Source organism: Hordeum vulgare, chromosome 1H (genome assembly GCF_904849725.1).
Source record: "Hordeum vulgare subsp. vulgare chromosome 1H, MorexV3_pseudomolecules_assembly, whole genome shotgun sequence".
In the NCBI taxonomy this organism is placed as follows: Eukaryota; Viridiplantae; Streptophyta; class Magnoliopsida; order Poales; family Poaceae; genus Hordeum; species Hordeum vulgare.
In genome coordinates this window covers 486,690,928-486,763,016 of record NC_058518.1, presented here as the reverse complement: position 1 = coordinate 486,763,016, position 72,089 = coordinate 486,690,928, and the positions used below count along the sequence as shown (strand labels likewise).

The window sequence follows — 72,089 nt, the reverse complement described above, 5'->3', positions numbered from 1 at the left end:
CCTAAATGTGGGCGTCGTGCCGTGCGGCTCCCACGAAAACAATCCAAGATGCCGTAGAATGTGGAGCTATTGGCAGGATCATCAGGAACGCCGATGGACAAGCTCTTCGTGCCATCATCTGTAAAGGCAAAGTGGTCCGTGGCCAGCACAGAGATTCTCGGCTTCAGGCTCCCTGTCTTGCTTCCGACGACATACATCCCTTCCGTGCCGGCCATTTGATTTTAGTTCAGGGGAGAACACGGACGCAAAAGAAAGGCACAGGTTCGTTGCCCCCGGACCGGGCCGGCCTCTCGTTGCGCTGTCGGTCGGCCATCCCGTCGATCGCGCAGCCGGTGACGACGCAGCCGGACGACCGATGCTTTATGGCGCGCCACGGCTACACGTGAGCCGGAGACGGTGGATCGGTTCACGCACGCACGCACGCACGCGGTACGGCGGGAACGAGTAGGCATATTCAATGCTTCTTTCCAGACGAATCACGCTGTGAGGCCACCGACGGGGGGAGCTCGGCGCCTCAAGGAGAACCGGCGCCCATGAGCCTGTAAATTGGGCCGACCCAGTTTCAGGGCTGAATAAAAAACCAAAAACAACAAAAAAATAAACGCAAAAAGTTCATAAAAGCGAAAAATGGTTCATAAATTTTGTAATAAAAGTTCACGATTTCGAAAAATTCTATCATGATCTAAAAATAGGTTCACAATTTTTTAAAAGGTCACGGATTTTTAGAAAAGTTCATTTAATTTGAAAAAAAGTTCTTAGACTTTAGAAAAAAGTTCATCAAATTAGAAAAATAAAAATGTACATCAATTTTGGAAAAAGTTCAACAACTTTGGCAAAAAGGTTCATCAAGTTTGAAAAACAATTCATCAGTTTTGGAAAAAGTTCATATATTTGAAGGAAATATTCGTCAACATTGAAAATAAATTCAAATAATTTTCTAAAAAATTCATTCGATCTGGAAAAGGTCCGTTGAGTTTGGAAAAAATTCATAAAATTTTAAAACAAATTTTGTGGAATTTCAAAAAAAGTTTATTGAATTGATTTTTTCCCACCAAATTTAAAATCAAATTCTAATGCTCACATTATTTTTGAATATATGCGCATTAAGTGGAAGGAAACGTTTCCCTCGACTACGACATGCTATGCCGATTATTGTTTCCGAGGTGTTCATAAGTGTAGGGTTTACGTGTATGTTCATAAAAATGAGTGGATGCGTTTATATACGAACGTCTGCATTTATATTGTGTTCTTAAAAAAATACTAAGTAATCTTTTAGCAGATCCACCGGATATGTAAAATCTCAGGAATTAATCGTGGCTCATACCCAAGGATATCTGAGCGAACGCATGTGGATTCAGTACCGTAACTACGCGAGCCCATCTCTCTCTCTATATATATACTCTCACCTAGAGCGGGAGCAGCCATCTACAGGCAGCCATCGCCGGCCTCACCTACACCTAGCAATCTAACTTGCTCGTGATATTACATTTTCTTCATCGATCTAGACTAGAAGAAGCATGAAGGCGTACGTGAATGTGATGATGACCGTCGTCTTGCTCATCGGATGCCTGGCGGTGACCGGCGAGTGTAAGCACCGTCGCCTTGCTCGGTTGCTCCTCCTTAGACCATAATTTTTCGGCTCACAGTCTAATTACTTAGCGAGGTTGCATGCAGTGGGTCGCGCGGAGGCCGGGAGAATCTCTCCAGATGCGCGGCGAGCCGACGGCGAGGCGAGCAAGCTTTCGCTGAAGTTCTGCGTCCATCGGGACTGCCACACCAAGGCTGAACCTATCATGACCGCCTGTTTCTGCTGCGTGGGCTTGCCGGACATACCATGCTATTCTGAGCGGGATGAGTGCAAGGAGGAGTGCCCCAACACCAACAAGACACCCGCACGGCCAGCCTCCGCCGTCGGCGACGTACGGAAGTACCAACGTCTATGAACAGATGGACGGCAAATGATGCAGCGAGGTGTAAGCAAGAGCTGATGGTCGTAATCTCATCGTGGTTGAGAAGTTAGCCGGCCTTATCTCATCCCGAGACTAATTTGTTGTCCTTCTGCCCGTTTGGAAGCATGCCACCATTTACACTTGTACTCCCTTGGTTTTAGATATAATTAAGATGTACTCCCTCCGTCCCGAAATATGTGACGCTCGGGAGTTTTAAGACATCCCCTCAAAATCGTCCAAAAGACATGTCTACCCCTCAGATCCATTACACGGGCGAATCGTTACGCTAAAAAAAAAGGAATCGTACAACAATTTTGAATCGCCCCCACCTCCAGCGCCCACCTCCAGCGCCCCCACCTCCAGCACCCACCTCCAGCGCCCCCCACCTCCAGCGCCGCCCACCTCCGCCCAATAGATCCCCTCCCATCTCGCCGCCCAGTATATCCCCTCCCATCTCGCGAGCGTCGTGCTGTAGATCGCCTCTCCCTGTGCCGGAGAGGACCTAGCCAGCGCCAAGCCACCTCTTGTCCTCGAGGTTTCCTGGCCAACGCCCCGCTACAGATCGCCTCCACCTTCCTAGGGCCTCGCCGGCTCCAGCTCCACGTACCGCAGATCACCGCCGGCTCCATGTCCTGCTCACGGGCAATTCAGTAGCATGATGTTGAGGCTGTATCAACAAATCTTAGCATCACAAAAATTAGTACTGTAGCATGATGTTGGAGTAGTTGCATGATGTTGGAGCATGACAAAAATCAGTGCATTACTACTCCATAGGCGGTACTGGAGTAACATGATGTGGAGTATGGTTACATGATGCAGTGCTACAGGAACATAATCACTTTTACTCAGTTAAGTATAACATCATGCAACATCATTTTCATGAAAATAGTACAGTTACATAATGTTGGAGTACTACAGTTCTTGATGTTGCATGAACTTACATTGTAGCAGTATATGAACAGGCTCCAGGTCGAGCAGGTCCAACTCCATGGTCCAGAAGAGGTAGCAGCTGAAAAAGCAGAGACATAATCAGGGCAAAGGCATGGAGTTTGATCTCAATTGTACTCCAGCCCAAGAAGAAGACATACTCCAAGATGATATCAACATGGAAGAAGAAGAAGAAGAGGGCATTGATCCCGGTCATGATGCAGTCGGCGTCGTGCAAGGTACATATCCAATGCTGGTCTGTGGCGTATTAACATGAACTGGATTAGTTTGAAGCCTGAACTCATTTACACTTGACTATGCAAATCCAATGCTGGTATGTGGCATTAGTCAATGAACGGCATAGTGTCAATGTTGGTCTGTTTTGTTTCTATTCATCCCGTTGGCTATGTAGCATGATTCTGGTACCATTTGGAGAGTAGAATTTCAGACGTTTCCCGTTGGGTATGTGGCGTGATTCTAGTCTACAACAAATATTTTTTACAAAGACCTTGGCTAAGTTGGAAGAAATGCAACGCTTTCAGTATTAAAGAGAAAACTGAATATATCTAAAAGGTACTACTGCTTTGAAAAAGTATTGCAGCTGCAAAAAAATTTTATGTTAAGAATCTTGAGATGGCATTTCTCTGCAGTGGTTCGCTTGTCAAAAATATTTGCTATACAATTTTTTCTGGGAAGTATTTTCTTGTTGTAATATTTCATTTGATCATTTGATCATTTGAGTGGGACTAATATTTTTTTCTTGGCTGTTGTAGTTGTTGAGCAAGGAGTTACAAAAAGGAAAACCCTCAGCGACCAGGAAAAATATGCTGCTTATGTAGCACTGCATACATTGTGTATGAGTAGAGGCGAAAAGTTCAAGAGAAATGACAAGAAAGACGTTGCACAATTTTTTAAGGTAGATGTGAGGAGTATACAAAGAGTTTGGCAGAAGGCCATGACGCAAATTGCAGATGGTTTGGAGGTAGATGTTTCCAACCAAAAAAAAGGAAGATGTGGAAGAAAGTCAAAGAACATCAACCTAGAGCGGATCCCAACAATACCACTGAACAAGAGGTCGACTATAAGATCATTAGCTTGGCAACAGGGTTGCAGCCCTAGCACACTTCATAGGAAGTTCAAGCTGAAGCTCATAAAGAGACATACAAATACCGTGAAGCCTGTTCTGAAGGACAAGAATAAGATTAGTAGGATGAAATTCTGCTTGTCAATGCTTGATGAGACAACAATAGAAACACCAAGGCTTAAATTCAAATCTATGCACAACATTGTCCATACTGACGAGAAATGGTTTTATATGACAAAGAGAAACATGAACTATTATCTCTTGGATGGGGAGGAAGAGCCAACAAGAACTATACAAAGCAACAACTGTATTGGAAAAATCATGTTCTTGACGGTAGTTGCTAGGCCAAGATGGGATAGTGAAGGAAATGTGATGTTCTCTGGGAAAATTGGTATTTGGCCATTCGTGAAAGAAGTTCCAGCTCATAGGAAAAGTGATAATAGACCTAGAGGCACAATAGAGACAAAATCAATAAAAGTCGACAGAAAGGTGATGCGGGAATTCTTGATAGAGAACGTCTTGGCAGCAATACAAGTTGTTTGGCCTGAAAGTGATGTTGGGCAGACAATCTATATACAACAGGACAATGCTAAGCCCCACATACTTCCTAGTGACCGGGAATTTTTAGAAGTCGTTTCAAGAACTGGAATGGATGTCAGAATAATACAACAGCCCTCCAACAGTCCTGATTTGAATGCGCTTGACCTTGGGTTTTTCAACTCATTGCAATCTGTGACAGATTGCCTGAGCCCTAAAACACTTCAAGATCTAATTAATGGAGTGTTGGAGAAATTTGAAGACTACGAGGTTTACAAACTGAACAGAGTTTTCCTATCTCTACAGGCTTGCATGATAGAGATCTTGAACAATGCTGGTGGCAATGAGTATAAAATACCCCATGTGAACAAAGAAAGGCTGGAGAATCTTGGAATTCTACCTCTACGGCTTTCGTGCCCTCGAGAACTGTATGAAAATGCCCTACACAATTTAGGGCTAATGGAGAGAGTTCACTAGTGCTTAACATGACGCTTGTTCAGATGCTTGAGGAGTGAGATGAGGCTTGTTGAGATGCTTGAGGAGTGACATGAGGCTTGTTGAGATGCTTGAGATGAGGCTTGTTGAGATGCTTGAGGAGTGAGATGACGCTTGTTCAGATGCTTGAGGAGTGAGATGAGGCTTGTTCAGATGCTTGAGGAGTGAGATGAGGCTTGCTGAGATGCTTGAGGAGTGAGATGAGGCTTGTTGAGATGCTTGAGGAATGACATGAGGCTTGTTGTGATCATTTGTATTCCTTGTTGTATTTTGTGATGAGACATTCTCTTGTTGTGTTGCATCCTTGTGATTATGAGCTCATGTGGAGTATGATCATTTGAACTCCTCGTGTGTATAAATCCTTGTGTGTATGATAAGTTTTTGAATTTTCTCATTTTTATGATCATTTGGACTCTTCAAGTTTAATTTTAATTTTAATTAAAGAAAATCTTCTAGTTTAATTTTAATTAAAGAAAATTAAAATAATGGAGGGCACAAGAGGGGTACTTGGAAATAAGAGAAGAGAAAAGAAGGAACTAAGCTACTCTTACACTACTCCTACACTACTCCAAAACAAGTCTACAACTACAGTTGTAAGGAGAGAAGAGAGGAGTACTGCTGCAGCAAAATGGTTGGTTTCTTTGTGTTTCTGGGAAGGCAGCAAATTGGGAGCGAAGAGCTAAGCTAAGCTCAAAAATTAACATGCACCATTCATATCAATCCTTGCTGCAACGACGATGAAATCACAAGGACAAGAGAGGGGTGCAAGCCTACCCGGTAGCCGACGATGCCGCGGAGGCTGCTGGGAATAAGTCGAAGAAGAACCTGGATTGATTCGTTGCAAATCGGCCCAACAACAAATACTCATTTGCTGCATGCCCAACACCTGGGAAGAAGTCGAAGAAGAACCTGGAACCTGGAGTATTTACAAACTTTAGGCTAGCTAGCCATGAAATGTGAAAAGTTGCTGACATTTTGAAGGAACATACTTTTGTTTGCGTGCCTCGAGGCCCAAGGTGGGGAAGGAACTGAATCGGCAGTCTTTGCCGCCGGTGTAGAACCACTCGAAGAAGCTCGAGCTGAAGCTCATCGCGAAAAACTTGCCCAGCGTCTTCACCTGCAACCTGCAAGCAATAGCAATCCAGTCTAGTACAGTGCAACAACCGGTAATTAATTAAATTGGCAAGCATGCAAATTTAGACACGGACTGTACAAATTTAGTTACGGACAATCATACTTGGCGAGCTTTGCACCTACGGTGTGTGGAAGCTGTTGGCAACTAGCCGCGACGGGCGCCACCACCCGTGGTGCCGCGCCCACCACGCCTCCGCCACAGCGCACGCGCCGTGCAGCGCGAAGAAGGTCGTCGCCTCCTCGGTGGGCGGCCACACCATGTCCTCCCCGGTGGGTAGAACATGAGCTCGTGCACCAGCCCGGACACCACGAACGCCGCGAGCACCCCGGCGGCCGGGCCCAGGCGCGCGCGCACGGGGCGGTACACGCACGGCCGGAGCACGACGGGCACCGATAGGTTCCAGCGCCGGCCCCAGAAGTCCCGCAGCGACGCCGACAGGTACGGCCGGTCGAACTGCGGCTCCAGACCCATACCCAGCAACAGCAGCGCGCGCTGGACCCTCCTGCTAGCAGCCTCTCCACCAACCTCCCACCAACCTTCTTGCAAGCCATGCCGCCCGCCGGATCTGCCCCAGCTTCCTTGTCCCCGATTCAAGATGAGGAAGAAACGAGGTGCCCCTCCTGCTAGCAGTCTTGCTCCACCAGCACTGTCCGCCATCTACTCCGTCGAGGAAGAAGCTCGTCGTCGGCGCCTAAAAAATCAAACTTTTGACCAGGTGAGCAGGGTGAGCAGTGAGTATTAGTTTTTTCATGCAAAATTTTGAAAATCTGTATCAAAATCTACAGTACCGAATTTGGATCATCAGATTTATCACGGAAAGTTATTTCATATATTTTTTATTTTGTAATGTATATGATGATATTTTGTTCTATAATCTTGGTCAGACACGAAGGAAGTATTGCTTTTACGTCGGTAATGTACCTTCCCAATCAAAACAACCGAAATTTAAAGAAGTAGCGTGTGTGTGTATTGGGGGGGGGGGGGGTTGACGTTTTTTTCGTGCTAACACCAAAACATCGGATGGAAGGAAAACAAAAACAAAAAGATAAATTAGTGTAAAGTATGGACTCAAGCGTTTCTTCCGGACCCCAATAACCGAAGAACCCTTTTCAGAACAAACAACAAATCAGTCTTAAAAAAAATTGCCTAGCAAACAAAAACATTCCATCTGGGAGGGGCGTGGAGCAAACAAATCATTCAACCCACGCTCCAAGAGAATGGGACCTCGAGCGTCCAATAGAGCGGGCACAACACGGAAGAATGTTGAGCGCAACAACGCTCCTTGGCACAAACTCGCAACATCCAACCACCGAACACGGGCATCGAGCCATTAGGACTGATAAGTACTTACAATTATTTTGTAGCACGAGTTTTTAAGAACAGGCCACGGCGGCAGATTTCAAAGCATTTATTGAATTCATTCGAAATTGTGAACAATTTAGAAATTCCGACTTTCCTTAAAAGTGCCAATATTTTTTATAATCTGAAATATTTTTTGTAAAACTTGATTTTTTAAATAGCCGAGCATTTGTTTAACAGTGCGAACACTTTAAAACAAATTAGAACCTTTTTTGGAAAAACATGAACAAATTTCTGAAAATGATAAAAAAAAATGAAAATGAGAATAACTTTTTAAATAGGAACGAATTTACAAAACGTGAATAAATTCGAAATATTTTCTGAATTGTTTGAATATTTATTGCAATTGTGATAAAAAATTTAAATTCTGAACATTGTTGTACAACTGTGAACAGAAATATAAAACTGTGAAGAAATAATTGAATTTTTGAACAACTTTGGAAATTCTATTTTTCGGAATTAAAGAAAATCAAACTCTCTGATTTTGTAGAAAAATATATATTCTTTCCATTGTGATTTTTTATTTTAAATTCGAACATTTTAAATATATAATATTTTTTGAAAATAGGAAAATAAACTTGAAAATAAGAACGAAAAATGAACCGAAAAAAATTGTAATGGAGAAAGAAACTGAAAAAACAAAGAAAACGGGCACGCCCTGTCATGGGCGCCCCCATGCGAAGCCGAATTACTTGAGGCCTGCGCATGAAATAGGGTTTTCACAAGAGAACCGCCTTAATCCCCCGTTCGAAACTTCAAGTTGTGCCCAAAAAAACTGACTTTCCTGGTGAGACCTCTATCATCAGATTTTAATGTACTGGTGTTTGGAACTCACTTTGAATAGCTGGAAAAAATATTCTATATGAAGTACAGATGGAAATTGAGCCATAAAAATGCCAAAGCATAAAAAGAATAACAGCAAATTACGTTTTCACCACGTGACTATATTACACCCATTTACCCCCCAAAAAACATGATTTTTTTAAACAACAGAAAAATTCCAATAAATATTCCATTCTTGTTGACAAAAATATTTTAAAATTTCCATGATGTTATTTTTTCCTATGGAAAGTGTAAAACATTTTTGTTTTCCAAAAAACTGCATGGCAAAAAAATTCTGACGACATCTGCTAATGCTCACGTGGCATTTTTTCAGAATATTTATAATAAAATAGAATGAAGAGTACACACACAAAGTATGGAAAAAAATGTTGCCATGGTCGATTTATAGTAAATTTTCCATGAGATTTTAATTAAATATGCCATACTTGGTATGAAAATTTTCCGTTGGCAGGTTTATATTATATTTTCCATGTTATTATAATTAAAATACCATGTTTTGTGTGAGCAAAAATAAAATATTCTAGATGCAGAACGGTTGCGGTTTAGGAGGGGGAAAGCTATACTTTTTAATTATATGTGCGACTCTGGATCTGTACTAAAATGTTCTTGAGAATCGGTTTGTGGACGCATACTGTTTTCTTGTCGCGTGTGTACATGCTTTTCACACATCGGCTACGTGGGACCATGCACGCATCTCGTCAGTATTCTTTCCTATGGATGCTCGCACTATCAAGGATATTCCCTTGTGCACACGGAATATCGATGACTTCTGGAGCTGGCAGTTTGAACCAAGCGGTATCTTCTGTGTCAAATCGGCATATCGCATGCTCATCACAACGAGAAACCGACGCGAAGCATGGCTCGAAGGCAGTGCTGCTACCTCCTCTGTTATCTCTGAAGAAGGCGCCTGGAAGACCATGTGGAAAACACAAGTACCAGGAAAACTTAAGATGTTTCTACGGAGATTATCCAAACATTCATTGCCAACAGAAGATGTTAGATCACACCGACACATGGCGGATAATTCACTCTGCGGTTTGTGCGGCTCGCCAGATTCGTGGAGGCATTCCCTCATTGATTGCACGACATCCAGATGTATCTGGGCTTTAGTGGATGATGATCTTGCACAGACCATCGTAGCAACGACGGAACCCAACGCCAAGCAATGGATGTTCACGATGATGGAATCGTTATCGCATGAGCTTTTTGTCACATTGGTTGTAACCCTTTGAGCGATCTGGACTGCAAGGCGCAAAGCCATCCATGAAGGTGTCTTCCAATCACCGGCAGGGACAAATGCTTTTGTCAAGAGGAACATCTCGGAGCTGCAAACTATAAAGCAACAAACACCTGCTGAGAGGTTACCACATCCCCGGGTCTTGCGACCGAGAGCCCCACCGGTGGATCATGCCAAGATCCATGTTGATGCCGGTGTAAGGAGGGGAAGAGGAGGATCAGCGACAGCTATCTGTCGGGATAGACAAGGAAACTACCTGGGGAGCTCGGCCCTTGTGATCGCAGGTTTGGAAGACCCAGCGATACTTGAGACCATTGCTTGTCGTGAGGCTTTGGCTTTAGCAGAAGATCTCAACCTAACACATGTGATCATAGCTTCCGACTCCAAGCAAGCAATTGCAGATATAAAGAAGGGTGCAAGAGGTCGGAATGGATCCATAGTTCATGAAATTTCTCTTGGAGCTACTCTTTTACATTGTAATTTCTGTTTTGAAGGTCGTGATGCGAACACTGAAGCACACAACCTAGCTAAGTTCTCTCTTAGTAGGGGCCCGGGGCGCCATGTTTGGTTAGGACAACCCCATGACCCGATTTGCATCCCACCAATTGTGGTTTTTGATGAATAAAGTTGGTCTTACCCCTAAAAAAAAGGTCTTCCTGAAAAAAAAGCTTGACAAATATACAATCTACTTGTACTCTTAAAAAAGAAAAGATAGGCGAACCAACAAGTGGTTTGATGTTTAGGAGGACAATGATATTTCCAGTCCACCAGGTTTCAAATCCTAATGCTCACATTATTTTTGAATTTATTTTATAATTTCTAACAATGCTCTTTTAACTGGAAGGAAACGTTTCCCTCGATTATGATATGCTATGTCGATTAGTGTCTCCGAGGTGTTCATAAGTGTCAGGTTTACGTGTGTGTACATAGGGTTGAGCGTATGCGTGTATATACGAACAACTGCATCTATACTGCGTTCTTAAAAAAATACCGAGTAATCTTTTAGCAGATCCACCGGATATGTAAAATCTCAGGAATTAATCGTGGCTCATACCCAAGGATATCTCAGCGAACGCATGTGGATTCAGTACCGTAACTACGCGAGCCCCTCTCTCTATATATATACTCTCACCTAGAGCGGGAGCAGCCATCGCCGGCCTAACCTAGCAATCTAACTTGCTCGTGATAACATATTCTTCATCGATCTAAACTAGAAGAAGCATGAGGGCGTACGTGAATGTGATGACGACCGTCGTCTTGCTCATCGGGTGCCTGGCGGTGACCGGCTAGTGTAAGCACCGTCGCCTTGCTCCTCCTTAGATCAAAAATTTTCGGCTCACAATCTAATTACTTAGCGAGCGTGCATGCAGTGGGTCTTGCGGAGGCTGGGAGAATATCTCCAGATGCGCGGCGAGCCCACGGCGAGGCGAGCAAGCTTTCGCTGAAGTTCTGCGTCCATCGGGACTGCCACACCAAGGCTGAACCTATCATGACCGCTTGTTTCTGCTGCGTGAGCTTGCCGGACATACCATGCTATTCTGAGCGGGATGAGTGCAAGGAGGAGTGCCCCAACACCAACAAGACACCCGCACGGCCAACCTCCGCCGTCGGCGACGTAGGGAAGTACCAACGTCTATGAACAGATGGACGGCAAATGATGCAGCGAGGTGTACGCAAGAGCTGATGGTCGTAATCTGATCGTGGTTGAGAAGTTAGCCGGCCTTATCTCATCCTGAGACTATTTTTTTTTGTACTTCTGCCCATTTGGAAGCATGCCATCCATTTACACTTGTACTCCCTTCGTTTTAGATATAATTAAGATGTATTAGTTTTTTCATGCAAAATTTTGAAAATCTGCATTAGTGGAAAACGGGCCTTTGGCCGGGACCCTTTAGTCCCGGCCTGCCTCTGGGCCGGGACTAAAGGCCCGGCCACGTCGCCCCAATTCTCAATGCCTTCCTCGAGGCTTTAGTCCCGGCCCGTAAGGAGCCTTTAGTCCCGGTTCGTGTCCCAAACCGGGACTAAAGGGCTACGCGGCGGGCAGTGGTGGTGGCAACCGTTCGTATCCCCCTTTAGTCCCGGTTGGTGGCTCAACCCGGGACTAAAGGCCTAACACGTGGCCTGCCGTAGTGGTGGCAACCGTTGGTATACCTCTTTAGTCTCGGTTGGTGGCTCAACCCGGGACTAAAGGACCAAACGGTTTGCATCCCGCGTCGTTTCGGGCGATGAAAAGCACGAACCGAAGCACAGTCGTCATTTCTCTGTTTCTTCTTCTCTCTCGCTCTCCCTCTCTGTTCTTCTCCTCTCTTCTTCCCTTCTCTTCTTCCACCATGCCAACTCGCTTTCAAAAGGTGCTCGCACATGGCACGACCATGCTCGATGTCGTGTACACGAACGAGAGCAGGGAGGTGCCGTTTTTTCTTGAATAGTTGAAGGAAAAATGGCTTGACACCGCAATGGATCATGAGAAGTTCTTGGGGCTTGATCTGCAGTACACGGCCGATCAACGCGGTGTTGCCGTCATCCAACTATGCTTCGCACGCCATGTCTTGATCTTCCAATGGGCGAGATAAGTTTTGAGGCTTTCTTTGATCCAAGATAATGACATTGTAAGTTTATTTGTTTCAATCATAGTTGGTTCCCTTCAAATAGTTGTAGTGAAACAATTTTGATTAGTTGAAGGGGAACACAATCTAATTGAAATAATGTTCCATAATCTAAAAAATCATATTGGAATCAACTAGTGTTTAATATGTTCCATTGGAATCATAGTTGGTTCCCTTCAAATAGTTGTAGTGAAACAATTTTGATTAGTTGAAGGGGAACACAATCTGATTGGAATAGTGTTCCATAATTTGAAAAATCGTATTAGAATCAACTAGTGTTTAATATGTTCCATTGGAATCATAGTTGGTTCGCTTCAAATAGTTGTAGTGAAACAATTTTGATTAGTTGAAGGGAACACAATCTGATTGGAATAGTGTTCCACAATCTGAAAAATCTGATTGGTTCAATATGTTCCATTGAAATCATAGTTGTAGTGATACAATTTTATGCGGTGTTTTTTGATCCAAGGTTATGAAAATTGCATATATCTAGTGATCTCTCTAGGTTCCATTGGATAGCAATATGATATGTCATAGTCATGAAAATTGCATATAGCTAGTGATCTCTCTAGGTTCCATTGGATAGCTATAGTGATCTCTCTAGGTTCCATTGCATATGTTCTATTTGAATCCTAAAGATAATTTTCTCTTTAGTTGTAGTGAAACATGTTTCCTTATTACAGCAGTATGTAACATTTGTTCCATTTTAATTTGTTTCTGTTGCAGTAGTGACAAGCATTATCCAGAACTCATGGACTTCCTTCGCAGCGGCATCACTTTTGCTAGCGTTGACATAAGGAACGACAAGCTGAAGATGAGGCACAACTTCGGTATTGAGGTACCAACTGGTTGCCTCATTGATCTCCAAACGGTATTCAGGCTTCGACATGTCACGACTTCGATGGCTCATATGGCAGTTGCCTTGATCGACGAGGAATATGGTGATATGAAGACCAGTTTTCCAAAGTCTCAGCATAAACTTTGGGAGAAGGCCCCACTTGATCTTATCAACATTGAGTATGCAGCAAAAGATGCATACGTTTCATACGAGTTGTACCGCAAGATTCGAGTCGTCAACTATGGCCAGCGTCACCTCGAGGAAGGTGGACATTCTGATTCAGACGATTCAGACGAGTAGTGTTCTCAACGTCGAACACTTGTATATATATCTATGGTAGCTATTATTATGTACTGTTTGGACTAGTAACATGTACTACTTGGACCAATTTATATATGTCTAGTTTCTGTTTGTGCCATTATAGTTTCCAAATTTGAATGGTTTAGCCCTTTCTAACTTCATTTGCTACTTTTGAATGGTTTAGCCCTTTCTAACTTCATGGTATCATGCATTTCGACCACATATATATACAAAAAGTCTTCAGTTCAAATAAGTTTAAAAAATGAAATCCCTTTTGTAACAGATCTGTTTTTGATTAAAATAGTCATTTAAAAATGAAAGATCATTAGTCCCACGTGGCGTGCAGCGAAACCACGTGGCGTGCAGCGGAACCACGTGGCGTGCTGCGGAACCACTTTTGTTGTGGGGGTCGCTTTTCCTTCTTCTCCTTGTGCTAGATATTTGTTATGCATTAGGGAAAGAAGGAATAGCGACCATCATCGACGGTCAAAAAATCAGGTGAGGGAGTGTCCACCATACATGAGAGAAGAAGAATGCCGACTGTTGTTGTGGGGGTTGCTTCTCCTTCTTCTCTTTGTGCTAGATATTTGTTATGCACTAGGGGAAGAAGGAGTAGCGACCATCATCGACGGTCGAAAAATCAGGTGAGGAAGTGTCCACCATACATGAGAGAAGAAGAGTGTCGACTGTTGCTGTGGGGGGTCGTTTCTCCTTTCAGAGTCAACTAGCTCAAAAAAAATAAGTAAATGCACGAAGAATACCAAATGAAGTCAGAAATTGTTGAAATTTTGTGATGTGCCTTAGAATGGTGCATTTTGAACACACAAAAAGTACGGAGTTCAAATAAGTTCAAAAAAATGAAATCCCTTTGTAAGAGATGAGTTCTCGTTCGAAACCCTGATACTTCGAGAGAGATTGTCCGTTTTGTACACGAAGTGCATCCAGTTTTTGTCGTAGCCCTCTCAACTTTTTAACACATGCTATGTGGGTGAAATGATGATAGCATGCCAACTTTCAACATTTTCAGAGTTCATTTGTAGTGCTTTTCAATTTCAGGGTCAACTAGCTCAAAAAAATAAGTAAATGCACGAAGAATACCAAATTAAGTCAGAAATTGTTGAAATTTTGTGATGTGCCTTAGAATGGTGCATTTTGAACACACAAAAAGTATGGAGTTCAAATAAGTTCAAAAAAATGAAATCCCTTTGTAAGAGACGAGTTCTCGTTTGAAACCCTGATACTTCGAGAGAGATTGTCCGTTTTGTACACGAAGTGCATCCAGTTTTTGTCGTAGCCCTCTCAACTTTTTAACAAATGCTATGTGGGTGAAATGATGATAGCATGCCAACTTTCAACATTTTCAGAGTTCATTTGTAGTGCTTTTCAATTTCAGGGTCAACTAGCTCAAAAAAAAAGTTAATGCACGAAGAATACTAAATGAAGTCAGAAATTGTTGAAATTTTGTGATGTGCCTTAAAATGGTGCATTTTGAACACACAAAAAGTATGGAGTTCAAATAAGTTCAAAAAAATGAAATCCCTTTGTAAGAGATGAGTTCTCGTTCGAAACCCTGATACTTCGAGAGAGATTGTCCGTTTTGTACACGAAGTGCATCCAGTTTTTGTCGTAGCCCTCTCAACTTTTTAACACATGCTATGTGGGTGAAATGATGATAGCATGCCAACTTTCAACATTTTCAGAGTTCATTTGTAGTGCTTTTCAATTTCAGGGTCAACTAGCTCAAAAAAAATAAATAAGTAAATGCACGAAAAATACCAAATGAAGTCAGAAATTGTTGAAATTTTGTGATGTGCCTTTAAATGGTGCATTTTGAACATACAAAAAGTATGGAGTTCAAATAAGTTCAAAAATAAATTCAAATAGTTTGGATAGTCAAAATAATTACTTTTGAAAATAGAAAATAGTTTTGCATTATTTATTCAATTTCAAACACTTTTCATTATCATAGTTTTGTCAAATTCTCAAATATGCAAAAAGAATTTTAATAAACATAGTTTTTAATTGAAAATAACAAAATAGATAATAGTTTGGATAGTCAAAAAAATTACTTTTGAAAATTGAAAATAGTTTTGCATTATTTATTCAATTTCAAACACTTTTCATTATCATAGTTTTGTCAAATTCTCAAATATGCAAAAAGAATTTTTAATAAACATAGTTTTTAATTGAAAATAACAAAATAGATAATAGTTTGGATAGTCAAAATAATTACTTTTGAAAATAGAAAATAGTTTTGCACTATTTATTCAATTTCAAACACTTTTCATTATCATAGTTTTGTCAAATTCTCAAATATGCAAAAAGAATTTTAATAAACATAGTTTTTAATTGAAAATAACAAAATAGATAATGGTTTGGATAGTCAAAAGAATTACTTTTGAAAATTGAAAATAGTTTTGCATTATTTATTCAATTTCAAACACTTTTCATTATCATAGTTTTGTCAAATTCTCAAATATGCAAAAAGAATTTTTAATAAACATAGTTTTTAATTGAAAATAACAAAATAGATAATAGTTTGGATAGTCAAAATTATTAATTATGAAAATAGAAAAAAATTGAAACTATATGAGAATTCATAGAGAAAATTCAATCTAAATTCACTTTGAATTTAGATTGAATTTTCTCTATAATTTTGAATATAGTTTCAATTTTCACTGAGTTTAGGCCCGTAAGCCTGCTTTAGAGAGGAGCTCGATGGAAAAGCTGCGACGGGGCTTATAAACAAGTGTTAGTCCCCTCGCTAGGTGAGGTGGGACTAAACTTATCGTGCAGCCGAGGAGGGGCTTTAGTCCCGGGTGGAGCCACGCCCCGGGACTGAAGACCCCCTTTAGTCCCGGGTGGAGCCACGCCCCGGGACTAAAGACCCCCTGCTTCCCGCCTCCTGGTCTGCCCGAAAAGAGGCCTTTAGTCCCGGGTCGTGGCTCCAACCGGGACTAAAGGGGGTCTTTAGTCCCGGTTCGAGCCACGCGCCGGGACTAAAGATCCATCTATATAAGCGGGACTTCCAAAAATTCCAACCCAAATCGTCCATTTCTCTTCTTCTTCCTCTCGTTCTCCTACCCGGCGCGGCACATCGACGAACTCGACGACGCCGTCAGGCTGCCCGCCGTCCTGCTCGCCGCCGCCTTCCGTCCTCCTCGCCGCCGCCTGCCGTCCTCCTCGCCGTCGCGCGGTCCTCCTCGCCGCTGCACCGTCCTCCTCGCCGTCGCGCCGTCCTCCTCGCCACGCGCCGTCGACATCTCCGGCCGGTAAGCCCCCTGCCTCCTCCTCCCCAACACTCCGACCAGTAGAAGAAAAGAAGAAAAAGGAGAAGAAAAGAAGAAAAAGGAGAAGAAAGGAAGAAAAAGGGAAGAAAAGAAGAAAAATATTTTTTTGTCATTTAATTCCTATTGTTATTAGGTTTGTGCTAGATTATTAGGGTTAGTAATATTTAGAATTAGGAAAAAGGAAAATAAGAAGAGGAGGAGAAGAAAAGAAGAAAAAGGTGAATAAGAAGAGGAGGAGAGGAGAAGAAGAGGAAAAATAGAAGAAGAGGAGAAGTAGAAGAAGAGTAAAAATTAGAAGAGGATGAGAGGAGAAGTAGAAGAAGAGAAGAGGAGAAGTAGTAGAAGAAGAGGAGAAGTAGAAGTAGAAGAAGAGGAGAAATAGAAGAAGAGGAGATATTAGTTTAGGGTTACAAGAAGAAGAAATATTGTATAGTGTATATGCTTAAGTGTTAATAGTGTTTCTTAGATTATTGCTTAATTTTGCTATTGTATATGCTTAAGTGTTAATAGTTTAATTTTGCTATTGTATATGCTTAAGTGTTAATAGTTTATTTTTAGCAAGAAAATTAATAGAACTAGTTTATTTTTTTAGTTCATTTTACGATGCCTATCCCGCATCCTCGTCGTCGACTCGGCGGAGGCCACCTGCTTGATCAGAGGGGCCCTGTCCGGGACTGGGCTCCGCCCGGCTGGTATTGGGAGGTGCTACCTTCCGGGGGGCGTAGGTTGGTGAGGAGCCAGCCCGTCGTTGACCCGATCCTTGTTTGGTGGCGGTCGCGTGGGTCAGTGAGGGTGCCGAGGCTTCCGGACACCGCGGAGGTGGTACATCACCGTGTCAGCGAGGAGGATGAGCATGTCCGTCGCTACATGGTTGCGTTGGAGGGAAGGTTCGAGCATACCTGGCAGGTTCTTCGGGGATCTCACTGGAGCTATGATCCTGTGATGGTTCCTTCTCTTTGGGTGTCCACAGCCCGCGCCGATACCCGTCGGGCGCTACGGTTCTAGATGTATGAGTGATGCTATATGTATGATAATATTCGAGGAGTATTAGTGATAATATTCGACGATATACGGACGAAAGAGATGATGTATTTTCTTATAATTGCATGCATGCTAATTTGAATACTACTTTATTTTACGATTTGGTTTTGCTTATTGAATGCTCGAATTGGAAAAGTACTCCTACTTTGAATACTATGCAGAAATCTAGGAGTCCCGGGTGGAGCCACGACCCGGGACTAAAGTTGTTTTGGAACGGAGTTCCTGATAGAATAATTCTTTTTTGGTACAAAGGTTAACAAAATCGTTTTTTGCAGAACTATGGATCCACATATCAGGAACCTCGAAGAGGAAGAACTTCTCGAAGATATAATCAAAGACGGCCCCGACGTTGAACCAGCTGAATCTCCGTCGTCATATCTAAACCACGACGTTGGAATGGAGGTCGAGCGACACGAAGATGAAGCCGATGGGGCAGGAGATAGGTCCAATGACGGAGAAGGTGATAGCTCCACTGATGGAGAAGCCGGTGAAGAAATAATAAAGTCCGGCGAGGTATACATATGAAGTTCAACAATCACTTGTAATATGTGAAAAATATTGGAGATAGCTCTATATTGTATACATATACATTCATTTGACGAATGTTTCTCCCTCTTAGGCCTCCACATCGAGCAAAACTACAAAACGAGGCCCGACTAGAAAGTTGGATGCACGGACGCATTACACCTTTGAGGTGATATTGCCTACGGGCGAACCCAAGCTTCCTAAGAATGATGCTGACACATTCAAGAAGCAATGCAGAGTTCTCGTTAGGGATCACATCCCGATCAGCGTTCGGGAGTGGAACAAGCGCAAAGGGGCAGCCGATAGTGACTATGTCGCCGAAAGGTACAAAGATAATCTTTGGAATGATCTCATGTCACATTTCAACCTGCCAGAATGTGAGAATGAAGACGCCGCAGACAAACTGAGGGCCAAAGTCAAGCAGTGGACTCTAAAGAAGATGGCCGAACTATTCCGTAGCTGGAAGAAGAAGCTATGAAAAAACTATCTGAAGACAAAGAAAGTGCCAGTATTCGAGGGGTATCTAGCCAAGCAGGCGAATCACTGGAAGGCATTTCAAGAGTACAAGGAGTCAGAAGATGCCCAGGCATTATCAGAAAAGAACAAGATAAATGCCGACAAGAAGAAATATCACCACAAGCTGGGGCCAGGGGCTATGAGACTGCCATCCCAAAGTGGGATAAGAAAGAGTAAGATCTGCTAGATAAAGGCATCGTACCTGAACCACTCCATGATGAGTGGGAATTGAGAGCAATAAATTGGTTCCTTGCGCATGGTGGGTCGTACGACGAAAAAACAGGGGACCTCATCTGCAATGACGGTCTTAGGATACCCAGGGAGAATTGGAAAAGGATAGTGAAAGAAATTAAGGAGGGAAAAAGAAAGTTCACTGCAGATAGAGAGAAAGATTTGCTCACACTGGTCCTCGGCAATGACGAACATGGAGGACGAACGCGAGGCTTCGGTCCTTCTTACCCGTGGTGGCTTGGGTTTGCCAGAGACCAAGACACTTACAGAAGCTGAGAGAGAGCAAAGAAGCGGCAGCAGGATGAGGAGAATGACAAGTTCAACCAGTTGCTTGCGAGGATTAACGAGCAACAGAAGCATATTGATGAGCTTAGAGGAGTAGCGTGCCAGGAAGATCTTGCACTTGATAGTACCGGCGCCCCATCTAAGCAGAAAAGCAGCGTGGCTGAATCTGAGGCCCCGCCCGACGATGCACGAAGAATGATAGAGGGCGGTCCCGGATACCCCGTGGATGGAATCAAGGAGTCAACATCATGTGAACTCCATCAGAAATTCAAGAACATATCCATGAAGGTGGCCGTCGGACAAGCTTTACCTTCTGGCCCTGATGCACGCTGGCATGGCCGTGAGATTCCAGCTGGCTTTGCTAAAGTCGGGGTGGATGAAATCATGACGGGGTTTCATGATATGGAGCTCGACATAGCTGGACCCGAAGATGAGAGGACACCCGGAGAAGTACTGGGTGGAGTCATCCTATGGGACAAGAACTACATCAAGCTTCCAGGCTCGGCCCCAAGGACAACACCGCCTCCGAGTCGTCGCAGGTCACCTACACCTCCATTACCTCCAAGCCCTCCACATGACGTCGGCCAACACTGTTGCAGTTATGCCCTAGAGGCAATAATAAATATAGTTATTATTATAATTCCTGTATCAAGATAATCGTTTATTATCCATGCTATAATTGTATTGAATGAAGACTTATATACATGTGTGGATACATAGACAAAACACTATCTCTAGCAAGCCTCTAGTTGGCTAGCCAGTTGATCAGAGATAGTCAGTGTCTTCTGATTATGAACAAGGTGTTGTTGCTTGATAACTGGATCACGTCATTAGGAGAATCACGTGATGGACTAGACCCAAACTAATAGACGTAGCATGTTGATCGTGTCATTTTGTTGCTACTGTTTTCTGCGTGTCAAGTATTTGTTCCTATGACCATGAGATCATATAACTCACTGACACCGGAGGAATACTTTGTGTGTATCAAACGCCGCAACGTAACTGGGTGACTATAAAGATGCTCTACAGGTATCTCCGAAGGTGTTCGTTGAGTTAGTATGGATCGAGACTGGGATTTGTCACTCCGTGTGATAGAGAGGTATCTCGGGGCCCACTCGGTAATACAACATCACACACAAGCCTTGCAAGCAATGTGACTTAGTGTAAGTTGCGGGATCTTGTATTACAGGACGAGTAAAGAGACTTGTCGGTAAACGAGTTTGAAATAGGTATGCGGATACTGACGATCGAATCTCGGGCAAGTAACATACCGAAGGACAAAGGGAACGACATACGGGATTATATGAATCCTTGGCATTGAGGTTCAAACGATAAGATCTTCGTAGAGTATGTAGGATCCAATATGGGCATCCAGGTCCCGCTATTGGATATTGACCGAGGAGTCTTTCGGGTCATGTCTACATAGTTCTCGAACCCGTAGGGTCTGCACACTTAAGGTTCGACGTTGTTTTATGCGTATTTGAGTTATATGGTTGGTTACCGAATGTTGTTCGGAGTCCTGGATGAGATCACAGACGTCACGAGGGTTTCCGGAATGGTCCGGAAACGAAGATTGATATATAGGATGACCTCATTTGATTACCGGAAGGTTTTCGGAGTTACCGGGAATGTACCGGGAATGACGAATGGGTTCCGGGTGTTCACCGGGGGGGGGGGGGCAACCAACCCCGGGGAAGCCCATAGGCCTTGGGGGTGGCGCACCAGCCCTTAGTGGGCTGGTGGGACAGCCCAAGAAGGCCCTATGCGCCATAGGAAGAAAATCAAAGAGAAAAGAAAAAAGGAGGAGGTGGGAAAAGGGGGAAGGACTCCTCCTTCCAAACCTAGTTGGACTCGGTTTGGAAGGGGAGGGTTGCCCCCCTTGGCTCGGCCGAACCCCTTGGGGGTCCTTGGACCCCAAGGCAAGGCTCCCCCTCTTCCCCCTATATATACGAAGGTTTTAGGGCTGATTTGACACAACTTTGCCACGGCAGCCCGACCACATATCTCCACGGTTTTACCTCTAGATCGCGTTTCTGCGGAGCTCGGGCGGAGCCCTGCTGAGATAAGATCACCACCAACCTCCGGAGCGCCGTCACGCTGCCAGAGAACTCATCTACCTCTCCGTCTCTCTTGCTGGATCAAGAAGGCCGAGATCATCGTCGAGCTGTACGTGTGCTGAACGCGGAGGTGCCGTCCGTTCGGCAGTAGATCGTGGGACTGATCGCGGGACGGTTCGCGAGGCGGATCGAGGGACGTGAGGACGTTCCACTACATCAACCGCGTTCACTAACGCTTCTGCTGTGCGATCTACAAGGGTACGTAGATCGAATATCCCCTCTCGTAGATGGACATCACCATGATAGGTCTTCGTGTGCGTAGGAATTTTTTTGTTTCCCATGAGAAGTTCCCCAACAGTGGTATCAGAGCTAGGTTCATGCGTAGATGTCTTCTCGAGTAGAACACAACAGTTTTTGTGGGCGGTGATGTGCGTTTTGCTGCCCTCCTTAGTCTTTTCTTGATTCCGCGGTATTGTTGGATTGAAGCGGCTTGGACCGACATTACTCGTACGCTTACGAGAGACTGGTTTCATCGCTACGAGTAACCCCGTTGCTCAAAGATGACTGGCAAGTGTCAGTTTCTCCAACTTTAGTTGAATCAGAATTGACCGAGGAGGTCCTTGGATGAGGTTAAATAGCAACTCATATATCTCCGTTGTGGTGTTTGCGTAAGTAAGATGCGATCCTACTAGATACCCATGGTCACCACATAAAAAATGCAACAACAAAATTAGAGGACGTCTAACTTGTTTTTGTAGGGTATGCTTGTGATGTGATATGGCCAACGATGTGATGTGATATATTGGATGTATGAGATGATCATGTTGTAATAGATAATATCGACTTGCACGTCGATGGTACGGCAACCGGCAGGAGCCATAGGGTTGTCTTTAAACTAACGTTTGTGCTTGCAGATGCGTTTACTATTTTGCTAGGATGTAGCTGTTGGAAATATGCCTTAGAGGCAATAATAAATTAATTATTATTACATTTCTTAGTTCATGATAATCGTTTATTATCCATGCTATAATTGTATTGATTGGAAACACAATACTTGTGTGGATACATAGACAAAACACTGTCCCTAGTAAGCCTCTAGTTGACTAGCTCGTTGATCAAAGATGGTCAAGGTTTCCTGGCCATAGGCAAGTGTTGTCACTTGATAATGGGATCACATCATTAGGAGAATCATGTGATGGACTAGACCCAAACTAATAGACGTAGCATGTTGATCGTGTCATTTTGTTGCTACTGTTTTCTGCGTGTCGAGTATTTGTTCCTATGACCATGAGATCATATAACTCACGTACATCGGAGGAATGCTTTGTGTGTATCAAACGTTGCAACGTAACTGGGTGACTATAAAGATGCTCTACAGGTATCTCCGAAGGTGTTTGTTGAGTTAGTATGGATCGAGACTGGGATTTGTCACTCCGTGTGACGGAGAGGTATCTCGGGGCCCACTCGGTAATACAACATCACTCACAAGCCTTGCAAGCAATGTGACTTAGTGTAAGTTGCGGGATCTTGTATTACGGAACGAGTAAAGAGACTTGCCGGTAAACGAGATTGAAATAGGTATGCGGATACTGACGATCGAATCTCGGGCAAGTAACATACCGAAGGACAAAGGGAATGACATACGGGATTATATGAATCCTTGGCACTGAGGTTCAAACGATAAGATCTTCATAGAATATGTAGGATCCAATATGGGCATCCAGGTCCCGCTATTGGATATTGACCGAGGAGTCTCTCGGGTCATGTCTACATAGTTCTCGAATCCGCAGGGTCTGCACACTTAAGGTTCGACGTTGTTTTATGCGTATTTGAGTTATATGGTTGGTTACCGAATGTTGTTCGGAGTCCCGGATGAGATCACGGACGTCACGAGGGTTTCCGGAATGGTCCGGAAACAAAGATTGATATATATGATGACCTCATTTGATTACCGGAAGGTTTTCGGAGTTACCGGGAATGTACCGGGAATGACGAATGGGTTCCGGGAGTTCACCGGGGGGGCCCACCCACCCCGGGGAAGCCCATGGGTGTTTGGGGTGCCACACCAGCCCTTAGTGGGCTGGTGAGACAGCCCAAGAGAGGCCTATGCGCATAGGAAAGAAAATCAAAGAGGAAAGAAAAAAAAGAAGGAGGTGGGAAAGGGAAGAAGGACTCCACCTTCCAAACCAAGTGGATTTCGGTTTGGGAGGGGGAGACATTCCCCCTTGGCTCGGCCGACTCCCTTGGGAGTCCTTGGACCCCAAGGCAAGTCTCCCCCTCCTCCTCCTATATATAGTGGGGCTTTAGGGCTGATTTGAGACGACTTTTCCACGGCAGCCCGACCACATACCTCCACGGTTTTTCCTCTAGATCGCGTTTCTGCGGAGCTCGGGCGGAGCCGTGCTGAGACAAGGTCATCACCAACCTCCGGAGCGCCGTCACGCTGCCGGAGAACTCTTCTACCTATCCGTCTCTCTTGCTGGATCAAGAAGGCCGAGATCATCGTCGAGCTGTACGTGTGCTGAACGCGGAGGTGCCGTCCGTTCGGTACTAGATCGTGGGACTGATCGCGGGATTGTTCGCGGGGAGGATCGAGGGACGTGAGGACATTCCACTACATCAACCGCGTTCACTAACGCTTCTGCTGTACAATCTACAAGGGTACGTAGATCACTCATCCCCTCTCGTAGATGGACATCACCATGATAGGTCTTCGTGCGCGTAGGAAATTTTTTGTTTCCCATGCGACGTTCCCCAAGAGTGGCATCATGAGCTAGGTTCATGCGTAGATGTCTTCTCGAGTAGAACTCAAAAGTTTTTGTGGGCGGTGATGTGCGTTTTGCTGCCCTCCTTAGTCTTTTCTTGATTCCGCGGTATTGTTGGATCGAAGCGGCTCGGACCGACATTACTCGTACGCTTACGAGAGACTGGTTTCATCGCTACGAGTAACTCCGTTGCTCAAAGATGACTGGCGGGTGTAAGTTTCTACAACTTTAGTTGAATCGGAATTGACAAAGGAGGTCCTTGGATGAGGTTAAATAGCAATTCATATATCTCCGTTGTGGTGTTTGCGTAAGTAAGATGCGATCCTACTAGATACCCATGGTCACCACGTAAAACATGCAAACAACAAAATTAGAGGACGTCTAACTTGTTTTTGTAGGGTATGCTTGTGATGTGATATGGCCAACGATGTGATGTGATATATTGGATGTATGAGATGATCATGTTGTAATAGTTAATATCGACTTGCACGTCGATGGTACGGCAACCGGCAGGAGCCATAGGGTTGTCTTTATAACTAACGTTTGTGCTTGCAGATGCGTTTACTATTTTGCTAGGACGTAGCTTTAGTAGTAATAGTATGAGTAGCACGACAACCCCGATGGCGACACGTTGATGGAGATCATGATGATGGAGATCATGGTGTGACGCCGGTGACAAGAAGATCGTGCCGGTGCTTTGGTGATGGAGATCAAGAAGCACGTGATGATGGCCATATCATGTCACTTATGAATTGCATGTGATGTTAATCCTTTTATGCACCTTATTTTGCTTAGAACGACGGTAGCATTATGAGGTGATCTCTCACTAAAATTTCAAGACGAAATTGTGTTCTCCCCGACTGTGCACCGTTGCTACAGTTCGTCGTTTCGAGACACCACGTGATGATCGGGTGTGATAAACTCAACGTTCACATACAACGGGTGCAAAACAGTTGCGTACGCGGAACACTCGGGTTAAGCTTGACGAGCCTTGCATGTGCAGACATGGCCTCGGAACACATGAGACCGAAAGGTCGAGCATGAATCGTATAGTTGATATGATTAGCATAGAGATGCTTACCACTGAAACTATTCTCGACTCACGTGATGATCGGACTTGAGATAGTGGATTTGGATCATGTACCACTCAAATGACTAGAGAGATGTACTTTTTGAGTGGGAGTTCTTAAGTAATATGATTAATTGAACTAATTGTCATGAACATAGTCTGAATGGTCTTTGCGAATTACGATGTAGCTTGCGCTATAGCTCTACTGTTTTTATATGTTCCTAGAGAAAATTTAGTTGAAAATTGATAGTAGCAAAACTTTGCAGACTGGGTCTGTAAAACTGAGGATTGTCCTCGTTGCTGCGCAGAAGGATTATGTCCTTAATGCACCACTCGGTGTGCTGCACCTCGAGCGTCGTCTGTGGATGCTATGAACATCCGACATACATGTTTCTGATGACTACACGATAGTTCAGTGCAAAATACTTAATGGCTTAGAAGCAAGGCGCCGAAAACGTTGTAAAAGGTCACGGAACATAAGTGATGTTCTAAAGAGATGAAATTGTGATTTCATGCTTGTGCCCTTGTTAAGAGGTACGAGGCCTCCGACAAGATTCTTTGTCCACAAAGTAAAGGAGAAAGGCTCAATCGTTGAGCGTGTGCTCAGATTGTCTGAGTACGACAATCGCTTGAATCAAGTGGGAGTTAATCTTCCAGATGAGATAGTGATAGTTCTCCAAAGTCACTGCCACCAAGCCGTGAGAGCTTCGTGATGAACTATAACATATCAAGGATACATACAATGATCCTTGAGCGATTCGCGTTGTTTGACACTACGAAAGTAGAAATCAAGAAGGAGCATCAATAGTTGATGGTTTGTAAAACCACTAAGTTTCAAGAAAGGCAAGGGCTAGAAGGGATACTTCGTGAAACGGCAAAACAGTTGCTGCACTAATTAAGAGACCCAAGATTAAACCCAAACCCGAGACTAAGTGCTTCTGTAATGAGGGGAACAGTCACTGAGGCGGAGCAACTCTAGATACTTGGTAGATAAGAAGGCTGGCAAAAGTCAAGAGAAGTATATTAGATATACATGATGTTGATGTGTACTTTACTAGTACTCCTAGTAGCATGAGGGTATTGGATACCAGTTCGGTTGCTAAGTGATTAGTAACATGAAATGAAAGCTACGGCATAAACGGAGACTAGCTAAAGGCGAGGTGACGATACGTGTTGGAAGTGTTTCCAAGGTTGATATGATCAAACGTCGCACGCTCCCTCTACCATCGGGATTGGTGTTAAACCTAAATAATTGTTATTTGGTGCTTGCGTTAAGCATGAATATGATTGGATCGTGTTTATTGCAATACGATTATTCATTTAAAGAGAATAATGGTTACTCTATTTTCTTGAATAATCACCTTCAATATGGTTTATTGAATCTCGATCGTAGTGTTACACATATTCATAATATTGGTGCCAAAAAGATACGAGTTAATGATGATAGTACCACTTACTTGTGGCACTGCCGCTTGAGTCATGTTAGTATAAATTGCATGAAGAGGCTCCATGCTGATGGATCTTTGTACTCGCCTGATTTCGAATCACTAGTGACATGCAAACCATACCACATGAGCAAGGCCTTGTTTTCATTGAGATGAAATAAGATAGTAACTTGTTGGAAGTGATACATTTTGATGTATGCAGTCCAATGGGTACTGAGGCACGCAGTGGATATCATTATGTTCTTACTTCACTCACGATTTGAGTAGAAAGAGGAGTATTTACTTAATGAATCACAAGTCTGAAATGTTGAAAAGTTCAAATCCGTTTGAGAGTGAAGTTCGTCGTAACAAGAGGATAAACTGTCTACGATATGATCATAGAAATGAATATCTGAGTTACGAGTTTTGGTACGGAGTTAAGACAATGTGGAAACTGTTTCGCAGTTCATGCCACCTGGAACATCATAGTGTGATGATGTGTCTGAACGTCATAGCCACGCACTATTTGGTATGGTGCATACTATGATGTCTCTTATCGAATTACCACTATCGTTTATGGGTTATGCATTAGAGACAACCGCACTCACTTTAAATAGGGCACCGCGTATTTCCGTTGAGATGACACAGTATAGACTGAGGTTTAGAGAAATCTAAACTGTCGTTTCTTGAAAGTTTGGGGTTTTGACACTTATGTGAAAAAGTTTCAGTCTGATAAGCTCGAACCCAAAGCGGATAAATGCTTCTTCATAGGGTATCCAAAACAGTTGGGTACATCTCCTATCTCAGATCCGAAAGCAAAGTGTTTGTTTCTAGAAAACGGATCCTTTCTCGAGGAAAGGTTTCTCTCGAAAGAATTGAGTGGGAGGATAGTAGAACTTGATGAGGTTATTGAACCATCACTTCAACCAGTGTGTAGCAGGGCGCAGGAAGTTGTTCCTGTGGCGCCTACACCAATTGAAGTGGAAGCTGATGATGGTGATCATTGAGCTTCGAATCAAGTTACTACAAACCTCGTAGGTCGACAAGGTCGCGTATTGCTGCAGAGTAGTACAGTAACCCTGTCTTGGAGGTCATGTTGTTGAGCAACAGTGAACCTACGAGTTATGGAGAAAGCGATGGTGGGCCCAGATTCCGACAAATGGCTGGAAGCCATGAAATCCGAGAGAGGATCCATGGATGAAAACAAAGTGTAGACTTTGGAAGAATTACTTGATGGTCATAGGACTATTGAGTAAAGATGGATCTTTAAAGGAAAACAGACGATGATGGTGATAAGTCACTATTAAGAAAAGCTCGACTTGTCGCAAAGATGTTTTCGACAAGATCAAACAGTTGACTATGATGAGACTTTCTCACTCGTAGTGATGCTAAAGGTCTGTTAGAATTATGTTAGTTGTTGATGCATTATTTATGAAATATTGCACGTAGGATGTCAAAACATTGTTTCCTCGACGGTTTCCTTGAGCAAACATTGTATGTGATACAACCAGGAGGTTTTGTCGATCCTAAAGATACTAGTAAGTATGCAAGCTCCAGCGATCCTTCAATGGACTGGTGCAAGCATCTCGGAGTTGGAATATATATACTTTGATGAGATGATCAAAGATTTTGGGTTTGTACAAGGTTTATGAGAAACTTGTATTTCCAAAGAAGTGAGTGGGAGCACTATAGAATTTCTGATAAGTATATGTGGTTGACATACTGTGGATCAGAAGTAATGTAGAATTTCTGTAAAGCATACAAGGTTGTTTGAAAGGAGTTTTTCAAAGGAATACCTAGATTGCGCTACTTGAACGTTGAGCATCAAAGATCTATGGAGATAGATCGAAAGCGCTTAATAGAAGTTTCAACAAGATGCATGCCTTGACAATTTTTTTGAAGGAGTTCAAAATAGATCAGTAAAGAAGGAGTTCTTGGTTGCGCTGTAAGACTCAAAACCCGACCACGGCAGAATAAAGAGAATAGGTGAAGGTCGTCTTCTATGCCTTAGCCGTAGAATCTAAAGTATGCCATGCTGTGTACCGCACCTGATGTGTGCCTTGACTCAAAGTCTGTTGAGAGGTACAGAGAGTGATCCATGATTGAATCACTAGCAGCGGTCAAAATTTATCCTTAGTAACAAATGGACTTAGGAATTTTTCTCGATTATGGAGGTGGTTAAAGAGTTCGTCGTAAAGGGTTACGTCGATGCAAGCTTTGACACTGAATAACTATGAGTAGTGAAACAGATTCATATAGTAGAGTAGATATTTGGAGCATCTCCGAATAGCACGTAGTAGCAGCATCTATAAGATGACATAAAGATTTGTAAAGAGCGCACGGATCTGAAAGTTTCAGAACCGTTGACTAAAACCTCTCTCACGAGCAAGACGTGATCAGACCCCATAACTATATGGGTGTTGGATTCGTTGGAATCACATGGTGATGTGAACTAGATTATAGACTCTAGTGCAAGTGGGACACTGTTGGAAATATGCCCTAGAGGCAATAATAAATTAGTTATTATTATATTTCTTAGTTCATGATAATCGTTTATTATCCATGCTATAATTGTATTGATTGGAAACACAATACTTGTGTGGATACATAGACAAAACACTGTCCCTAGTAAGCCTCTAGTTGACTAGCTCGTTGATCAAAGATGGTCAAGGTTTCCTGGCCATAGGCAAGTGTTGTCACTTGATAATGGGATCACATCATTAGGAGAATCATGTGATGGACTAGACCCAAACTAATAGACGTAGCATGTTGATCGTGTCATTTTGTTGCTACTGTTTTCTGCGTGTCGAGTATTTGTTCCTATGACCATGAGATCATATAACTCACGGACACCGGAGGAATGCTTTGTGTGTATCAAACGTTGCAACATAACTGGGTGACTATAAAGATGCTCTACAGGTATCTCCGAAGGTGTTCATTGAGTTAGTATGGATCGAGACTGGGATTTGTCACTCCGTGTGACGGAGAGGTATCTCGGGGCCCACTCGGTAATACAACATCACTCACAAGCCTTGCAAGCAATGTGACTTAGTGTAAGTTGCGGGATCTTGTATTACGGAACGAGTAAAGAGACTTGCCGGTAAACGAGATTGAAATAGGTATGCGGATACCGACGATCGAATCTCGGGCAAGTAACATACCGAAGGACAAAGGGAATGACATACGGGATTATATGAATCCTTGGCACTGAGGTTCAAACGATAAGATCTTCGTAGAATATGTAGGATCCAATATGGGCATCCAGGTCCCGCTATTGGATATTGACCGAGGAGTCTCTCGGGTCATGTCTACATAGTTCTCGAACCCGCAGGGTCTGCACACTTAAGGTTCGACGTTGTTTTATGCGTATTTGAGTTATATGGTTGGTTACCGAATGTTGTTCGGAGTCCCGGATGAGATCACGGACGTCACGAGGGTTTTCGGAATGGTCCGGAAATGAAGATTGATATATAGGATGACCTCATTTGATTACCGGAAGGTTTTCGGAGTTACCGGGAATGTACCGGGAATGACGAATGGGTTCCGGGAGTTCACCGGGGGGGCCCACCCACCCCGGGGAAGCCCATGGGTGTTTGGGGTGCCACACCAGCCCTTAGTGGGCTGGTGAGACAGCCCAAGAGAGGCCTATGCGCATAGGAAAGAAAATCAAAGAGGAAAGGAAAAAAAAAGAAGGAGGTGGGAAAGGGAAGAAGGACTCCACCTTCCAAACCAAGTGGATTTCGGTTTGGGAGGGGGAGACCTTCCCCCTTGGCTCGGCCGACTCCCTTGGGAGTCCTTGGACCCCAAGGCAAGTCTCCCCCCTCCTCCTCCTATATATAGTGGGGTTTTAGGGCTGATTTGAGACGACTTTTCCACGGCAGCCCGACCACATACCTCCATGGTTTTTCCTCTAGATCGCGTTTCTGCGGAGCTCAGGCGGAGCCGTGCTGAGACAAGGTCATCACCAACCTTCGGAGCGCTGTCACGCTGCCGGAGAACTCTTCTACCTCTCCGTCTCTCTTGCTGGATCAAGAAGGCCGAGATCATCGTCGAGCTGTACGTGTGCTGAACGCGGAGGTGCCGTCCGTTCGGTACTAGATCGTGGGACTGATCGCGGGATTGTTCGCGGGGCGGATTGAGGGACGTGAGGACGTTCCACTACATCAACCGCGTTCACTAACGCTTCTGCTGTACGATCTACAAGGGTACGTAGATCACTCATCCCCTCTCGTAGATGGACATCACCATGATAGGTCTTCGTGCGCGTAGGAAATTTTTTGTTTCCCATGCGACGTTCCCCAACAATAGCTTTAGTAGTAATAGCATGAGTAGCACGACAACCCCGATGGCGACACGTTGATGGGGATCATGGTATGGCGCCGGTGACAATAAGATCGTGCCGGTGCTTTGGTGATGGAGATCAAGGAGCACGTGATGATGGCCATATCATGTCACTTATGAATTGCATGTGATGTTAATCCTTTTATGCACCTTATTTTGCTTAGAACCATGGTAGCATTATGAGGTGATCTCTCACTAAAATTTCAAGACGAAATTGTGTTCTCCCCGACTGTGCACCGTTGCTACAGTTCATCATTTCGAGACACCACGTGATGATCGGGTGTGATAGACTCAACGTTCACATACTGCTGAGATAAGATCACCACCAACCTCCGGAGCGCCGTCACGCTGCCGGAGAACTCATCTACCTCTCCGTCTCTCTTGCTGGATCAAGAAGGCCGAGATCATCGTCGAGCTGTACGTGTGCTGAACGCGGAGGTGCCGTCCGTTCGACAGTAGATCGTGGGACTGATCGCGGGACGGTTCGCGGGGCGGATCGAGGGACATGAGGACGTTCCACTACATCAACCGCGTTCACTAACGCTTCTGCTGTGCGATCTACAAGGGTACGTAGATCGAATATCCCCTCTCGTAGATGGACATCACCATGATAGGTCTTCGTGTGCGTAGGAAATTTTTTGTTTCCCATGCGACGTTCCCCAACAAGCACAACACGAGTCCATCTCGATCACCGCCGCCGGACTTGGGTCGTCCGTCTCCGCCGCCGCCCGCACAGGATACTAAGCAGAAGCGTGCCACCAAGAACGCTCCGTCGACGATTCCTAAGCGACGGAGCCCCCCAAAGCGCAAATGGTCGCCCCTCCCATAGGTACCTCATGCTAATCTTCCTATCAGACCTTATGATCGTACCCCCGAGGAAAACGCCAGGATAGCAAAGGAACATCATGATGCGCAGGATGAAAAAGAAGGAACCCGAGCCCCGCCCGGAATACACCGAGAAGCAAATAGCATGGGCAAAAGACTTCATAACCCTCCCATCACAGAATGACTTACACCATAAGCCTGATGACTATACACGCACATTGCAGAAGGAAGTGAAAAAGAGAAGATCACGTGCAAGTGCAAGTGGGAGCAAATCAAGTTCAACTACAAGCAAGAAAAAATCAGACGTTCCTCAGCTTGGACAACAGGCCAAACAGTCGATCCCACCCCTCAAGGTGTTAACCGAGAATGTTCCCCCTCCGGTGCAGGGGCAAGCTTTTGAAAGAGCAAAGGAGTTGGCGGCTGAATGTGGTATCTCGGTTGAAGATTTGCTGGCTTCCCAAGACGACAGGATACCCAAGGCTGTGGTAGCCCTAAGCCACAGTTTGTCATGGGAGAGCCTTTGGTCAGCAAAGATGATCTCCCAACAAATATGTGTTACTTGCATCAATGGTACTTAAGTGAATCAAAGAATGGGAGAACGATGATCGTGCCGAGTGTCCCACGGGAGTACTACGGCCGCTTCGAAGAAATCCATATCGACTTTGATGAACTCTTCCAGATGTACAATGGCGACGCCCTCGACAAATCGCTTATGAGTTGCTATTGTCTGTAAGTTTTTCAATTCGTTGTCTACATATAACTTGTTTAGTTATTTCAATTCATTGTCTATATATAACTTGTACTCTATTATGCAGAATGAAGATTCTGGATTGTAAAAGTAAGACCATCCTAAATATTGGGTTTATTAACCCAGATAAAATACATATAGCAACGCTAACTGATAAACCCAAGGAGACGGAGGAAAACCTTCTAAGGTTTCTAATAGATCAAAATTTCTGTGACCACATACTGTTTCCATACAACTTCAGGTGAGGGTCTTTACTCTGTTGTGTCCATTCACTTATAAGTCAAATTGATAAGTTACTAACACACACACACACACACATATATATATATACATGTGCAGCTTTCATTGGATTCTGTTGGACATTCAAATTGATAAGGGAAGAGTTGATGCCTTCGACCCATTATCGAGACCCTTGGAACAGTTCCAAAGCCTGCAGGACATGCTCCAAGGGTAATTTTAATCATTCCCGCGCTCTATCGGTCTCTTTCGATGATTTTCTGATATATCAATTAATGAAAAACGTAGCAAATCATTATCCTTGTCGGGCAGGGTTTGGAAGCGGTTCAAGTGCGTGACTCCCGGTAACTTTCCTGAGAAGCTGACCTTTAGAGCGGCTCAGGTAAGTAGTAGTACGATATACTTCTATTAATTTTTAATACATTTATGATGCTAGATTATTATTTTGATTATATATATTCTATTCTCGTAAAGTGCGACCAGCAGCCACGGGGAACACATCTATGCGGATACTATGTTTGCGAGACTATTCGCACGTTTACCTCCGAGCTGAAGGATCACATATTCGACGTAAGCAATGAACATTCACACCTCTATTTTTACCCGTCATTCTTTGTTATCATGATTGATATTCATATTCATCTCCTCTTCTTATATAGCACACGGCCATGAGGATGAAGGTCCTACCAGAGCAACGCGCGATTGCTGTTGCAGAGGAGCTTGCGGGATTTCTGAGGACGGAAGCTATAGATGACAAAGGACGATTTAGTGTAGCTAGGGGCCATTACTGATGTTCGTCCATGTAATCGAATAGACAGGCTCTAGTCCCGATAATTCAGATCTCCATATAATTGTATATATATGCTCGCTTGTAAGATAAGTTAATCTTATATATATATGCATAATTATTTCTATTTAAATTATATGAAAACTAATTCTCGAACACCAAACGAGGCATCACGTTAATCTCCCGAACACCTAAACCCTAAAACCCAAAAATAATTTCATTCAAAAACAAACCCAAAAATAAGCAAAATCTGAAACTCTTTAGTCCCGGTTCGTGCCTACCCGTGGGGCGCTACGAGCCGCCCACGTGGAGCACCTTTAACCCCGGCTTGTAACAGGGCCGGGACTAAAGGTTAGGCCTTTAGTCCCGCCCCTTTAGTCATGGTTGTTGAACCGGGAGTAAAGCCCCTTACGGGCCGGGGCTAAAGGCCCCGTCCCCACTAGTGCTGTATCAAAATCTACAGTACCGAATTTGGATCATCAGATTTATCATGGAAAGCTATTTCATCAGATTCTATGATCTTGGTCAGACACGAAGGAAGTATTGGTTTTACGTTGGTGATGTAACTTCCCAATCAAAACAACCGAAATTTTAAAAAGTAGTGTGTGTGTGTGTGGGGGGGGGGGGGGGGTGTGAGGCTTTTTGCGGGCTAACACCAAACATCGGATGGAAGGAAAACAAAAACAAAATGAGAAAGTAGTGTAAAGTATTGACTCAACCGTTTCTTCTTAACCCCAATAACCGAGGAACGTTAGATTTTAAGCCTTTCCAGAACAAACGAATCATTCTTAAAGAAAAAATGCCTAGCAAACAAAAACATTCTGTCTGAAAGGGGTGTGGAACGAACGAATCATTCAACCCACGCTCCAAGAGAATGGGAGCTCGAGCGTCCAATAGAGCGCGCACAACACGGAAGCATGTTGAGCGCAACAATGCTGCTTGGACACGAACTCGCAACATCCAACCACTGAACACAGGCATCCAGCCATTAGGACTTATAAGTTTTTTTTTGATTGACTATTAGGACTGATAAGTACTTACAATTATTTTGTAGCACGAGTTTTTAAGAACAGACCACGTCGACAGATTTCAAAGCATTTATTGAATTTCGAAATTCCGACTTTCCTTAAAAATGCCAATATTTTTTAAAATCTGAAGCATTTTTCTGTAAAACTTGATTCTTTTTTAAATAGCCGAGCATTTGTTTAACAGTGCAAACACTTTAAAACAAATTAGAACCTTTTTTGAAAAAACATGAACAAATTTCTGAAAATGATAAAAAAATATGAAAATGAGAATAACTTTTTAAATAGGAACAAATTTAGAAAACGTGAATAAATTCGAAATATTTTATGAATTGTTTGGATATTTATTGCAATTGTGATAAAATAAATAAATTCTGAACATTGTTGTACAACTGTGAACAGAAATATAAAACTGTGAAGAAATAATTGAATTTTTGAACAACTTTGGAAATTCAATTTTTCGGAATTAAAGAAAATCAAACTCTCTGATTTTTTAGAAAAATATATATTCTTTCCATTATGATTTTTTATTTTAAATTCGAACATTGTAAATATATAAACGTTTTTTGAAAATAGGAAAATAAACTTGAAAATAAGAACGAAAAATAAACCGGAAAAAATTGTAACGGAGAAAGAAACTGAAAAAACAAAGAAAACGGGCACGCCCTGTCATGGGCGCCCCCATGCGAAGCCGAATTACTTAACGCGTGCGCATGAAATAGGGTTTTCACAAGAGAACCGCCTTAATCCCCCGTTCGAAACTTCAAGTTGTGCCCAAAAAAACTGACTTTCCTGATGAGACCCTATCATCTTTATTATTAAAGTAGGATGTGCCATCGTGATGGTTCAACCTTACTTATGGTTCGGCCTTCCAGCGATCCCACCTCGTCTTATCCATCCCCGAACAAAAAAAGCGTAGAAAAAAAAATCCCACCTTCGAGGCAAGTGAAAAACCGAAACGACCTGCACGCCCTCCACTTTCCCCGTCGGTCTCCATCCCCGGATCTCTCTCCCCCACCCCCTCCCTCGCAACCACTCCTTGTCCGTCGGAGCGCAGTCACGCATCAGGGTCGGGGGTTCTGCGAGCAGCACCCGCCCCGCGAGCTCGCGGCCGCCCCCGTGCCGCTCGGTGCCGGCCCCGCCCCCGCACGCTAGCCCCCGCCCCCGCGCCGCTCGGTGTCGCCCCCTCCCCAGCGCGTTCGGGCGCAGCCTGCATCGGGAGAGCTCGGTGTGGACGACGAGGAGGCGCTGCGATGGGCGGCGCAGGAGAAGCTGCCCACCTACGATCGCGCGCGTACGGCGGTGCTGGCCATGCCGGAGGGGGAGATCAAGGAGGTGAACGCGGACAAGCTGGGCGCGGAGCAGCGCATTGCCTCGGTCGGCGACGACCACGAGTGCTTCCTCTCCAAGTTCAAGGACCTCGTCCAGCAGTAACCCCCCCCCTTGAGCTCCGGCAGCAAGCCCTAGGGTGTTGGAGTCATCGGCGTACTAGGAGATGGAGGTGCAGGCAGTGGCGAAGGGAAACAGGATAACCGCCGCGACGGGTGCAACACCGTCCGCTTAGCGAATCTCTCAACCACGGCGGGGGTCCCCACAGCCGCCCTGGCCCTTTCTATCCCTTGCTCTGCCTCTAGCATCTACCATGACGGCCAGATCTTGTCTCCGAGGCAACAACGGCGGCCATCCAAAATTTTCTACTGCACCTACGTGTTGAAACAGATAGAAACGGAGGCCTCCATGGCAAGGCGCATCAGTGTTGCACGGGATCCGTACGTTCGAGTTACTGCTCTATTGTTCTCTCCTTTGTAATCTAATTTCTGCCTGTGTGTAGTTAGCACTTTGGAGAATTTGTTTTCAGGAACTGCTTTTTAATCACGTTGGTGAACTACCTTGCTGCTCAGTTTTTAAAACAAAGAGATCTTACAAGCGTTGAGGAGTTCAAAAGCATGATGGTCGAAATTACCTACAAGCAGTATACAAAGAGATTGATTATATTTGTTGTAGATACGTTCGAGTTACTGCTCTATTGTTTTCTCCTTTGTAATCTAATTTCTGCCTGTGTGTAGTTAGCACTTTGGAGAATTCGTTTTCAAGAACTGCTTTTTAATCACGTTGGTGAACTACCTTGCTGCTCAGTTTTTAAAACAAAGAGATCTTACAAGCGTTGAGGAGTTCAAAAGCATGATGGTTGAAATTACCTACAAGTAGTATACAGAGAGATTGATTATATTTGTTGTAGATGGAAGAGAAAGATATATGAAGTTTCTGAGGCAGGTAATGTTCATCACGTCCTTGGCTTAGATTGATCCAATTTTGTAGTGACATGGGAGGCCATGGATTCATAGTCATGATGCATTGTATGAAAAAAAATCCATGACTACACATAGGGAGAACAATATTGTTCATGGGACACATTGGTGATAGACAGAACAAACTTCTGTGTTTACATCATTTTGTTTGTGCAAAAGCTCCTTAATTTGTTCATGGGATACATCGGCGATAGACAGAACAAACATCTGTGTTTACATCCATTTTTTGCAAGGTCCTGGCATGCTATAAATTTTGTTTTCTTTACATTCATGCAGGAAATGAAGCATCAATGTGACATTAATAGGTTTGAACATAACCAGCCCACTTTGTCCCTGAATTGATAAATATGCCTCTTAATTCTTCTTTCACTCTTATCATATATTTCATTTGTATCTACTTTTATTTATTATTTCTTGTATACCTCATGGTATAAATATAAGTTCTCAATTTTTCTTCCAGTCGATCATATTCATCTGCATCTACTTGGTTGAAATATATTTTCTCGTGAGTGCATACCTCGCCTGTGTACAACTGCTATGTAGGAGTACCTAGGAATTAGAAGGCAAGTGTTGGTGATAGCTGGAAGATAATAAACATGAGGAGTAATATGTACAAAGTGGTTGGCGTATAACTCCATTTTGGACTTTTTAATAACAAGTGCATTCTCTTGTTATGATTCTCACGGAAGATGTCAGCAACACAAACTATTGATGCGTATGTGTGATAGCTTTTATCACGAAATTGTACTCACAAAAATAGAAATAATTGTATCTGATTAGGAATATATTATGCCTTGGCGTTGTTCGAGACATGTCTCAGCTCCATGATTTTGGCAAGCAAAATCATTGCACCTGAATTATGACATATTTTCTCACCTAAAGCGCTTATAATGTTTTTTATTGGAAACTACGCTCTTGTATACAATGTGCTATACAAGGTTCATGAAATCATCTAAATTACACAATACAATATTATCAGTTTCCTTTTTCCATTATCTCCCGGTTCCAGCAACCTATATTCTGGCTTAATGGCTAAAACAAACTTTTTGCTTACTTAACATGGTTGCCTGATTAAAAAAGGCATGGCTTCCATTGGCTATTTTCCACTACATAAACAACAATGTATATTCCTACCTACCGGATATGCTACCTTGATTGCTTAGCTCCCAAATTAACAAGCTCCAATGTTATTCTATATGACCGTCCAGAAATTAGATGGAAAGATACGCATGGTGATGTTCTAAGGGCCCATGTTCATCTGGAGGCACATAATCTCAGATTTTCTAAGTGCACTGTAATCCCGTCTAGATATGGTTCTAGATCAAAGAACATGTTTTCTATTTTCGAAACAAATAGAGGCATATTTAATCTCTAGAACATGTTCACAGGTCCTAAATTTGCCATGACACAGAATGTCACAGGTTCTTTCGGCGATGCAGATTCATATTTTATATACCCATAATGTATTTGATGAAAATCCAAAGAGGTTGTGGATGAAAAATCGAAAGACGTTGTGCATATGGCCTCCACGGACTTTAGGACTGGGTCACCTCGCCATCATTTTCACCTTCTCAATTCCCATTTATCACGTACTAGATCGTGGCAGGCGCGCGTTGCTGCGCCCATCAAAATGTATCAAATAATGGAATTTGTGTAGATATATAGTGGCACAAAATATTAAAAAATAAATATGAAATTTGATGAATATTCAAATTGAATATATGCATACATATGTAAGACAATACAATTATATTAATAGCATTGTTCAAGATACACGAGGAACAAATGCATGATAATAATGGCATGACCTAAAAATATTATATGCCAAAAAGAGGGCATAATATGAAACATTGTACATAGAGGCCGTTACTTTGCTCCTTGCCTAACAGCTTCCTCGTCATATCCACCACCAGGCCCACCGTGACTTTGTTGAAACTGCTGCGGGGCCAGGCTCAACATAGGGACTGCTGCCTCTCGCCTCTGTTGTCTCATCCTTCGATGTATATTAAAAAAATTGTGTGGCAAATAAGTCATAAAACCCTAATGCCAAATATTTTTATGTGTGAGTGGATAAATTAAGTCCCCAATATGATTAGAGTATTGCATTAAGAAATCATTTTCATTCAAGTATTTTGTTTTCCCTGACAAATAATTAGTTGTCCTCGAACAATATTGTTTGAGAAATTAAACATAGTTTACATATGTTCTTTGTAATGTTACAAAATAGCAATACGAGGACAACATGCATATTGTCAATCAAAACAAGAAATGATGGATATTCCATTATATATGTTTATGGGCACATGCTCTATTACATAATTGACCCCGTGCATCAATGAGACCCCTATTTTAACAAATACTCCCTCCATTCACAAATATAAGACGTTTTAACTTTTTTGTGAATCGGATGTATATAGACAAGTTTTAATGTGCTTGTTCACTCTTCTATGTAGTCTGTATTGAAATATCCAAAACATCTTAAATTTGTGAACGAGGGAGTAGCTGTTAACTCTTGCCATATAAAATAGAATTTGTCTAGTGGGCTGCTGTAAGGTAGCATATTTTAATCAACTTGAATGAAGAAGAAACTTACCCAGATGCAATCTATGCTCCCCATAGTAAGTAAACCACAATTTGAAATATGCCACTATAGCTTAACATATCCTTACCTTTTCAAGCTATAGCTTGTTTGGATGCTCGTAGTGTTTTTTTTGGACAAAGGGAAGCAAACTTGAAAGTTTTAGCATACCACAACCTTCCGAATGCATCTTTACATGTCGGTATTTCGATCTGGATAATCCACTGCCCTATGTAGAAACACCATTCAGTGACCTTGAGAGCTCAACCACTAGCTCCACATGAATATCTATCCAGAAATCCTCAACAATTTGACACACCATGTATGCATGATAACAAAAAAGATAAGTCAAATTAAATTCGCTAACCTGTTTGAATCTTCTGATAAAGAGTACGTCAAGATGTGGAGTGTAAAAATGATGCATCTCAATGAAAACAAATTAGATAATGTATAAACCATTCACATTTATAAACCCCTCTAAATTATCAATTGCCATGGCATTGCACCAAAGTATGGAAGGGGTATACTTAAAGACATTTAGATAATGACAATAAGAAATACAATAGAAAACCATCGTTATAACAAATACAAGTAACCTTAATACCACAAATCCTATGGAGATTTGTCTCTTAGTTCTAGCATTGCAAGAAATTTTAAAATCTGGAGTCGAGGGTGCTGAAATCACTACTTGAAAAGATAATTAGTGTGAATATGATAGCACTCTTCTATCTACTTAGTGGGATGAACTAACAAATCAAACAATTTTCTGTAATTTGCCTAAGTTGCAATCTTAACAGACTGACCAATCACACATTATACATTAGTTCGTACATTTAACCTGCACGCAATGCCATTCATACTCATCATACAATTAAATTGAACTTCGGATGAAGTTTCTAGACCAAGATTGAGACCAAATTCGGTATCATCAGTATCTAAGAACTCTGGATCTACAGCCAAAACCTAATTTAAGGAGTTTGTAAGCCTAGCTGAAAGTGATGCATAGTAAAACATTGCCACAAAAAACAATACAAACTAATGAATGATGCTGATATTAATGAACAGTGGAACAGATAGATACTCACGTAACTTATTTTTATTTTATCTATATTAGAATTCATTAGAAGAATATGTGAAAAGTGAACAAAATAAACTGCATTTTTTTTGGTATTGCGTTCTCCTCGTGAGAAGGAAAGATACCGGCAACACCTGCAGCCTAAAAATTATCTGATCACTGACCTCCCCGTCCTCGGACAAGAACACAATCGATCGAGAGAAGCACGGACACCAACAGAGCGCAACCGATGATGACGCGTGAGATGGATCGAATCCGCACGGAGGTCGAAGGCGATTGATGCGCGGGCCTCTCTCGAGTCGACGGCTCGGTCAGGAGAAGACGTTGTCAAAGGCGGCGGCGGTGATGGCGCGGGAGAACTCACGGAAGTCGATCCGGCCGTCGCCGTCGGTGTCGGCCTCCTCGATCATCCCAGTGAGCTCCTTGGCGGTGAGTGCGTGGCCGAGCTTGGCCATGGAGTGCGCGAGCTCGGCGGCGATGATGAAGCCAGTGCCGTCGCGGTCGAAGATCTCGAAGAGCCTGCAGAGCTGATCCTCGGAGTAGGGGGAGCGGTCGTCGAGGAGCGAGGGCGCGACGAGGGCGACGAACTCGGAGTTGGTGTCGGCGCGGTGGATGAGGGCGTCGAGCTCGTCGGTGCAGGGCTTGAGGCCGAGGGAGCGGAGGAGGGAGCCTAGCTCCAGCTGCGTCAGGCTGCCGTCCTTGTTGCGGTCGAAGGACCGGAAGATTTGCCGCAGCTCCGACAGCTGGTCCACGTCGTCTTGCGCCTCGGGCTGCGCCTGCTGCTGCTGATTGGCGTTGGCGGTGGCGTCAGGATCGTCTCTGGCGGCGACGGTCGTCCTGGTTGATCGGGGCGATCTGTAGCTGGCCTTGCATAGCAGGCCGTGGAAGCCCAATTAACCACAGCGCTTCAAAAAAGTCTTTAGAATAACGGCCTATTAGGACAGCCAGTCCAGTTTGCCATAAACTATCGTTTAGAGGAAGATCTAACGACCAGAAACTAATAAGATGTGAAATCTGACGGCCAAAAAGGTTGAGGGTGTGAGAGAGCTCGCTTTAGGCTCGGTTTTACTGTCCTAAATGTGTTTATGTTAGTTCACAACTCTGTTGTCTTTTGGCGTAGAAAAATGTTGTGGGAAAATAATTCCGATGAGTTATCCCTATGAAGTATGCATCAGTGTGTCCAACTATCGATGTCACAATCATAATGTAACTTATCATTCAAAGTCTGGATTTTAATTATAGCATGTAAATATTGGGTATAAAGATAGAGATAAAGTAAAGCTCCCTGCCTGCAGGTAGATAGCGTGCAAATTACTTGTGCTCTCAGTGTCCTGTGAACCCTTAATATACGTGGTTATAATCCATCGGGTAGTGTCAACTCTATGCTAAACATGCTCCTTACAAGATTTGTAGGATGGGTCGACATCTCATTTCTTTAGGCCGACTGCATATTATGATTTGATAATTTACAGCATGTAAATATTGGGTATAAAGATAGAGATAAAGTAAAGCTCCCTGCTTGCAGGTAGATAGCGTGCAAATTACTTGTGCTCTCAGTGTCCTGTAAACCCTTAATATACGTGGTTATAATCCATCGGGTAGTGTCAATACTATGCTAAACATGCTCCTTACAAGATTTGTAGGATGGGTCCATATCTCATTTCTTTAGGCCGACTGCATATTATGATTTGATAATTTACAGTTCTTAGGTGTCCCATGCACTGATCATGCAACTCTTTTTTAATTGTCCGATGCTCTAGAGGGGGCACAAATCTAAGCAAACAGTGTGCTGCCCATCCCGTTCTAACTACTAAAACAAGTAGCGGTGGAGGTACATCCCAGAAAATATCCTGGGTGTGACTGTCGGACGTAAATTGACTATATTAGTTTATTCACAAGGTACGATCCATATGCCTTCGAATCTGAAGGGGCGCTGTTGTGTGCTTTTGTCTTTTGAGCTCTGTATACTTGTCACCCAACAAGCTGATGCTACTATGATGTATGTGTAAAACAAGTATCCCTTACTATGTGCAAAACAAGTATCCCTTACAGACTGACATCGAGCAAAACAAGCATCAGCATCCTGCATATCAGTATGAAGTGAATTATGCCATTTTGCCTTCAGTCGGGCATCCAAGCTTTTTTTGATATGTTCCTTGATTCTCTCTTGTTGACACTATCTGTGTGGAGATCATTGAAGTTTTTTTTCTTTTCTGAACTTCTATGAGTTTTGAAATGCTTTGCGCTTTCATTCATACATTGAAATAAGAGAATACATAGTCTCAAGAGATCAAGACACTATATGTTGTGATACTATACGTGGGAGGGAGGGAGTACTATTGTTTCCATATAGTCACCATTCTCTGCATTTCTTGGCCCTTTTCTCGCAACATCTTGTGTGTACGCTGTGGTTTAGGTGCACTCCTGCACTAAGCCCCTAATGTGTCGTCAACTCATGTCATACTTCATGATTGGTTTAGAACTTGTTTTTCATACTGAATATACCGTGTGAGAAAGTATCATTTAATACTTGGAGAAAAATGGAAAATTATTTGCAACTGTGAAATCATGTTGGCATATCATTAAGCCTAACCTAATGTGTCGTCGACTCATGTCATACTTGCATTGCAGTTTTTCTTTTAGAGGATTTACACCTGAAATCCGTTTTTTATCAATAAAAATGTGGATCTCAGTTTGGTTTCATATTATGCAGGATCTATATATGTTAGAGTTTATGAGGACAGGATTGATCTGCTAAGGGCTGCTATTGTTGGGCCTTCTGGAACTCCATATCATGACGGTCTTTTCTTCTTTGATGTTCGTTTTCCTCCTGAGTAACCGCGATGTCCACCGGTATGTTGGCACTTCACACCTGCCTCCCCTTATTTTTCCACTTTATCACCACCAATGCAATCTTTTAACAAAAACCTATCCGATATGCACAGAAAGTGTACTACCATTCAGGTGGGCTTCGGCTAAATCCAAACCTGTATGAGAGTGGAATAATTGAAAAACAATTAGCGAATGTCTTTCTCTTTTTCGTTTTGTCTTTTTATGTTTTTTTCTTGTAGTAAATAGATGCTTAATTAGCTTCTGTCTATTCAGTTGTTGTTGGTAAGAACATTGGTCCCTTCTAAAGTGATGTACAAAGTCAAGATATTTTGAGTCTAATGCATAAGATGGGCTGTAAGGTGTTTTTAATAGTAAGAGAGTCGAGATTAAAAATAATCTTCAAGATTCGGAATATGACTTTATTTATTTTTTCATAACATAATTTGTATCCCGTGGCAACGCACGGGTACTCAACTAGTCAGGTTTTAATTTACTGGTGTTTTAAACTTACTTTGAATAGCTGGAAAAAATATTCTATATGAAGTACAGATGGAAATTGAGCCATAAAAATGCCAAAGCATAAAAAGAATAACAGCAAATTACGTTTTCACCACGTGACTATATTACACCCATTTACCCCCCAAAAAACATGATTTTTTTTAACAACAGAAAAATTCCAATAAATATTCCATTCTTGTTGACAAAAATATTTTAAAATTTCCATGATGTTATTTTTTCCTATGGAAAGTGTAAAACACTTTTGTTTTCCAAAAAACTGCATGGCAAAAAAATTCTGACGACATCTGCTAATGCTCACGTGGCATTTTTCAGAATATTTATAAAAAAATAGAATGAAGAGTACACACACAAATTATGGAAAAAAAATGTTGCCATGGTCGATTTATAGTAAATTTTCCATGAGATTTTAATTAAATATGTCATACTTCGTATGAGAAATTTTCCGTTGGCAGATTTATATTAAATTTTCCATGTTATTATAATTAAAATACCATGTTTTGTGTGAGCAAAAATAAAATATTCTAGATGCAGAACGGTTGCGGTTTAGGAGTGGGAAAGCTATACTTTTTTATTATATTTGCGACTCTGGATCTGTACTAAAATGTTCTTGAGAACCGGTTTATGGACGCATACTGTTTTCTTGTCGCGTGTGTACATGCTTTTCAATCGTGCACCCAACAATGGACATGCCATGTTATTGCTTGCCGCAGGTCGTGGCCGAACTGCCAATGCCGGAGGAGCTACCGAGATGGCGATGGCCATGCGGCACAGATGGCCGAAGCGCTGGCACTGACAGCAGCCAACAAGACATGCCATGCCCCGGACACAGACACGTGCTCGTCGATATCGCTGAAATCTATTACTCCCTCCGTCTCGGTGTATAAATCATCTTAGGTTGTGCACTGTGATCAAAACGGAGAGGAAAACGAGAGAAATCAATGCTAATTTGCTAATTAATACCATTGCATGTAATGAATTGACCAATGCATGTTGTGCTAGTTAATCTCAAGTCATTAAAACATACATGTCCCACGTCTCTTAGTGGTTGATTCCTTTATCCATGTCAAAAAATAAAAAAAATAAGGTAAAAGTTAATGCATCGTGCCTAATGTTTTTGAGATTATTTGGTTTTCCTAAGATGATTTATTCATCGAGACGGAGGGAGTAGCAGCAAAGACGCCAGCGAGCTATGGTAATCTACTGGCAGATCTGCTGGATATGTAAAATCTGGTGGATTAATCGCCCCACCCAAAAATAATTAATGGTAAGGGTATCTCACCGAACGCATATCTATTTAGTACAATAACTACGTGATCATCTCTCCCTATATACCCATATCGAGGAGCTGGGGCAGCCGGTCTACTACCTTGCAAATCTACATCGAGGAGCTGGAGTAACTCGGCTAGAAGAAACATGAGGGCGAGCGTGAATGTGATGAAGACCGTCGTCTTGCTCATCGGGTGCCTGGCGGTGATCGGCCAGCGTAAGCAAAGCACCGATGCCTCGCTCCTCCGTAGATCATGCATTATTTTTCTGCTCGCACTCTAACTAGCGACGTTGCACGCAGTGGGTCGTGTGGAGGCCGGGAGAAGCTACGGAGGCGGGCGGCGGGCCGCCGGCGACGCGAGCAAGCTGGCGGTGAAGTTCTGCGTCCTACGGGACTGCGACACCAAAGGTGAGCCTATCGCGAGCGCCTGCTTCTGCTGCCTGAACTTGCCGGACACTCCGTGCTATCTTCAGCGGGATGAATGCAAGGCCATTTGCCCCAAGCTGCCACGCGCGCTGCCCGCCTCCGCCGGCGGCGAAGGAACTACCTGCGCGTATGAACGGATGGATCGCAACTGATGATGCAGTGAGGTGTATGCCAAGGGCTGCGTGATCGTGGTTCAGAAGTTGGCCGGTCTTCTCTCATGAGACTAATTTGTTGTAGTTCTGTATATGCCAGACATCAAGGATTACTATCTCAATACCTACATGTATCTGAATGTATGGGGTTATTTTGTTTGCGGGGTAAATTTTATGACGTGATTTTCGTATGTTTTCCTATCTTCCCTCGTCTAACTCAACAAAAAATGTAAGTCCGACCATTTCTTCTTTCAGAAAATTGACTTACCCAAATTACATATCCAGCCAACTTACAGATAGCTATTGTGAAAAAATGAGTTTGTGCTCCCGAAAGAAAAATAAGTTTGTGAGGTTACGTGCCATCTTTTCCGGAAAATACGCTTGAGACTTGCGTGTATTTGAATGAAGATTTTTTTTCTTTGAAGCTGTCTTTAAATTAAGATTGAAAAAAAAAGGTTTTAGGTACTACTCATGTTACACGACTTGGAGCAACACATATAGATTTGTGTCCTCTCCCTTCGCTCGAAAGATCACATACTCTCCTACATGTCCGTCATTCTCTGCCCGCAGCTAAATGAGGAGGATATCTCTGGATGCATAGAGCATGGCGCCGTCGCCACGAGCACACGGCACTTGGCCACTAAATCACGAGAGTTCACGATGTTAATTTGTTGCATGAGGGTAAGGAGGTGGAGCCGATAGGCCGGAATAAGAGCATTTACAGCCGGATTTGACAAATCCATCTCCTTAGGCTGTTTGTAATGGTAGTATCATAAATAGTATTATATATGTCAACTAAACAATCTTGATGAGGTGGCATAAAATTAAATAAAAAAAAGATATGGTTGAATATCATATTATGATACAGTATCGTACAAAATAATGTGTTAGGATGTGTCATGCATGTCAATAAATAAAATGTCTTATAATACTAACTTATGGCATCATGCATTACAGCCCCGTTAGGGTCCCCCCCGGCCCCACCGTGCCGCCGTCAGCAGCCCTCACCCCCTCCCCCCCTCTCCAGTTCCCGCCCTAGCGCCGCTTCCCCGGGAGGCAGCCAGGGCGGCCAGTGCTCCTCTCTGCATCGGCCCCTCCTCCCTCCTCCCCCACCCGCCGCCATCGGCAGGCGTCCCAGGCTCTCGCCTGGGTGGTGTCGGCGGCGTTGGGCTCTCCTCTCGCGCTCTCCCCTTCCCGGGGCAGGGGCATGGAGTGCAACTCGCCGTGGCTGCGGTCCGGGGACCCGGCAGTGGTGGGCGACGACGGGTGAGGTAGCGGCGCTGCTCCTTGGCGGCAGGGCGGCGTGGTGGTGCGGGGTGGCTGACGACGCGCCCCCATCTGGGTCCTAGCGGGCCAGCGTCAGGTGCGGCTGCGTTGTCTTCTGCGTGGTGGTGAGGAGGAGCGACTTGGACGGGGGCGGTGGGAACTTTACGTGCGAGTTCCCGGCAGGGCCTGTGGGCCCATGGGCGTGGTATGGTCTTGCTTTTGCGTCCGATCGGCTACCGTCATTGATGGTGGAGGTTGATCCCTCCCACGTGCTAACAATGCTGCTCCTCCTAGTCCCGACTCCTTTTCGTCATTGTGCAGGTCTCTCCTTATGGTGTCGTGCTGAGACGGCACGGGGGCCTCAAGACTATGTTGGTGCAGGGTGAAGGTCGGTTTGGTTGCACGCTCCGGAGCGCCCGAGGTGCAGGTTGGGATCGGGGGAAACCCATGTCGGCCCGGCTGACACCGACGCAGTGACGGCTTTGGGTGTCGCCGAACCTTCCTGGAGGGCGTTCATGACGAGTTGATGGATATACTTCTCGCCCCTCGTTGGTTACCTCAAGTGGAAGGTGGAGATGTAGTCAACAGCAAGTTTCCCTTACACGGAGACTGTAAGGTCTATCGAACCAGGAGGACTTCGAGGATCAACAAGTAGGTGTCATCTGCCCTAGCGCAAGCAAAAGACGTGGACCTTGATACGTCTCCGTCGTATCTATAATTTTTGATTGTTTCATGCCAATATTCTACAACTTTCATATACTTTTGGCAACTTTTTATACTATTTTTGAGACTAACATATTGATCCAGTGCCTAGTGCCAGTTCATGTTTGTTGCATGTTTTTTGTTTCGCAGAATATCCATACCAAATGAAGTCCAAACGTAATAAAAACTTACGGGGTTTTTTTGGAATATTTATGATTTTTGGGAAGAAAAATCAATGCGAGGCGATGCACGGAGTGCCCACAAGCCCTGTCGCCGCGGCCAGGGGGTGGGCCCGCGGCAGGGGGGCTTGTGGCCACTCCTTAAGGCGGTTGGAGCCCTTCTTTCGCCGCAAGAAATATAATATCTGGAAGAAAATCGTGTTACATTACATCCCAATCGGAGTTACGGATCTCCAGGAATTTAAGAAACGGTGAAACGCAAAATCTGGGAGCGCAGAAACAGAAGGACACAAAGAGAGAGATCCAATCTCGGAGGGGCTCTCGCCCCTCCGCCGCCATGGAGACCATGGACCAGAGGGGAAACCATTCTCCCATCTAGGGAGGAGGTCAAGGAAGAAGAAGAAGGAGGGGGGCTGTGACAGCCCGAGACCGACATTCCAGAAGATTCCCCTTCTATTCCGTTTTCGTCGTGTGTCTATTTTTCTTTTGTCGCATCATCATCGCATCATGCACATCATCTGCATTGCATCGGCATCTCCGATGTCGCCAGTTTTCAAATGTTGCATCCGTTGTTAGCTGCCGGTTATCGTCGTTGTTCGTTCCGAGCCTGACCGCACACGCACGCGCCCGCGGCACCGTCGAAACCCTGTTTTTAAAATGTGCGTAAAACTTTCTCTGATCGGGTTGAGATTTGTCGTGCGGTCTTATTTTAATATAGCTAGGCCGCCTGTCGAATTTCGTCGCGATCGGAGTCCGTCTGGTACCCCGACGGTCGACCGTAGCGGCACCGTATTCGGTCTACCGTCGGACGTTTGTCGGTGTTTGAAAATTCGTTGCCGCGCCGCCCGTTTTCCCTCTCGTCTCCGGATATCCCCTCTACACGGCAGCGTACCCATTCCCGCGTTCGGAATCGTCCGAATCCGACCCCGCGGTTGGAACCGGAACGCGATTCTGGTTAACTGAGCCCCTCTTTTCTCTATAAATAGACCCCTCCTCCTATTTTTTTAGGCAGCCACCCTTTGCCTCGAAATCTGTGCCCCCACCAAACCCTAGCCTCCCTGTCTCCCTCCTCCAGCCGTCGGCCCACCCGGGCCCGAACCAAGCCCGTCGAAGCCCATCTAGGCCCGACCCCGAGTTCCCTGGCCGCACCTCCCATGGCAGCCTCGAGCTCGCCCCGACCCTCCTCTTGCCGAGCTCCCACCGGCCGGAGCCCCACCGGAGTCTAGCCTCTTTGCCGCCGGGAGCCGTGCCCGCCACCGGTGCGCAACCACCGCCTTCCTCCGGTCGTCCCGGCCATCGCCGGAGTCGCTACAACAGCAGGCCGGAGCTGCTGCAACCGAAGCCCTCCGGTGCTCCCTCGCCCCCGCCGGAGCTCTCCACCAACCCCGCCGCCCGTGGTGCCTCGTCGCCGGTGTCAGTCGCCGCCCCGTCCTCGCCCTTGCCAGATCCGGCCGCCCGTTTCCGTTCCCGTTCCCGCCGTCGTGTCCTCGCCTCGTCGGGTCGGGAGGACGAGGAACCCTCGTTTCCTCGCTGGCGTTGACCGCCTGCCCGAGCAGGCCGGATTCCCCCTCGGCTCGGCCCCGAGCCGGCCCAGTGAGGAGCCCCCTGTTCGGCCTCCTCCAGGCCTCCTCCTCGCCGCGCCAGGCCGACCTCCCACATGAGCCGCCTCCTCCTCCAACTGCCCGCGCCCAGGCCTGCCTCATGGGCCGAGCCCACGAGGTGAGCAGCTCCCCCTCCTAGTCGCTATAAAATGCTCAGGGCATAGGATAGTATGTTGCGCTCACTGTTGTTTTGGCCCGTTGTTAATTGTAGGATTTCTGCGGTTTATTAATTTCAGGGTAATATTAGATTTTCAAATGCGTGTATCTCTTATTCCGTATATCGGATCGCAGCGAGCAATATATGAAAATCGTGTAGTTTTGCGCGTAGAATCCGAATTTGCAACTCACATAATTGTTTGACGTAGTTTAGCATGCCGAATGCCTAGAAGCGCGCGCTGTTCCAATAGGTTTCGTCTTGTATTATTTTTCGCGCAAGTCCGGGTTGCTCGTACGCCATAGATAAAATGCCTATGTTTTAGGAACTATCTTTCCGTGTATTTTAGAGTAGTCATTCATATTTTTACGTGTACGGAAATGCGCTAGTTTATTTTACCGTGTCTAGGGTTTTATTTCGCATTTTTCGTGTGGCATTATTTTGTTAGGCAATTAGTTTCAGCATTAGAGCAAGTTAGTTTGCGAGATATTTTGCCGTGTTGCCTTTTTGTTTAATTCGTAGGATTTATACCGTGCTTCGTTTGACGGAGTTGTCAACTAGGGAGTTGTTTTTCGGTGTTTAGACTACCCCTGGTATTTTTAGTTGCAATAGAAATGCATGTTTAGGTGTTGTTTGCTTGCTCTCAAGTTGCTAGAAATAGTGCTGATTTGGAGGAGCTGAAATATTTCCAAGTCTGAAATCTGTTATATTTTTGTTGATGTCTTGTCTTGCTTGCATCTTGTGATCTGTAGCTCTTTTGAGGTTGGTCCAATGGAGTTAGTTGTACCCCTTGTGTTTCTCTAGCATGCTGTGAAGTTTCATGCCATTTGGAGACCTGTAGCTTAGGATTTTGCTGCTGTCAATATTGCTTCAGACCGAAAACTGCACTTTCATGAGGTGTTATTTTCACTAAGTCTGAAATGGTGTGTGAGATGCCATTTTGTGACTTCTTTTACTAGTGTTCCTTGCTGCCATGCTAGTTGTTGTTAGTTGTTTGTAGTAGTGCTTCTTGCCCTCTTCCGTGCCATGCCTTGCTTGAGCATATCGGAGTTGTGTAGCCGTAGTTGTGGGGCGTAGAAAATGCTATGTGGCTGATTTTGGCAGATTGTAGTGATTTCTTGATTTGCTCGTATCTTTTGAACAGTAGCTCCGATTTAATCGTGTCCTACATAAAACTTGCTTAGAATCTCGCGTAGTTTCTTTTTCTCTTGCTGTTTGTATGATTTGAGGTGCTCGTAGCCGTCGTTGCACACATATTGCATTCATGCCATCATATCTTGCGGTGCTTGTGTCTTTTGATCCGTAGCTCCGTTGGAGATGATCTTTACGTATAAATTGCTTGCCATGACACGTAGAAACACGTGAAACTATTTGTTTTGCTGTTTAACAACCAATTAAATGCATTAGTTTAGATCTGGACAGAATTGTAAATTAACATGTGAGGTCGTCTCGGAGATGCTATATGACATTTCCGACCTCATTTAAAATGCCTAGAGAGGTAGTTTAATTGCGCTTCACCTCTTGCCATGTTTAACCACAATTAATATTGCCTTGTATCTAATCGGGATAGAACTAAATAATAAACGTGGAGTTTCGTCAATATGCAACTCGTTGCATATTGAACTTCACTTAATGTGTAGTGTTTGATTGTGTGAATTGTCATGCCGTGACTTGCATGTATTCAGTAGCTCATGCATCATATGTGTTGTGCATCGTGTGGTGAATTTCGTGTGTTGATTTGTGTTTCCGGTTTGCTTCGTCTCGATAGAGTTCCGCAGCGTGCCGGATTGTGAGGACCCGTTCGACTACGTCGGTTCGTCTGCTTCACGGAGGCATTCTTCTTCCAAGCGGGATCTCAGGCAAGATGACCATTTCCCCAGATACCATTACTATTATTGCCATGCTAGTTTTATCGCTTCTATCGATTATGTCTCGTTGCCTACCACCTGTTAAATATCAGCCTCTCAACAATGCCATGAAACCTTCAACCTGTTCAACCTAGCAAACCACTGATTGGCTATGTTACTCCTTGCTTAACCCTGTTGATAGCGTTGCTAGTTGCAGGTGCAGTTGCTTCCATGTGAAAGCATGGGTTCCTTGTTATATCACCATATTAAATGCTATTTAATTTAATGCACCTATATACTTGGTGAAAGGTGGAAGGCTCGGCCTTTCTAGCCTAGTGTTTTGTTCCACCTTTGCCCCCTTAGTTTCGGCTACCGGTGTTATGTTCCATAAATGAGCGCTCCTAACACGATCGGGGTTGTTATGGGGACCCCCTTGATAATTCGTTTTAGATTAAAGCTGGTCTGGCAAGGCCCAACTTTGGTACTACATTTGCCTAATAACCTAATAATAATGCATAGGGACCCGCCGGCACCCGCGGACTAATTTAATCGACCCCCGGGCCAGTGCTCCTCATGAGTGTTGGTCCCACCTGAGCGATGTCCGGCGCCCCTCTGGTCACCCGGAGGTTTAGCGATCCCGACGTCTAGCTCATCCGCCGTGTCCTGAGAACGAGGTACGCGACTCCTATCGGGATCGTCGACACGTCGGGCGGCCTTGCTGGATTAGTTTTACCTTTGACGAGATATCTTGTGCATCGGGATTCCGGTGATGCTTTGGGTAATCTCAGAGTTGAGGTTTTCCACTAGGGAATCCGACGAGATCGCGAGCTTCGTGATTGAGGATTTCTATGCGGCTTGTGGTAATTTGTGATGGACTAGTTGGAGCACCCCTGCAGGGTTAAATCTTTCGGAAAGCCGTGCCCGCGGTTATGTGGCAACGTGGAAACTTTGTTTAACACTGGTTCTAGATAACTTGAAGTTAACTTAATTAAAACTTGCCAACTGTGTGCGTAACCGTGACTGTCTCTTTCGTGAGTTCCTTCTCCGATCGAGGACACGGTGGGGTTATGTCTGACGTAGGTAGGTGTTCAGGATCATTCATTTGATCATCAGTAGTCTCGTCCGTTATGCGTAGATCTTCCCCCTCTTATTTCTTGTACTCGTAAGATTAGCCACCAAATATGTGCTTAGCCGCTGCTGCAACCTCACCACTTAACCATGCCCCACCTAATAAGCTTTGCTAGTCTTGATACCTTTGGAAATGAGATTGCTGAGTCCCCTGTGGCTCACAGATTACTACAACACCAGTTGCAGGTACAGGTAAAGGTTACTTGACGCGAGCGCGTTGGGTGAACATTTGGAGTTGCTTCTTCTTCTTCTTCTTCTTCTTCGATCTAGGATGGGTTCCAGGCCGGCAGCCTGGGATAGCAAGGATGGACGTCGTTCTTCTTTTCTCGTTTGTTTTCGTCCGTAGTCGGACCCTGCTCTTACTCTTGATAATTATGTAATGTACTGATGTGACTCTGATGTAGCTCGTGGCGAGTGTAAGCCAACCCTCATTGTATATCTCATCTTTTCAGTACATGTACTTGTAACGATATCCATTCTTGCGACACGACGAGATGCGCTTCTATCCCTGACGAGGCCTTCGTGCAAAATTGAGGATAGGGTCGCATCTTGGGCGTGACAGGGGCTCTCTCCACCTCTCTCCTGGCAGCGCCGGAACGCTTCCCGGGACATTATCGTGTGACGGCGATCTACACCAACACCTCCGTCATCTTCACCAACATCTCCATCTTCTTCCCCCATCTATATTCAGCGGTTCACTCTCCCGCAACCCGCTGTACCCTCTACTTGAACATGGTGCTTTATGCTACATATTATTATCCAATGATGTGTTGCTATCCTATGATGTCTGAGTAGATTATCGTTGTCCTATCGGTGATTGATGAATTGCTATGATTGGTTTAATTTGCTTATGGTTATGTTGTTGTCCTTTGGTGCTCATCATATGATCGCGCGCGTGGATCACACCATAGGGTTAGTTGTATGTTGAGGACTATGTATTGGCAGGCTAGAGTGACAGAAGCTTCAAACCTAGCATAGAAATTGATGCATATGGGATTGAAGGGGGACCAATATATCTTATTGCTATGGTTGGGTTTTACCTTAATGAACGTTAGTAGTTACGGACGCTTGCTAATAGTTCCAATCATAAGTGCATAGAATTCCAAGTAAGGGATGACATGCTAGCAGAGGCCTCTCCCACATGATACTTGCTATCGATCTAGTAACGTAGTCAATTGCTTAGGGACAATTCTGCAATTCCTACCACCACTTTTCCACACTCGTTAGACACTCGTAGTTGTTTCTTTATCTAACCAGCCCCTAGTTTTATTTACGTGTTCTTTACTTTCTTGCAAGCATATACTATCACTCCTACAAAGTACTTCTAGTTTCATACTTGTTCTAGGTAAAGCGAACGTAAAGCGTGCGTAGAGTTGTATCGGTGGTTGATAGAACTTGAGGGAATATTTGTCATACCTTTAGCTCCTCGTTGGGTTCGACACTCTTACTTGTCGAGAAAGGCTACAATTGATCCCCTATACTTGTGGGTTATCAGACCTACACACACACAAATAACTTTGCTCCCAAGGAGTACAAAGAGGTTGTCAATCTCTCCGACCTTGTAGTTTGCAACGGATCAAAACGCAAGCAGGAATAGTGATAGTGATTGCAACGGAAAAGTAAATGAAAGCAGTAAATGATGGAGATGTAAGCAATGGTGGTGATATGGACCTGAGTCACATGATGTTCACTAGTGATGTCTCTCTCCCAAAAGTTGATAAAAAAACTCTGCTTGGGTAAACAAATTACAGTTGGGCAATTGACAGAATTATAAATGCACAACAATGCTAATTATGCTACTTGAAAGTTAGAGGCTCAATAGTAATGCGCAGTACGCCAAGACAAGTAGACCATTTATTCATCAGCGTCTGCTTACTAATCATCCACCTTGAGATATCTATCCAGAACATCTCGCTGGTATTAAGATGCGAGCCCCACCCAAAGTGTAAACTCAAAGGCACAGACAACTGCATTAACGAACTATGCATAAGGTAAACAATCCTTGCAACCGTGGTCACAAGCACTGTTGTTTTCTCCCTGGTGGCAACAACACATCCCCTAGTCTCATGTTTCTGTCACTCAAGCTAGACATCAGGAAACATGAACCCACAATCATGCATAACGCTCCCCCTTGGAGTTACAATCTACTACTCGTCCAAAGCAATAAAGAGCAACGGAGAAGATGCATGAATCACTAAAGAACATAATATAAAAGGATAATCAAATATATAACTCATAACAATCTGAACATAATCTCATAATCCATCGGATCTCAACAAACCGAGCATAGCAATAGCATGAAAATTACATAGGTGCCTTGATCATGTAGGGCAGCTCACAAGGGCTAATCATTGAAGCACAAGATTGGAGAGAAGACATCACATAGATACTGGTCATGGACTCATGGTCCAAGGAGGACTACTCACAACACGTCCGGGAAGCGTCCATGGCGGTGGAGAAGCTCCCGGAGGTCAATCCTCCCTCTGGTAGGGTGCTGGGAAGAGGTCTCCTGACGTTCCCGATCTCGGAAGCGCTTGCTACCTCTTGAGCTTGCGTTGGTTTCCCTTGAAGAGGAAAGGGTGATGCAACAAAGTAGCTATAAGTATTCCCCTCAGTTTGACAACCAAGGTATCAATCCAGTAGGAGTATCAAGATGAGGCACCAATCTACCTGCGCAAAAACAAACAAACTTGCACCAACGCGATAAAGAGGTTGTCAATCCCTTCACGATTATTTGCAAGGTGAGATCTGAAGGTGAAAACTGCCACAAAGTAATTTCGTAGATCTGAATATATGATGTGAAGTAGACCCGGGGGCCATAGTGTTCACTAGAGGCTTCTCTCATGATAGCAAGTATTACGGTGGGTGAACGAATTATTGTCGAGCAATTGATAGAATCGCGCAAAGTCATGATGCTATCTAAGGCAATGATCATACATATAGGCATCACGTCCGATACAAGTAGACCGATACTTTCTGCATCTACTACTATTACTCCACACATCGACCGCTATCCAGCATGCATCTAGTGTATTGAGTTCATAACAAACAGAGTAACGCCTTAAGCAAGATGACATGATGTAGAGGGATAAATTCATGCAATATGATATAAACCCCATCTTTTACCCTTGATGGCAACAACACGATGCGTGCCTCGCTACCCTTTCTGTCAATGGGTGAGGACACCGCACGGTATGAACCCAAAACCAAGCACTTCTCCCATTGCAAGAATTATAGATCAAGTTGGCCAAACGAAACATATAACTCGAAGAGAATTACAAGGATAAGAAATCATGCATATAAGAGATTAGAGAAGACTCAAATAATATTCATAGATAATCTGATCATAAATCCACAATTCACCGGATCTCGACAAACACACCGCAAAAGAAAGTTATATCGGATAGATCTCCATGAAGATCATGGAGAACTTTGTATTGAAGATCCAAGAGAGAGAAGAAGCCATCTAGCTACTAGCTATGGACCCGAAGGTCTGTGGTGAACTACTCACGCGTCATCGGAGAGGCAATGGTGTTGATTAAGAAGCCCTCCGTGTCCGAATCCCCTCCGGCAGGGCACCAGAACGGTCCCCAGATGGGATCTTGCGGAGAGAGAAGCTTGCGGCGGCGGAAAAGTATTTTCGTGGCTCTCTTATTTGGTTTCGGGATTTTGAAGAATTTATAGGCGAAAGAGGTAGGGCAAAGGAGCCATGTGGGGCCCACAAGCCTGCCAGACGCCCCCCCCCCCGGCCGCGGCTAGGGTGCTTGTGACCTCCCCCAAGGTCTCCTGCCTTGGTTCTCAAGTCCCATGCATATCTTCTGTTATGGAAAAAATGATCCTGCAGGTTTTATTCCGTTTGGACTCCGTTTAATATTCTTTTCTGAAAAGGTCAAAAACATGGAAAAAACAAAAAACTGGCACTTGGCACTGAGTTAATAGGTTAGTCCCAAAAATGATATAAAATAGCATATTCATGCATATAAAACATCCAAAGTTGACATGATAATAGCATGAAACCATAAAAAAATTATAGATACGTTGGAGACGTATCAAGCATCCCCAAGCTTAACTCCTGCTCGTCCTCGAGTAGGGAAGTGATAAAGACCGAATTTTGATGTGGAATGCTACCTAACATATTTGTTCTTTGTAACTTCTTTCTTGTGGCATGAATGTTCAGATCCGTAAGATTCAAAACAATAGTTTACTATTGACATGAAAGCAATAATAATTCAAGCATACTAGCAAAGTAATCATGAACTTTTGAAATAACAAGGCCAAAGAAAGTTATCCCTACACAATCATATAGTCTCGCTATGCTCCATCATCCCCACACAACGAATTTAAATCATGCACAACCCCGGTATTGGCCAAGTGATTGTTTTCACACTGTTACTTTCTCAAACTTTTTCAACTCTCACGCAATACATGAGCGTGAGCCATGGATATAGCACTATAGGTGGAATAGAGTGTGGTGGAGGTTGTGAGGCAAAAAGGAGGAGATGGTCACATCGGCTCGGCGTATCAATGGGCTATGGAGATGCCCATCAATAGATATCAATGTGAATGAGTAGGGATTGCCATGCAACGGATGCACTAGAGCTAAAAGTGTATGAAAGCTCAAAAAGAAAACTAGTGGGTGTGCACCAACTTGCTTGCTCACGAAGACCTAGGGCAATTTTGAGGAAGCCCGTCATTGGAATATACAAGCCAAGTTATAAAATGAAAATTCTCACTAGTATATGGAAGTGACAAAACAAGAGACTCTCTATCATGAAGAACATGGTGCTATTTTGAAGCACAAATTTGGAAAAAGATAGTAGCATTGTCCCTTCTCTCTTTTTCTCTCAATTGTTTTTTGTTTGGGCTCTTTGGCCTCTTTTTTTCATTTTTTGGTGGGCATCTTTGGCCTCTTTTTTTTATTTCCTCACATGGGACAATGCTCTAATAATGATGATCACCACACTTTTATTTACTTACAACTCAATACTTAGAACAATGATGACCCTATATGAAATGCCTCCGGCAGTGTACCGAGATGTGCAACGATCTAGCTTAGCGTATGGCGTTGAAACAGCTCGCTAGCTATCTTACGGTCATGCAATGGCAATATGAAAGTAACGACACATGTCATGAGACGGAACGGTGGGAGTTGCATGGCAATATATCTCGGAATGGCTATGAAAATGCCATAATAGGTAGGTATGGTGGCTGCTTTGAGGAAGGTATATGGTGGATTTGTGCACCGGCGGAAGTTGCGCGGCACTAGAGAGGCTAGCAATGGTGGAAGGATGAGAGTGCATCTATACCATGGACTCACATTAGTCATGAAGAACTCATATACTTATTGCAAAAGTTTTATTAGTAATCAAAACAAAGTGATAAACGCATACTCCTAGGGAAAGGGTTGGTAGGTGTTACCATCGCGCGATCCCGACCGCCACACAAAGGATGAGAATCAATAAATCAATTATGCTCCCACTTCCTAACATAGTGGTTCACCGTACGTGCATGCTACGGGAATCACTAACCTCAACACAAGTATTTCTATATTCACAACACCCTACTAATATAACTCTAATATTACCATATCCATATCTCAAAACTAATTGTTAGGAATCGAACTTCTCTTACTGATCAATGCATTTGAATATGGAAGTTTCTATTATATCATGTTTGGATGCCTATCATATTTAGGACTAATTTCATATCACACGCCAATTACCAAATTATTTAGAGAGAGCACTCTCAAAATGGTATAAGTGAAGATCGAGAGTTTTTATTTCTACAAAATATGACACCGCCATGCTCTAAAAGATTTAAGTGAAGCACTAGAGAAAAATTATCTAGCTCAAAATATATAAGTGAAGCACGTGCGAGCTAAATTGCCTAACTCAAAAGATATAAGTGAAACTCATTGAGTATTCTAACAAATTCACGATGAGTGCATGTCCCTCTCAAAAAAGGTGTGCAGCAAGGATGATTGTGACAAAACAAAAAGCAAAAACTCCAATAATACACGACGCTCCAAGCAAAACACATATCATGTGGTGAATAAAAATATAGCTCCAAGTAAGGTTACCGATGGATTGAAGACGAAAGAGGGGATGCCTTCCCGGGGCATCCCCAAGCTTAGACTTTTTGGTGTCCTTGAATTTGGCTTGAAAAACTTGAAAAACTTCACAACACAAAACTTAAACAGAAACTCGTGATATCATTAGCATAACAAAACAAACCACCAACTCTTTAGGTACTGTAATAAACTTGATTTCTATTTAGATTGGTGTTATATTACTGTATTCTCACTTCTGCATGGCTAGTACCCCCCGATACTAACCATAGTTTCATCAAAATTAGCAATCAACACAACAAAGACAGAATCTGTCAAAAACAGACCAGTCTGTAGCAATCTGTATACTTCGTATACCTCTGCTATCCCAAAAATTCTGAACAATTATGACAATTAGCACAATGCGCATATCAAACAGAAGCAAAAATAATAAACTCAAAATCTCTTTCTGGATAGAAATTAAAAATAATTTGGTGAGCACAAAGTTTCTGTCTTTTTTCAGCATGATTAAACAACTATCACCAAAACTGATCATAAAGGTTCTACTTGGCACAAGCACAAACTAAAACATAAAAAACACAATCATAACAGAATTATGATGGGGTGGACACAATAAAACATAAAGCAAAAAGCAAAAAATAAATTCATTGGGTTGCCTCCCAACAAGCGCTATCGTTTAACGCCCTTAGCTAGGCATAAGACGATAGAATCAAGTATCGTCATCTTTTGTGCTCAAACCATAAGTAGCACTCATCATGGACTCATAAGGCAATCTTAATTTATTTCTAGAAAAGTGTTCCATGCCCTTATTTAATGGAAATTGAAATCTATTATTCCCTTCCTTCATATCGATAACAACACCAATAGTCCTAAGGAAAGGTCTACCGAGAATGATGGGACATGTTGGATTGCAATCAATATCAAGCACAATGAAATTTACGGGCACATAGTTCCTATTTGCAATAATAAGAACATCAATTATCTTTCCCATAGGTTTCTTAATAGTAGAATCCGCAATATGCAAATTAAGAGAGCACTCATCAATCTCATTGAAGCCTAGAACATCACATAAAGACTTTGGAATAGCGGAAACACTAGCACCCAAATCACACAAAGCATTGCATTCATAATTTTTAGTCTTGATTTGGTAGTAGGTTCCCACTCATCATGAATTTTTCTAGGAATAGATATCTCCAACTCAAGTTTCTCTTCAAGAGATTTCATCATAGCATCAACGATATGATCGGTAAAGGCCTTATTTCGACTATAAGCATGTGGAGAGTTTAGCATGGATTGTATCAAATAAATACACTCAATCAAAGAGCAACTATAATAATTAAATTCCTTGAAGTCCAAAGTAGTAATTTCCTCACTACTCAAAGTTTTGATATCCTCTACTCCACTTCCAGTATTTTTAGCATCAAGATAAGTGGACTCTGAATCATTGGGGCGTTTCTCAACCAAAGTGGATTCATATACAGCCCCATCATCATTAGGATTGACATTAGAAAACAAGGATTCAATAGGAGTCACACCAAGCACTTTAAGATCTTCGTGATTCTCATCACGAGAACACGCCTTTTTAAGCCATTCATGTCTAGCACGAATTTGGGCAGTTATTTCTTTACTCTCATGCATGGAAACACGCATAGCTTTCAAAGTTTCATCCATATTAATCTTGGGAGGAGCACATATCAATTTCAAAGCATCAATATCAAGAGACGTTGTATCAACGGTCCTAGCCAAGTCATCAATTTTGAGCAGTTTTTCTTCTATGGACGCATTGAAAATCTTTTGCGAGTTGATAAACTCTTTAATATTACTCTCAAGTTCAGAGGGTAATTTATTGTAATTTCCATGAGCATTGTTGTAGGAATTTCCAAAGTTATTAGAGGGATTACTAGGAAAAGGCCTAGGATTAAAGTTACCTCTATAAGCATTGTTGTTGCCAAAATTATTCCTACCAACAAAATTAACATCCAAACTTTCATTGCAATTCTCAATCAAGGAAGACAAAGGCATATCATTTGGATCTCGAGGAGAACCTTTACTAGCAAACAACTTCATTAACTCATCCATCTTAGCACTCGAAGAGTTAATTTCTTCTATAGCATGCACTTTTTTACTAGTAGGTGACCTTTCAGTGTGCCATTGAGAATAGTTTGTCATGATATTATCTAGGAGTTTTGTGGCTTCTCCTAGTGTGCTTTCCATAAAAGTTCCACCAGAGGCAGAATCCAAGATATTTCTAGAAGCAAAATTCAAACCAGCATAGAAAATTTGTATAATCATCCAAAGACTCGGGCCATGAGCGGGACAATTTCTAATCATCAATTTCATTCTCTCCCAAGATTGTGCAACATGTTCATGATCTAGTTGCTTAAAATTAATGATATCATTACAGAGAGAGATAACCTTAGCCGGTGGAAAATACTTGGAAATAAAGGCATCTTTACACTTGTTCCATGAATCAATACTATTTTTGGGTAAAGATGAAAACCAAGTTTTTGCTTGATCTCGTAATGAGAACGGAAATAGCTTCAATTTAATCATAGCATTATCCACATCTTTCTTATTTTGCATATCGCATAACTCAATGAAGGTATTAAGATGGGATGCGACATCTTCAGTGGGAAGGCCGAAAAATTGCTCTTTCATAACAAGATTCAGCAAGGCAACATTAATTTCATATGATTCCGCACTAGTGGCGGGAGCAATCGGAGTACTAATAAAATCATTATTATTAGTATTCGAGAAGTTACACAATTTGGTGTTTTCAGACATGGTGACTTAGCAAGCACACAAGCACACAAGCAAACAGAAAGCAAGCGAAAGAAAAGGGCGAACGAAAAAGGCTAATATTTTTGTAAATTTTGATTTTTCAGAAGTGGGGGAGAGGAAAACGAGAGGCAAAAGGCAAATAATGTAAATTCAAGAGATGAGTTTGTGATAGTTACTTGGATATGCTTCACTTGAATACTCCCTGGCAGCGGCGCGAGAAATCCTTCTTGCTACCTCTTGAGCTTGCGTTGGTTTTTCCATTGAAGAGGAAAGGGTGATGCAGCAATGTAGCGATAAATATTTCCCTCAGTTTGAGAACCAAGGTATCAATCCAGTAGGAGTATCAAGATAAGGCACCAATGTACCTGCGCAGAAACAAACAAACTTGCACCCAACGCGATAAAGGGGTTGTCAATCCCTTCACGATTATTTGCAAGGTGAGATCTGAAGGTGAAAAGGGCAACAAAGTAATTTTGTAGATCTGAATATATGATGTGAAGTAGACCTGGGGGCCATAGTGTTCACTAGATGCTTCTCTCATGAAAGCAAGTATTACGGTGGGTGAACGAATTACTGTTGAGCAATTGATAGAATCGCGCGAAGTCATGATGATATCTAAGGCAATGATCATACATATAGGCATCACGTACGAGACAAGTAGACCGATACTTTCTCCATCTACTACTATTACTCCGCACATCGACCGCTATCCAGCATGCATCCAGTGTATTGAGTTCATAACAAACAGAGTAACGCCTTAAGCAAGATGACATGATGTAGAGGGATAAATTCATGCAAATATGATATAAACCCCATCTTTTTACCCTTGATGGCAACAACACGATGCGTGCCTCGCTACCCTTTCTGTCATCGGAGAGGCAATGGTGTTGATGAAGGAGCCCTTCGTGTCCGAATCCCCCTCTGGCAGGGCACAAGAACGGTCCCGAGATGGGATCTTGCGGACACAGAAGCTTGCGGCGGCGGAAAAGTATTTTCGTGGCTCTCTTCTTTGGTTCCGAGATTTTAGAGAATTTATAGGCGAAAGAGGTAGGGCAAAGGAGCCACGTGGGGCCCACAAGCCTGAAAGGCGCGCCCCCCAGGCCGCGGCTAGGGGGCTTGTGACCTCTCCCAAGGTCTCCTGCCTTGGTTCTCAAGTCCCATTCGTATCTTCTGTAATGGAAAAAATCATCCTTCAGGTTTTATGCCGTTTGGACTCCGTTTAATATTCTTTTATGAAAAAGGTCAAAAAACACGGAAAAAACAAAACTGGCACTTGGCACTGAGTTAATAGGTTAGTCCCAAAAATGATACAAAATAGCATATTCATGCATATAAAACATCCAAAGTTGACATGATAATAGCATGGAACCATAAAAAATTATAGATACGTTGGAGACGTATCAGCGCTGCGGCGGCGGAATGACGTCAGCTGTGCTTCCCTGGCAATGGCTCCAGAAAAGTGTTGATCCTGCAATGTCTAGTGTTAGCTAGACGAATGCTTATAACAACTAACCTTCTCCTGCAACGGCACCAGAAGAATGCTGATAGCACCCCCGGCAATGAAACGGGAAGAATGTTGTTGATGGCCCACCAGTGCGTGGGTTCGCAACAGTTTTTGAGGGTAGAGTATTCGACCCAAATTTGTAGGTAAACTTTGGAGGTGAGAGTATACTCTCAAGTATTAGCAGCTGAATTTGTCAGATTCAACCACACCTGAAAGATTAGTATCTGCAAGCACAATAGTAACATCAAAGTAGTAACAGCGAAGTTGCGGGTGTCGGCAGTGTAACGAGCAATAGCAGTGGCAAGGAACAGCAGCAGTGACAGCAGTAGCAAGTAGCAACAGTAGCAAGCGACAGTAGTAGCAACAGTAGCAGCAGAGCAAAGCAAGTAACAATAGTAGCAACACTAGTAGCAGCAGCAGAGCAGGACAAGTAACAGCAGTGGCAACAGTAGTAGCAGCAGAGCAAGTCCAGTAACGGCAGTAGCAACAGTAGTAGCAGCAGAGCAAGACAAGTAACGACAGTAGCAACAGTAGTAGAAGCAGAGCAAGACAAGTAACGGCAGTAGCAACAGTAGGACAAACTCGTAGGCATTGGGTCGATGATTTGTTTGGATGATATTCATCATGCAACAGCTATAACACGGAGAGATATGTGGCTAGCTCCCGTTTGTCAATGTGATGTAGGCATGCATTCCGTGTGTCGTCATACGTGCTTAGGGAAAAGAACTTGCATGACATCTATTGTCCATCCCTCCCGTGGCAGGGAGGTCCAAAAGGAAACTATGGGATATTAAGGTTCTCCTTTTAATAAAGAACCGGACCAACGCATTAGCACTTGGTGAACACATGAAACTATGGTCATCACCGGGAGTGGTTCCGGTTATGTCACTCCGGGGTTGCCGGATCATAACACATAGTAGGTAACTACAACTTGCAAGATCAGATCTAAAACACACATATATTGGTGACAACATAATAATTTCAGATCTGAAATGATGGCAAGCATTAAGCATGGCAAAGTAGTAGCAACATCAAATCTTAGAACATAGTGGATACTAGGGATCAATACCCATCAAAACTAACTCGATTACATGATAGATCTCATCCTACTCATCACCGTCCAGCGAGCCTACGAATAGATTACTCACGTACGACGAAGAGCTTCATGGAATTGGAGAGGGAAGTAGGTTGATGATGACGATGGCGACGATTTCCCCTCTCCGGAGCCCAATACGGACTCCAAATCTGTCCTCCAGATGAAGAACAGGTGGTGGCGGCGCCTCCGTATCGAAAACGCAACGAGAACTTCTCTTCTTATTTTTTCTGGGACGAAAGACAACTTATAGAGCTGGAGTTGGGGGCGGCAGGTGCCTGTGGGCCCCACAAGCCTGCCCACCACCACCAGGGCGGTGGTGGCAGATTAGGGGCTTGTGTCCCACTGGCCCACCCCCTCAGGTGGATCCTGGCGCAAGTATTTTTGATATTTCCAAAACTGCTCCCCCTAAATTTTCACGACGTTTGGAGAACTTTGATTTGTGCACAAAAATAACACCAAGGCAATTCTGCTGAAAACAGCGTCAGTCCAGGTTAGTTCCATTCAAATCATGCAAATTATAGTCCAAAACAAGGGCAAAAGAGTTTGGAGAAGTAGATACGTTGGAGACGTATCAACTCCCCCAAGCTTAAAACCTTGCTTGTCCTCAAGCAACTCAGTTGACAAACTGAGAGAGAAAGAAAAACTTTGACAAAGTCTGTTTGATCTTGTTGTTGCAACTATGTCTAACTCATAACCAGAATTTCAGCAAGATCACAAGTTAACCACAGAAGCAAATGACACAAAGGTCTCACGGTAAACTAATATCAATTTCATAATCGGCTAACGAGCAAATAATAATGAGTTTCAAATACCAACACTTCAATCAAAACAAGCATGAAGCAATATGAATAGGTGGTATCTTGCTAGCTCTTTCTGAGACCGCAAAACATAAATGCAGAGCACTTTCAAAGATCAAGGGCTGACTAAACATTGTAATTCATAGCAACAAAGATCCATTCATAGTCATACTCAATATCAATCAACAGCAAAGCATAAAAATGACATAGGTGCTCTCTAATTGGTGCTTATATAAGAGGAGGATGACTCGACAGGAAAATAAATAGACAGGCCCTTCGCAGAGGGAAGCATTGATTTGCAGAGGTGCCAGAGCTCAAGCTTTGAAAACAGAGATAATAATTTTGGGTGGCATACTTTCATTGTCAACGCAATGACCAAGAGTTCTCAATATCTTCCATGCTACTCATGCTATAGGCGGTTCCCAAACAGAAAAGTAAAGTTTTAACTCCCCCACCACCAATCAATCACACTCCACGGCTAGCCGAATCCTCGGGTACCATCCATACTAACATCAATCTGGGGGGAGTCTTGTTTTACAGTTATGTTTTCGATTTAAGCATGGAACTGGGCATCCCAAATACCGGCCCCTTTCTCGTGAAGGACTGTGAATAAACACATGTCGAGAATAACACTCCTAGCATGGAAGATAACAATAGCCCTCTGTCACCACATGAGCGGTTCGGGCATGCAAAACAGATTTATTTCTTGAAGATTTAGAGAATGGCACATGCAAATTTACTTGGAACGGCAGGTAGATACTGCAAATAGGTAGGTATGGTGGACTCTCATGGAAAAACTTTTGGGTTTATGGAAGTGGATGCACAAGCAGTATTCCGCTTAGTACAAGTGAAGTCTAGCAAAAGACTGGGAAGCGACCAACTAGAGAGCGACAACAGTCATCAAGATGCAATGAGTGTGACTAACATTGAATGCAACCATGAACAGGATATAAATCACCATGAACACGAACATCATAGAGGCTATGTTGATTTTGTTTCAACTACATGCATGAACATGCGCCAAGTCAAGCCACTTGAAACATTCAAAGGAGAATACCATCATATCATACTACATCATAGTCATCTCAAAATATATGTTGGCAATCAAGACAAACCATTATAAGCTCTCAGCTAAATAAGCATGGCATCAGAAACTATGATCTCTAAGTTGTCATTGCAAACATGGTTCTCTCACAACAAAGCTAAATCTGGGTCGACAAGCTAGTCATATTTACAAAAACAAAATAGATAGAGTTCATACCAGCTTTTCAGTCTCAGTCACTTCATCATATACCATCATTGTTGCCTTTCATTTGCACGATCGAACGATGAAGACGATAATAAACGCATTGGACTAAGCTGAATCTGCAGGCAAACACAAAGGAGAAGACAAAATAATATGGCTCTTTGAAAGCTAAACAGGTAAGCATGTAAGAACCACTAAGCATTATAAGCAATATCTTCTACCTTGACACAAAGAAAAAAAGGAAAGCTATTTACACGGGAAAGCTCCCAACAAGCAAAAGAAGAAAGAAAAATCTTTTTGGGTTTTCTCAAAAGGACACAAAACAAGAAAAGAAGAAAACAAAAAGAAACTAGCATGGATAATACAGTGGCAAAGTGTAAACACCAGCTAACAAAATGAAAGCATAAGCATGAATGTAAAGTCGATGAGAACACGTACTCCCCCAAGCTTAGGCTTTTGGCCTAGCTTGGTCTACTCCCAAGGTGGGAAATAACCAGCTCCAGGATACCCCGGAGCAGACTGTGGATGTCACTGCTGTGTGAGCTCCTCTGGCTCCCACTGATAAACTGGTGTCTTGTACTCGACTGGCGGCTCGGGCGCGAGCGCCTGTGGTTGGGCCAAGCCCCAATATGCGTAGATGTCCGCGGGCATAATAGTGTACCTACCTGCATGAAAATCAAACAAAGAAGGAGCAGGCAAAGTAATAGTCTCTCGAGTACCCTGACTAAACATGAGGTTATAAATCATCCGTCTACTAGCATCTCTATCCAGAAAATCATGGCGAACCATGCTGTCATAATCCAGATATCTCTGGTTTCTCCCACAGTTATACTGGAGACAAAGTCTCTGACCGAAGACTTAGGAGGATCAATAACACTACCCCCATCGGGTATCTTGCAAATCCTATTGAAATCCTCCAGACCCACGGTATAGGATTTATCGTACAGATCAAACAGTATGGATGACTCATGGCCAGCTAAAAATTTAAATCTACGCACAAAAAAGGCAGTGAGCATAGCATACTGTTCACATTTATCTGAGAGGAATTCGTCTAACCCGGCATTGCGGACAAGTGCATCAAACTCATCCTTGAAGCCTGCTTCGATCATGAACTCATCGGAAGGCCATTCACATGGTTGCACCGGTGCGTCCCTTAGATGAAAAGGTTCGGGCTCCCGAAAAGAGAGACGGGGGCCCTTCTTACTTTAGGAACCACCATGAAACTTCCTCCTGAACATAATTTCCTTTTGCTGAATTTTTTGAAGTTCAAGAGAGAAGTGAATGAGGACCAACCATACCTTGTAGCAACTACTCCTACTAGTGTCTAGTGACTGTATCACGCGCTAAAACTACTTGGGACCAGCTAAAATCAACTTTTCTAGCTCAAGAACAGGGTCAACAAGGTAGCAAGAGTTCGCGAAGGATAAAGCACTAGAGCAAAAACTAATTGGACCAATGGAGGAGTCACTTACCAAGGAGCAATTTCCCCAAAACAGTTCGGAGAATGGTGCTTTGAGCAAGGAGATCGAAAATCACAGCCAAATGAGCAAGAACATGGGTTTGAGCTACGAAACAATTTTTTCTGGAGGTGGAAGAAGAGGCTGGGAGCTGGAATGAGTGGAGGGGATGCCTGTGGGCCCCACAAGCTTGCACCCCGCCACCAGGGGGGTAGGTGGCGGTGGGGGGGTTTGTGGCCCACTGGTCAAGCCCCCTGACCAGCTCTAAGGCCCAGAAATTTTCAAAAATTCCAGAAAAAATCAAACTAAATTTTCAGGACCATCGGAGAACTTTTATTTTCGAGGTATTTTTCTCTGGGACGCTAAAACAGAAAACAGGAAAAGCTAAACTAATTCTATCATTTTCTTCTAAGCAAAACAAAATGAAGACTCAAAATAGAGGTATGTGACTCTCTGATTCATCCGTTTCATGGTCATCGAAAGAAATCCGTCAATGGGATTGATCAAGTCCTTATGACAAAACCTTCTCGAATCACAAGAGAGAACGGAGAATTTTCGAATAGCCACTAAGTCACCTCAATGGGGATATGTATCTCCCCAACAAGCAAATCATACTTCATCTTAACACGAGGAATAGGGCATTCAAAGCTCCCAATGAGAATCGATGAAGTCTTTTCGATAGCATTGATGCAATGTACTGGATATCTTTTCTTCGGAAAGTGCACTGTGTTCTCATTACCGTTGACATGGAAAGTGGCATTGTCTTTGTTGCAATCTATAACAGCCCCTGCGGTGTTTAAGAAGGGTCTTCCGAGGATGATAGCCATGGCATCATCCTCGGGAATATCCAAGATAACAAAGTCTGTTAAGATAGTGGTGTTAGCAACCACAACAGGCACATCCTCGCAAATGCCGATAGGGAAAGCAGTTGATTTGTCGGCCATTTGCAGAGAAATTTCAGTGGGTGTCAACTTGTCCAATTCAAGTCTACGATAAAGAGAAAGCGGCATAACACTAACACCGGCTCCAAGGTCACATAAGGCAGTTCTTACGTAGTTTCCTTTAATGGAGCAAGGTATAGTGGGCACTCCGGGATCACCAAGTTTCTTAGGAGTTCCACCTTTGAAAGTGTAATTGGCAAGCATGGTGGAGATCTCAAGATCTGGTATCTTCCGTTTATTAGTCACGATATCTTTCATGTACTTGGCATACGGAGACATTTTGAGAATATGAGTTAACCGCATCTGCAGAAAGACGGGTCTTATCATCTGAACGAAGCGCTCAAAATCCTCATCATCCTTTTTCTTGGATGGCTTAGGAGGAAAGGGCATAGGTCTCTGAACCCATGGCTCTCTTTCTTTACCATGATTCCTAGCAGTGAAGTCATTCTTGTCGTACTTCTTAGGTTGTGGGTTATCAGGATTAACCGTAGGTTCAATCTCCACATCCTCATCATGGCTAGGTTGAGCATTGTTATGAACATCACTGTCCACATAGTCACCAGGTTCATGTTCATCACCTGATTGTGTTTCTGCATCAGACGCAGAAATATCATTAGGTTCTTCAAGTGTGACAGTATTTGGCAAACTGGCATGCAGGTTTCTATCACCCTTCTTCTTCTCCTTAGGATGACTAGGTGTATCAGCATTGATTCCTTGAGAATCTTGATCAATTATCTTAGGATGACCTTGTAACGACCAAGATGCGGTCCTTTCCGATCTGGGGTCGAGGCCCCCGAATAGGAAAGAAGCGCATGTGAGCGTTTCGCAAGCAAGTAACATAGCACAAATAATAATAAAAGTAGACAATTCGGGATTCAAATGTCTTCTTTTTAATAACTCAGAGTACATCACAGATACAACCAAGGTAGTTCCGCTACAGACTACAAAACATGGGAATGCTATGCTACCCTGCCTGCAGGCCCACGATCACGACCACGCCTCAGTCCTCTGGATAGTTCACGTAGAGGCGGTCTGTCTCCTCGTCGTACTACCACGCCAGCTGGGTGCCGTCGGGATCATCTGTCTGTGGGGTACCTGTACCTGCTGGGAGTTTCGGAGGAATCCGTGAGCCACGGGGACTCAGCAATCTAAGACCTTGGTGCCAGAACTAGTCATGTTATTAGGTAGGATAAGGATGAAGTGTATAAGGCTGCAACATCCTATGCTTGATTAAGTGGCTAACTTACGCAAAGTAGAAGTGAAGGTGGTCTACACTAGCGGTCGGGATTACTTGATCTCTAGGTGATGCTGAACACCTACCTACGGCATTCATAACCCCACCGTGTTCCCGGTCGAAGAGAGATCTTCGAAGGGACAGTCACGGTTACACACACAGTTGGCAATTTTATTAGCTTATGTTTAAGTTCTCTAATACTGGATGTTAACAAAATATTCCAAGTTGCCACATAACCGCGGGCACGGCTTTCCGAAAGATTAAACCCTGCAGGGGTGCTCCAACTAGTCCATCACAAACGAACACAGGCCGCAAAGGCATCCTCTATCACGAATCTCGTGATCTCGTCGGATTCCTTAGAGGAAAACCTCAACTCTGGGGGAAACCAAAGCTTCACTCAGATTCCTATACGCAACCTATACCGCTAAGGTAAGACAAGGCTAGCAGGACCTCCCGACGTGTCGACGACCCTGATAAGAGCCGCGTATCTCAGTCTCAGGACACGCCGGGTGGAACTAGCTACATGTACCAAACCTCAAGTTTCCTTGTGGTGGCCCCGCAAGCAGACCAGTTGGACCAACACTCATGAGGAGCACTGGCCCGGGTTGTTGATTAAATTCCTCGGGGTAGCTATTCCCTATGCAGTTTATTATTAAGTGATTAACAAATTAACACCAATGTTGGGTCCTGCCGGACAAGCCTTAGCACTACGCGATTTATCAAGGGGGTCCCCATAACAACCCCGAACGTGTTAGGAGCGATCATTATGGAATCAAACACCGGTAACCGGTAACCGGTAACTAAGGCGGCAATAACGGAACAAAGCACCCGGCAAAAGGCTAGGCCTCCCGTCATTTATCAAGTATATAGGTGCATTAATTAATTAACATAATTTAAGATAATGATATCAAGCTCATGTTATCACATGAGTCAAAGCACCTGCATCTAGCAACGCTAATATTAGTAGGTGGGCAAAGCCTACTTAGCCATACGAGTTATGCTGGGAAGGGATCAGTGTAATGGGCTCATAGCATTTGAAGAGGCAATTTAATTTCAGTGGTAGGCAGCGAGAAATATGACATGGAAACGAAACTAGCATAACAAGTCTAGAGATGGAATCAAGGTCATATCATCTTGCCTGTGATATCCTCAGCTTGGAATGGTTCTGGTTCGTCCTGCACGTACTCTCCTGACTCCACGTATTCGTTCTCCGATCCCGGTGCTACCCAACACGAGAATAACAACAATGAACAGCAGCACCACAAGATGCAACAATCACATGATGCATGAGATGAAAAAAAATGGGCATGCATCACTAATTCAATCACTAGCACAAGCAAATTAAACTACTGCAAGTTACTGGACAGAACTGTACACTAAGCTATTTTGACATGCATGAGGATGGCATGAACAGATGCGGCTCGTGAAAACAATGCAATACCATATAAAGAACATTGCAAACGGAGCTACGGATCAACGGGAATCAACGAAACAAGATATGAAGCTCTACGTGGAAGATTCAACACCACACCCACAATTGGCACAGATCTGGTATTCCCAGGTTGCCAAGACATAAAAAAAGCCATCATGGATGGAATGGAGCAAGGAAGAACACCACAACATCCCCTAAGCACACACAATGATCAAAATGACAAAACTACGTAATCTGCCATAATCTGCATCTTAGCTCTTTGGGAGCTACATGCAACATAGCTATAGGCCTCCAAACATGACAAATAATATATGTGGTTGTTGCCAACCAAGAACACTACAAGCACCAGCAATAATCACAGCAAAAGTAATTAAACTCTAGAAGATACAAGGCCACAAACTTTCCCAAAACCATCAGATCTCAGGGACTTGGTGAAAATTCCTGCACCTGAGTTTCTGTCTTTGTTCTGAAGCTTTTTGACAGCAATCAAAACACAACCTACTGGACTCCAAATGATTTGAAAATTGACAGGGAGCTTCAAAAACATATAAGGTCCAAAATCCTAGCAATGAACTAAGGCTAGTTCTCAATACAATGACCAGCACATCCTCATCTATAAGAGAAGAAAATGTTTCCAGAATCCCAGACTTAGTGAAATTTCAGATTTCATTAAACTCGACTTTTTCAGCCACATGCCCACTTTGTCTAGGCATAGGTTGCACACACATAACACCAAGTGATAAATGACACCATTATGGTGTAGAGCAAAACCCCTACTACTATCACACAAAAAACTCATGCCCTTGGGCTTCACCTATTCCATGGAATCAAGGAACAAACTTGCAACAAAACTGAATATGTCAACTCCATAAAGTTTCTTAATGGCAAAACAAACTTCACCACTGGATTTCTTGGGAGATTCTACCCCAAAATCATCTATAATATGTGGACACTTACTTGGAACAAGTGGCCACAAATTAAGGAAGAGGAAACTACTCCAAATCATGCCTAGTAATTAGTGCA

The 72,089-nt window shown here is 43.5% G+C and overlaps 3 protein-coding genes across 3 annotated transcripts; 2 read left to right on the top strand and 1 right to left on the bottom strand.

The window, feature by feature from the left end:
* The first annotated feature begins 1,445 nt into the window (after positions 1-1,445).
* Positions 1,446-2,071, top strand: LOC123417309. The gene is made up of 2 exons (XM_045106892.1): positions 1,446-1,587; positions 1,675-2,071. Exons 1-2 carry the CDS (start codon positions 1,518-1,520, stop codon positions 1,941-1,943), a joined length of 339 nt encoding a protein of 112 aa, XP_044962827.1. The 5' UTR covers positions 1,446-1,517; the 3' UTR covers positions 1,944-2,071.
* Positions 2,072-40,749: 38,678 nt separating this feature from the next.
* Positions 40,750-44,605, bottom strand: LOC123401522 (probable calcium-binding protein CML11). Its single transcript, XM_045095350.1, has 2 exons — positions 44,534-44,605; positions 40,750-41,304 (listed from the first exon to the last, which is right to left on the bottom strand). The coding sequence occupies exons 1-2, from the start codon at positions 44,603-44,605 to the stop codon at positions 40,750-40,752; spliced, it is 627 nt and encodes a 208-aa protein (XP_044951285.1).
* Positions 44,606-45,139: 534 nt separating this feature from the next.
* LOC123417292 lies at positions 45,140-45,900 on the top strand. The gene is made up of 2 exons (XM_045106891.1): positions 45,140-45,272; positions 45,357-45,900. The coding sequence occupies exons 1-2, from the start codon at positions 45,203-45,205 to the stop codon at positions 45,632-45,634; spliced, it is 348 nt and encodes a 115-aa protein (XP_044962826.1). The 5' UTR covers positions 45,140-45,202; the 3' UTR covers positions 45,635-45,900.
* The last annotated feature ends 26,189 nt before the right edge of the window (positions 45,901-72,089 follow it).

Excerpts from the sequence above, each read along its gene's own strand:
- LOC123417309 (XM_045106892.1), top strand. The coding sequence starts at position 1,518 with ATGAAGGCGTACGTGAATGTGATGATGACCGTCGTCTTGCTCATCGGA. Across the intron at positions 1,588-1,674 it reads CCTGGCGGTGACCGGCGAGT|TGGGTCGCGCGGAGGCCGGG; the intron begins GTAAGCACCGTC and ends GGTTGCATGCAG.
- LOC123401522 (XM_045095350.1), bottom strand. The coding sequence starts at position 44,605 with ATGGCATGTCTTGTTGGCTGCTGTCAGTGCCAGCGCTTCGGCCATCTG. Across the intron at positions 41,305-44,533 it reads GCATGGCCATCGCCATCTCG|GCCAGCTACAGATCGCCCCG; the intron begins GTAGCTCCTCCG and ends CTGCTATGCAAG.
- LOC123417292 (XM_045106891.1), top strand. The coding sequence starts at position 45,203 with ATGAGGGCGAGCGTGAATGTGATGAAGACCGTCGTCTTGCTCATCGGG. Across the intron at positions 45,273-45,356 it reads CCTGGCGGTGATCGGCCAGC|TGGGTCGTGTGGAGGCCGGG; the intron begins GTAAGCAAAGCA and ends CGTTGCACGCAG.